The sequence below is a fragment of the Triturus cristatus genome, chromosome 11 (genome assembly GCF_964204655.1).
Source record: "Triturus cristatus chromosome 11, aTriCri1.1, whole genome shotgun sequence".
NCBI lineage: Eukaryota > Metazoa > Chordata > Amphibia > Caudata > Salamandridae > Triturus > Triturus cristatus.
In genome coordinates this window covers 70825043-70897131 of record NC_140594.1, presented here as the reverse complement: position 1 = coordinate 70897131, position 72089 = coordinate 70825043, and positions in this window count along the sequence as shown.

The following is a 72089-nucleotide window of genomic DNA, read 5'->3' as shown; positions in this document are numbered from 1 at the left end:
GATCAGAAACAAACTCACATCAACAGGCCAAGGGCCACTCAAAGATCTGCTAACAGTGTGTGCCCAGGAAGCTGGGCCAAGGTGACAGAGGGTGACACACGGAGGGAGGGAGAGGGGGACACAGAGGGAGGGAGAGGGGGACAGAGAGGGAGGGAGAGGGGGACAGAGAGGGAGGGAGAGGGGGACAGAGAGGGAGGGAGACACAGGAAGATGGACAGAGGGAGGAGGCTGACACACAGAGGGAGGGAGAGGGGGACACAGAGGGAGGGAGAGGGGGACAGAGAGGGAGGGAGAGGGGGACAGAGAGGGAGGGAGAGGGGGACACAGAGGGAGGGAGAGGGGGACACAGAGGGAGGGAGAGGGGGACTGAGAGGGAGGGAGACACAGGAAGATGGACAGAGGGAGGAGGCTGACACACAGAGGGAGGGAGAGGGGGACAGAGAGGGAGGGAGAGGGGGACAGAGAGGGAGGGGGACACAGGAAGATGGACAGAGGGAGGAGGCTGACACACAGAGGGAGGGAGAGGGGGACACAGAGGGAGGGAGACACAGGAAGATGGACAGAGGGAGGAGGCTGACACACAGAGGGAGGGAGAGGGGGACACAGAGGGAGGGAGAGGGGGACACAGAGGGAGGGAGAGGGGGACACAGAGGGAGGGAGAGGGGGACAGAGAGGGAGGGAGAGGGGGACAGAGAGGGAGGGAGAGGGGGACAGAGAGGGAGGGGGACACAGGAAGATGGACAGAGGGAGGAGGCTGACACACAGAGGGAGGGAGAGGGGGACACAGAGGGAGGGAGACACAGGAAGATGGACAGAGGGAGGAGGCTGACACACAGAGGGAGGGAGAGGGGGACACAGAGGGAGGGAGAGGGGGACACAGAGGGAGGGAGAGGGGGACACAGAGGGAGGGAGAGGGGGACAGAGAGGGAGGGAGAGGGGGACAGAGAGGGAGGGAGAGGGGGACAGAGAGGGAGGGAGAGGGGGACAGAGAGGGAGGGAGACACAGGAAGATGGACAGAGGGAGGAGGCTGACACACAGAGGGAGGGAGAGGGGGACAGAGAGGGAGGGAGAGGGGGACAGAGAGGGAGGGAGAGGGGGACAGAGAGGGAGGGAGAGGGGGACAGAGAAGGAGGGAGACACAGGGAGAGCAAATCAGTCCTTTGGTGTGTGGGAATGTCTGCTCGTCAGCAGGTGGACTGCGTGCATGTAGACAAGGGTGGCCAGTGCCAGAACCCCCCCTCTTCATCATGGCAAAACGCAGGGCCATGTTACAACCTGTACACGAGCACAAGGACAGCCACCTGCATCATATGAGTGTGTGGATCCACTCCATGTGCACATGTACAGTGCTACAAGGAAGGCGCAAACGCATAGCTCGGCACACATGCACACTCCACTGCTGACTGCAGTCACACTTGACGCAGCAAGTAAGACTGTGCCACACATAGTTAAAGGGGCCAAATTGGTGCCCAAGGGACACACACATGCACAAGTGCACTGTGAGTGGAATGCAAGACAGATCCTAATTCCAAGAGGAAATGTGCCAACTTTGTAACGGATGCAACATGGATGTTGCATGGATCAAAAGTAACATTGTCTCTCTCACACACAGGTCAACGTCGTGCTGCACCCCCCAACACTGGGGGGGAACACTCACAGGACCCGGATCTGCAGGAGACCGATCCCACCGGCAGCGACCACTCTCACCACTCTGCGGACGACCCCGACCGACCTGGCCCCTCTGGTGTCCAACCACCTGCAGCACCTGCGTCAGGTACAACCGTGCCAACCACCACCCCCACTCCTGCCACATCCCAGGAGACACCCAGGATCCCTGCCCCAACACCACAATGCAGCCAGGCTCGCCAGGAGGGACACGGTGTCCCGGGCACCCAGGAGGAGGCAGGCGACAACGCCAATGCCACCCCTCAGGGGTCCCGGAGACCCCATGTGCCCACAAGTGCAGGCCAGACGCAAGTGGGCAGGGGTGGTGGGAGTGGAGAGCGGCGGAGGCGCGAGCCTGACCAGTTGGCTGGGGATCCGGTATTTTCCCATGTCCGTAACATCCTGGACTCATACCGGCAGGACACCACGGGCATGGCCCAGGTTGTGTCCGTCCTCGAGGGGATCAAGGTCCAGCAGGCCCAGCAACATGCGGAGCTAATAGCCTGTCTACAGCTACACCAACGGAGGATGGAGGACAGACAGGCTGAGCAAGTGACGGCGTCCCAGGGGATTCACGCTGAACTCCGTCGGATGGCCGACACCATGGCCGACCCTCCCTGTGCCAGAAGGCGGAGAACATCACCACCCACAGGGAGGGATCATGAGGAGGAGGAGGAAACATCCGACGGAGCATCCCAGACGTCGTCACGGCCTGCTGCTGAGGTTCCCCGCAGGAAGCCGGGTCGTCCACGGAAAGGACCGTGAGGGTGGCTGCCACATCACCATCTCCCAGGACACCTGGCCTGGCACCTGGCCCACTGGAGCAACAGCATCACAGCATCAAGAGACATTCTCTGCCACATGGCCCTGCTGGTCACTGGCTGACCAATGTTGACAAAGACTGTGGCATGGACTCTGAGGATTTCCAATGGCAAGGACACCAACTCCCCTACTGAACTTTGGATTCCCTAATCCCGGAAAGGCCCTCACTTGGCCCCCCCCCCCAATAATAAATCACACTATTAAGAGTAGATGCCTGCTGGTAGCATTATTACCTAACATGTGTCTTGTACAGTCTAAACATGCCTGAGTCATCTGTTCACTTCAACCATCCACACCCTGGGGCCTGAGTCTGGCACAGGACACATGGGTCACAGTTTTCTAGGCAAGACAGACATGGAGCACCATACACACCCGTGATGGTCAGAACCAGCTGAGGGGGTGGCCGAACAACCGTGCTGACAGACACATTGAGTACAGCAACAGTCATGCGCAGAGGTCAGGGATCCTGGCCCGTGTCCTGGGGGGCACCCAGGTACGTGTAGACAGGTGGCAGAACCATGTCCTGCAAGCTTGAGTCCGGTGGATGCAGAGAATGGGGTCATGGACAACGTTGGATGCATGGGGATGGCACATGTCACAATACCCACACAGTCATGGACATCATGCCCATTACACAGTCTCAGCACACACACACAGCTTGCATCTTGCCACTCGACACATTGACACATAGCCACAATCAGGGAATACCATGCCAGACATGCAGGATGCACCGTGCCAACACACCAGCATTGACTGAGAAGAGGCAGCTTGGAGGCATAGGGACACCTTTAATAGTCATGTGTTTGGGATTGCAGAGGCAACTTGAAGTACACATGAACACATCATGTGGAGTAACATGTGGCTCCAACACTGGCACCCCCCTTCTGCAGCACAAATGCGTGATAGCCATGGAACTGGCACACAAGTGTCGGATAATAGCTAAATACCCACAGCTGCTCACGGAGAGCCTGCCATACACCATACATCCGCTGATGTGGAAGTCCCACGCCATGTCAAGACAATGTTAACCGTATGTGTCCGAGGGCAGTGTCACACACATTGATGCCTTCATCACAATCCACCATCCCATCACTGATGACTGACAACCAGGCAGGCCATCTATTCAGGTGTACCCAGCTGCATGTCGTGTCCCATGGGGATGCCACATGTCTGCAGAGGACCCAAACCCCGACCGGGGCAGTGTGCACACATCGTGAACAACTGCCACACCCAATACACCCCAGATGCATCCCTTACCCCATGGAGACTTCCAAACGTGTCCGTGCCTGTAACGCTGAGTCAGCCCACGATGCCATGTCCATGAGGAATAGCAGTGCCACAACAATGCAACCAGCAAACGGCATGCGCAGGTACCTGGGGAAGAGAGACACACAAGAAGTCAGCCACAAGAAGCACAGCCACTTGCATGTGCATGTACTCGACACATGTATGTATGACAACATGCTAGGTCACAATTATGTCTGGGGAAATACTACCATCACTGCCACCATCACTCCAGTGACACACCCACACACACCTCTGCCCCACGTGCCATACATGCAGGTGGAGACACACATCACAACGCATGCCACACGGGGACCAATGCGTGCACACTCAGACCCTGGTACTCACCACTAAGCAAAGAAGTCGCGTATGAGCCGAGTCCGGATGTCCTCTTGCGGCTCCACATCCTCCACATCACTAGCCCCATTGCCAAGCCCTTCGTCCTCCACGGGTGGATGGTCCTCGTCATCTTGATCCAGGATGAGGGGCACAGCTCTTTCAACTGCCATGTTGTGCAGCATGCAGCAGACCATGAAGATCTTGCAGACCTTCGCCGGGGCATATGGGAGTGCGCCGCCGGTCTTGTGGAGGCACCGGAATCGGCTCTTCAGCATGCCAAACGTCCTCTCTATCACTCGCCTTGTCCGGCCATGGGCGGTGTTGTAGCGGAGCTGGGCCGGCGTGATGGGGTTGCGGAGAGGTGTCAGCAGCCAAGGCATGTTGGGATAGCCAGCGTCCCCTAAATGGAAAGCACATGGATATCGTTAGAACAGGCGAAGCGGTAGTGCTGCTCGGCCAAACAGAATACAGGACAGACAGACTGTACCCACCAACAACACATGCACGTTCGTTGCGCAGCTGCATCATCATATCAGGCATCCCGCTACGCCTCATGATGTAGGCATCGTGTGCTGATCCTGGAAAACGAGCACAGACATGTGAAATCACCATGTTGGACAGACACACCACAAGGGCATTGATGGAGTGGTAGTGCTTCCGATTGCGGTACGCCACCTCCCGTGCGTGTGGTGGTACCAAACCTACATGTGTCCCATCTATGGACCCAATGACATGGGGCATCCCTCCCAGGGCATAGAAACCACGTTTGACCTCAGTCATCTGTTCAGGGGTTGGGAACTTGATGAAGTCATCCAGGTGAATCAACATGGCCTCCAAGAAATCATGCAGCACACCGCTGAACATGCTCTGGGACATGCCACCAACATGAGCAATGGTATATTGGAAGGTACCCGTGGCAAGGAAATGTAGGGCAGCCATTACCTTCAGCTGGGGTGTCAGTGCCGTAGGATACCTGTGCTGCGGTTGCAGGTGTGGTGCCAGTCTCGCCGTCAGCTCCAGAATCAACGGTTGGGTGAAGCGGTAGAGCCGGATCCTGTCATTCTCCTGCATGGTGGCCAAGTCTGGAATTCTTCGGGCAACAGGAGGCGCTCTGCAGTAATTTGGAAGTGACAAGGAAGAGTGAGTGCACTACGAGAACAACTCATGTCTACTGAGCACATGTAAATCTGCCAATACACACATGCCACATAGGGAGTCAGGCATGTGCTACATGCCCAGGACACGTATGGATGCAAGGTGACACTCCTTCCAAGACCCAGCTACACACGGTGATTGAGAACCTCCCCATGCCACGCCATGGGAATAGCTGTGTCCCAGTGCAAGTGAACAGCCCGACGCAAGACAGAAGTGACATACACCCACACATCAGCAGAAGTAGGATGCCGATTGTAGAGACTGGTAGCGGAACACCGGAGCCACAGGTCACATGACATTACACTAGGCCTGCCCACACACCTTGCCATGAAGGTGCACATGTCATGACTCACCACACATTCCTTGTGAGGATGCTGACATGGCCTTGTCACGCTACTCCGTGTCCCATGCATACATGTGCACCTCACATCAGATACCACATGTGGCATGGTGTGCGGAACAGTGTGCAATGACAATCTACACACAGACACATGTTGGTTGCTGCAACGGCTGCAGCTTTTGAGGGTGCTACAACATCAACCTGATGTAAATCCCGGACACATAAATGACATAGTCACATTGTGCACTGTGGGTAGTGACAAGTCAGGTGTCATGACCCCTGTACCGGGCATCATGGGACACTTCCGTGTGTTGGTGTCCGTGCCATGCCAGTGACGCTCACCCCAAGTGCGCAGTACGACATGCACACATGTCAACGGAGTCAAGGGCATGCCTGGCACACATTGCACCCTCACACAGTACACCTGTACACATCTCATCATACATCTGGTGCCTCCTCCACTCAGGAGGCATGTTCCACATCACAGCCTGTCACACCTGTGCCCCACACATGTAGTAATGCACAGACGATGCCTTGATGTCCATTCCTGGACAAGTATGTCCATCCATGGACAAGTATGTCCGCCCTATTCCTACCTGTGTGTCGACTATCACCACAGTGATGTGTACAAACCGGCGTACTGCTGCTAAGAGGGCCTGTGTATGTTCCCCAATCACTGTGGGAGTGCTGCCGTATGTGTACCCATCGTGATGGCGAGCGTACAGGCATTTGTACGGTCCGTACCACAACGAGTACGCATACGCGTGCAGACCCATAGTGATAGTGAGCGTACATGCGAGTGTACGGCCCTCTCACTATGGGTCTGCACGCGTATGCGTACACGTAGTGGTACGGACCGTACAAATGCCTGTACGCTCACTATCACTATGGTTCTGCACGCGTATGCGTACACGTAGTGGTACGGACCGTACACTCGCATCTACGCTCACTATCACTATGGTTCTGCACGCGTATGCGTACACGTAGTGGTACGGACCGTACACTCGCATCTACGCTCACTATCACTATGGTTCTGCACGCGTATGCGTACACGTAGTGGTACGGACCGTACACTCGCATCTACGCTCACTATCACTATGGTTCTGCACGCGTATGCGTACACGTAGTGGTACGGACCGTACACTCGCATGTACGCTCACTATCACTACGGGTACACAGACCCATAGTGATAGTGAGCGTACAGGCATTTGTACGGTCCGTACCACAACGAGTACGCATACGCGTGCAGAACCATAGTGATTTTGAACGTAGGCATGCATGTACGGGCCGTTGCCATGCATTTGGGGTGCCCTAGGGCCCGGAAACGCACCGTACCTGTGTGTGATTCTCCTAATTACATAGGGGACAAGTATTAAGGCCTACATGCATGCTGGTTGTCATGGCGACCAGGTTCAAATTTCGATTTTGTTCTGGAAGGTGCACAGCAGAAGTCAGTTGGAATTCTTTTACTTTGTTGCAATGTGTTTGTGGGGCTGACATCATGCAGGAGAATGAAACCGATAGAGAACCCACAGACTGCTAGGTTTGAAGGGATTGGTGGAAACATAGGATGCAAATGTGAGTGACCAATCACTCTGTACTCCTGTGCATGAGACTGGGCAGAAGGCCACATATAAGGCAGCCAGGTCCCATGAGGGATTACTTGCCTGCACATCTTTGCATTTGTCGACCAAGCTGCTGCTACTGATTCCCTGGAACCATGTCAAGGGCTGTGGAGAGGACACAGCCATTCACCCTGGAGGAGAACATGGCTCTGCTGGATGTGATCCTCCCACAGTACCCCATGCTGTATGGGCGACCAGGGTATCAGGTGAGTGCATAGGCCACTGCCACAGACTGTCCCTATGTTGTGACTGTGTCTTCAGGCATTGTGACCCGGTGTGACACACATGCCATGTACTGTCGGGGGGGTACCAGGGGGGGGGTGCCTGATGTCTCCCAGCAGTGCCCTGAGACAGGAGGGGTGTGTGCAGAGTCCTCCCAGCAGTGCCCTGAGACAGGAGGTGTGTGTGCAGAGTCCTCCCAGCAGTGCCCTGAGACAGGAGGTGTGGGTGTGATGCACAGTGTGAGCCTTGATCATTGATTGTGACATTGCCATCATTCCACCTGAGTACCCACTATGGCACGTACTGCCTTTTCCCTCACCAGAGGATGATGTCCCTATGACAGAGGTGCAATGCGTTGGCTGCATTACATGCCATGTAGTAACCAGCTATTATGTTCACATATGTCTCTCTGTGACATGTGGCTGGTGTATTGATGTGGTGTCACTTGTACTTCCTCACAGGTAGGCGCCTCTGCCAAGGAGCAGATCTGGCTGACCGCCGTCAGTGCCGTGAGGCGTGTGGATGGTCGGAGGCGGAGCCTGTCCCAGGTGAGGAAACGCTGGCAGGATATCCGGTGCTGGACGCGGAGGATTGCACGGCTCCTGCTGGGGGACTCACCTGAGAGCCACAAGAACCGCGGCCGCCGCCGTCTGACCCACCTCCACAGGCGTGTGCTGCCGGTGGTCTTTCCAGACCTGGAGAGGCGCTTACAGGCGATGCAGCAGGCGGAAGGGGGTAGGTACATGTGCGTTTGTTGTGTGTCACCGGCATTTGTAAGGGCACAGTGGCATTAATTCACTGGCAGGGTTTAAAGGTGCTGTGCCCATCCAGTTTGCCCAAGTGTAGCGCAGCGCCCCTGCCACCCTTCCCCTCCTTGCAATGTGTTCCCTGGTCTGTGTGTAGTCACTCCTTCACAAGGTAATGTAGGCTGGCGCTTTGTCCACGAGAACAATGACTGTAGCATCATGGGTGGTGGTGGTGGGTAACAGGTTGTGGGACCTTGCCTGTGAACTGTCAAGTTCACTGCATGTGGGTTCCATGTCAGTTGGCACTGATGCTGGCTCCAGACATGGGAGTTGGTCTCTCATGTGTCATGCCTTACAGCGCGCATGTCCTATGTAGTGGCCTGTGACATGATGTGCATGAGTGTGCGCTACGCATAGTGCAGGGATGGTGACGTGTGTAGCAGTCATTCCCATTCAGTAGCATGTAGTTGCGTGCCCAATACTGTCCCCTGGGGCACCTTATCCTCAGTGTTGTTTGTGTCATCATCAACGTGGACACTCTCACTGTCTACAGCGTAGGTTGTGCTCTGTGCCATTGTCCCCTGTCACCATGTATATAGACGTGCTATTATGTACAGGTGTCCACTGTGCAGCCTGACCTGATTGTCCCTCTTCATACTCACAGTTGCCAGTGCCTGTGTGTCTTGTTATACTCATCTGAGGATGGGCACTGGTACCTCATTATTTGTACAGGCGCACCTTTGCTGTTTTGCGTCCAATCTTGCCTTTTGCCTGCCACTGTGTTTATCACCCAGACTATGAGATGTTGGTGCCACCTGTGTCTCAGCAATTAGCATCGTGTGGGGGTTGCTTGGGGCGGGCAATGCCTATGTGTCAAATCCTGATTCCTAATTGCTGGGTCTGGACAGTGTGTGATGTTACTGGACACACACGCAAGGTGCAGTGACCGAGTTATGTTGGGCATGTTTGCAGCATTACCTATGCAGCATGTGTCTCAAGTTCATGGATATTGTCCCTGGTCATAGGTATTTTCACAAACGCTGTGTGGTGCAGAGGCAGTGCAGGATTGTCCCCAGGGCCTGGGTGCTATGTCAGACTCCGTTTCCTGTCATCAGCTATTGTCTCATGCTCTCCATGGTATTTCAGTGGCATGGTGGCTCAACCAACTGTGTTTCATGCCCTACATCGGTACCTTGTTTTGCAGATGTTAGGGATCTGCCTCTTCAGGCTATGCAATGTTGACTATGTAGATTGGACTCATGTGACAGATGTGTACAGGTGTCTGATTAATTTCTGTCTCTCCACCCTGCCCACAGCATCGTCGGGGGACACAGAGGGAGACATGGACACGGACCAGGCGGAGGGACCGAGCACCAGTGGCAGCCGTGACATCGGGGCTGGCACATCGAGTGGGACAGAGGCGGAGGATAGTGTGGCCGAGGACCTGTCGACTGGCACATCAGACTACGAAGCTGACAGGTCCGAGGAGGATGTCTCAGGGTTGGCGGAGGCTGCACCAGCAGCTGACAGTGGAACAACACCTGCCACCGCCCCCTCAGTTCCCACCAACCGCCTCCCACTTGCTCGTGTCCCTTCCCAGCGTGCCCGGTCACCGCATGTCTCCTTCCTGCCAGGCACCGCACCCCCTGCCCCTGTCTCCACTGCTGCCGCCAATGCTGAGTCTATGGACATCCAGCGGCAAATGCAGGTTGGTCAGGCTGCGATCCTGAATGTCCTCCATTCCCACGGGAAAACCCTCACCAACATCGAGGCATTCTTGGAGGGCATTCATTCTTTGCAGGCTGACCAACGCAACTTTCTGAGGTCCCTAGACTCCACACTGACTGCAGCAGTGGGTCTCCTGCAGCGCGACCTCCCCCCACCTACCCCTGCCCCATCCACACTTCCCACTTCCATGCCTGTCCCACGTACACCCAGACGTCGGCATGCACCCACCACAACAGACACAGGCACCACACCAGCAGGGAAGGTCCACCGCACTCCTCCTGACACGCACACACAGGGTGAGATAGGCACACCCACTGGGTCGGGGGGCAAACGTGTGACACGCAGCCAGAGTGGGAGTCCGCATTCCACACAATCCACTCCCTCCAAATCCCCTCCCCTCAGCTCTCCTGGCCACATCTCCCCCAAGGACTCCTTCATGGCCGCTCTGTCCCTGAGCCCCACAGTTACGCCACCACGCAAGCGGTCAAGGAAGTCCTCGGTCAGGGTGGTTGAGTCTCCCCCCCTGTCTCCACCCTCCCACGGTGGCGCTGCAACCCATCCCTCTGAACCCCCCCCCTCCTTGGGGCCTGAGGTCACTTCGGGTGCAGGGGACTCCCTGGAGGACCTTGCTAAGGTGTGTAGTGCCATCCTGGCCTCCGCCTTTGGCCATGACACACCCCCTGTGGTTGAGTCCTCCATCCCTGCACCCACAACGCCGCCCCTTTGCCCTGATGTCCCTGCGGTGCCTGTTGCTTCCCCCCCCCCTGATGCCCTCACCAGTATGGAAGACGATGGCATTTGACTGTGCAGGCAAGGTAGGGGACACACATCCCACTGTGTCCCCCATGCAGCTGGGAATAATTGACTGCCCTATGGCCTTTGTTGACTTTGAACTGCCGTTGATCCACGGACATTGTGCTCATGCTGATTAAAGCTTATTTTTTTTTTCATTATCACACTCCTGCTATGGTGGTATTGGTGTTGGTGGGGCTGCTACATTGTTTTGGGTGGTGTTTAAGGCTTTGGGTGTGTGGGATTTGTAGTAGTGTTCTGCTCTTTGGGGCCACCCTAGGATCTGTGTGCCATCACAAGGTGTTGGCTAACTTCCTTAGGTCATGTCAGCAGTTACTGCATGGTTCAATTGTCCCAGGGTGTATTCCTTACTCTGTGTACCCAGTTTCTTCCCTGCAGGGTGTTCCCAATGTTTAGCGCAGAGCTGTGTGTACATGAGCTGTGTGTGTGACGGAGCCCTTCTACTTTGGCCATGCATGCATGGCCATGTCTCCACCTGCAACAATCGTGGCATCCTTGGTGATCACTGTACTTGTGTGTGGAGTCAGTTGACATGAGTTCATGGGGACATGTTCCCTTGTAGGCAGTATGGATGTGGGTAATTGTGGCATCACACACATGTGTTACACCCCTCCTGGGTGTGGACACTGCTGGGAGGACTCTGCACCCACCCCTCCTGGGTCTGGACACTGCTGGGAGGACTCTGCACACACCCCTCCTGGGTCTGGACACTGCTGGGAGGACTCTGCACACACCCCTCCTGTCTCTGGGCACTGCTGGGAGGACTCACCACCCACCCCTCCTGGGTCTGGACACTGCTGGGAGGACTCTGCACCCACCCCTCCTGTCTCTGGGCACTGCTGGGAGGACTCACCACCCACCCCTCCTGTCTCAGGGCACTGCTGGGAGGTCTCTGCACCCACCCCTCCTGGGTCTGGACACTGCTGGGAGGACTCACCACCCACCCCTCCTGGGTCTGGACACTGCTGGGAGGACTCTGCACACACCCCTCCTGTCTCTGGGCACTGCTGGGAGGACTCACCACCCACCCCTCCTGGGTCTGGACACTGCTGGGAGGACTCTGCACCCACCCCTCCTGTCTCTGGGCACTGCTGGGAGGACTCACCACCCACCCCTCCTGTCTCAGGGCACTGCTGGGAGGTCTCTGCACCCACCCCTCCTGGGTCTGGACACTGCTGGGAGGACTCTGCACACACCCCTCCTGTCTCTGGGCACTGCTGGGAGGACTCTGCACCCACCCCTCCTGGGTCTGGACACTGCTGGGAGGACTCTGCACCCACCCCTCCTGTGTCAGGGCACTGCTGGGAGGACTCTGCACACACCCCTCCTGTGTCAGGGCACTGCTGGGAGGACTCCACACCCACCCCTCCTGTCTCAGGGCACTGCTGGGAGGTCTCTGCACCCACCCCTCCTGTGTCAGGGCACTGCTGGGAGGACTCACCACCCACCCCTCCTGGGTCTGGACACTGCTGGGAGGACTCTGCACACACCCCTCCTGTCTCTGGGCACTGCTGGGAGGACTCACCACCCACCCCTCCTGGGTCTGGACACTGCTGGGAGGACTCTGCACCCACCCCTCCTGTCTCTGGGCACTGCTGGGAGGACTCACCACCCACCCCTCCTGTCTCAGGGCACTGCTGGGAGGTCTCTGCACCCACCCCTCCTGGGTCTGGACACTGCTGGGAGGACTCTGCACACACCCCTCCTGTCTCTGGGCACTGCTGGGAGGACTCTGCACCCACCCCTCCTGGGTCTGGACACTGCTGGGAGGACTCTGCACCCACCCCTCCTGTGTCAGGGCACTGCTGGGAGGACTCCACACCCACCCCTCCTGTCTCAGGGCACTGCTGGGAGGTCTCTGCACCCACCCCTCCTGTCTCAGGGCACTGCTGGGAGGACTCACCACCCACCCCTCCTGTCTCAGGGCACTGCTGGGAGGTCTCTGCACCCACCCCTCCTGGGTCTGGACACTGCTGGGAGGACTCTGCACACACCCCTCCTGTCTCTGGGCACTGCTGGGAGGACTCTGCACCCACCCCTCCTGTGTCAGGGCACTGCTGGGAGGTCTCTGCACCCACCCCTCCTGTCTCAGGGCACTGCTGGGAGGACTCACCACCCACCCCTCCTGTGTCTGGGCACTGCTGGGAGGACTCTGCACACACCCCTCCTGTCTCTGGGCACTGCTGGGAGTGATGGGCACCCACCCCTCCTGTCTCAGGGCACTGCTGGGAGGACTCTGCACCCACCCCTCCTGTGTCAGGGCACTGCTGGGAGGACTCTGCACACACCCCTCCTGTGTCAGGGCACTGCTGGGAGGACTCTGCACACACCCCTCCTGTGTCAGGGCACTGCTGGGAGGACTCCACACCCACCCCTCCTGTCTCAGGGCACTGCTGGGAGGTCTCTGCACCCACCCCTCCTGTGTCAGGGCACTGCTGGGAGGACTCACCACCCACCCCTCCTGGGTCTGGACACTGCTGGGAGGACTCTGCACACACCCCTCCTGTCTCTGGGCACTGCTGGGAGGACTCACCACCCACCCCTCCTGGGTCTGGACACTGCTGGGAGGACTCCACACCCACCCCTCCTGTCTCAGGGCACTGCTGGGAGGTCTCTGCACCCACCCCTCCTGTGTCAGGGCACTGCTGGGAGGACTCACCACCCACCCCTCCTTGGTCTGGACACTGCTGGGAGGACTCTGCACACACCCCTCCTGTCTCTGGGCACTGCTGGGAGGACTCACCACCCACCCCTCCTGGGTCTGGACACTGCTGGGAGGACTCCACACCCACCACTCCTGTCTCAGGGCACTGCTGGGTGGACTCTGCACACACACCTCCGATTACTGGATATGTGCGCTTGGCACATACACGGTGGGGTTACGCACACTGCATTAGAGGTGAGGGTACGTGTCTACTGACACTGGTGTGGTGGGGGTACGCTCCGTACGTCCGCGGGTGTGGGTACGGGTCGTACTTACACTGTTGGGCAGGGGGGTACGCTCCTTGCATTCGTGGGTGGGGGTTCGAGTCGTACTTACACTGTTGGCATGGGGGGTACGCTCCATGCATACGCGGGTGGGGGTACGGGTCGTACTTACACTGTTGGGCAGGGGGGTACGCTCCTTGCATTCGCGGGTGGGGGTACGGGTCGTACTTACACTGTTGGGCTGGGGGTACGCTCCGTACGTCCGCGGGTGGGGGTACGGGTCGTACTTACACTGTTGGGCTGGGGGTACGCTCCGTGCGTCCGCGGGTGGGGGTACGGGTCGTACTTACACTGTTGGGCTGGGGGTACGCTCCGTACGTCCGCGGGTGGGGGTACGGGTCGTACTTACACTGTTGGGCTGGGGGTACGCTCCGTACGTCCGCGGGTGGGGGTACGGGTCGTACTTACACTGTTGGGCTGGGGGTACGCTCCGTACGTCCGCGGGTGTGGGTACGGGTCGTACTTCCACTGTTGGGCAGGGGGGTACGCTCCTTGCATTCGCGGGTGGGGGTACGGGTCGTACTTACACTGTTGGGCTGGGGGTACGCTCCGTACGTCCGCGGGTGGGGGTACGGGTCGTACTTACACTGTTGGGCAGGGGGGTACGCTCCTTGCATTCGCGGGTGGGGGTACGGGTCGTACTTACACTGTTGGGCTGGGGGTACGCTCCGTACGTCCGCGGGTGGGGGTACGGGTCGTACTTACACTGTTGGGCTGGGGGTACGCTCCGTACGTCCGCGGGTGGGGGTACGGGTCGTACTTACACTGTTGGGCTGGGGGTACGCTCCGTACGTCCGCGGGTGTGGGTACGGGTCGTACTTACACTGTTGGGCAGGGGGGTACGCTCCTTGCATTCGCGGGTGGGGGTACGGGTCGTACTTACACTGTTGGGCTGGGGGTACGCTCCGTACGTCCGCGGGTGGGGGTACGGGTCGTACTTGCACTGTTGGGCTGGGGGGTACGCTCCTTGCATACGGGGTGGGGGTAGGGTCCGTACATATCCGTCCCCACGCTATGTGATGTTTGTGCGGCCCGTACCCAGGCCTTTGCCACGTGGGTGCGATCCGTCCCGCCATTGTTGGGGTGACGTGTGTGGGCGTGGTCCGACTCGTACCCACGCTCTTCAGGCGTGGGTACGGGACGTACCTGTCTGGTTGTGTTGCCGGTTCGCGTGGTGACGGACTTCCGTTGTGGCGGTCGCTGGATTATCAGGACACGCCCCCACCCCCTCGTGGTGACCAGGGCATGGGTGTCAGGTATGTCCAGGCCATGTGTAGTGTGTCACTCATGTGGTTGTTTTGTGGCCTGGCCTGGTCGTGCCACCCCCACCCCACCCCACTTTCCCCCCTCCCTTAGTTATTCTGACCTTCTGCGGCGTCTGCGTCGTAACCTGTAGAGGAGGTGTACTGCTATGAGGGCAGGGATGACTCGTAGGTTCGGGTCCATGTCTGTCCGTCGCGTACTGGTACTCCTTGCTCGCGTCGTCCTGTCGCGTACGGGTCCTCCTTGATCGCGTCGTCCTGTCGCGTACGGGTCCTCCTTGGTGGCGTCGTCCTGTGTGTCCGTCACGTACTGGTCCTCCTTGTTCGCGTCGCCGTCTGTCCGTCGCGTACTGGTGGTCCTTGTTCGCGTCGTCCTGATTTCCCGGCAGTTTTTGGCTGCCGCAAAATATTCACCGTGCGGGGTGACGTCGGTGCGAATCGTGATTCCTGGGTCGTGAATGGCTGGCTGCGTGCGTCCCGACGTCAGGTCGGCGCTTTCCCGGATCGCATTGGTAGGTGTTTTTTGTTCGGTCGGTCTTTTTTACGATTCGTACGGTAATGGTGTACCCGTGCGAATCGTAATTCCATGTTTGTATATTTTGACGACCGGGTACGCGTCGGACGGAGAATATGCTCCGTCCGACGGTTCGTACCCGGTTTTTGCCGGATCGTGATCGGCACCTTAGACGCTTGTACACGCACTAGCAATCAGTATAGAATAGACTCTGTCCGAAAAGACCTTTCCTTCCAGATAATATAGTTCCTTAAACACAAGATATTAGATATGATTTAGGATTAGGTTGTCCTGACATCCCAGACTTCTGTCTCCTCATGTAGGGCTAAAATGTCAAGTTCCCTTCACCCTCTAGTTACACGTCAATCACACGTCATGCGGCTGCGCGCGCATCTCTGCCATGTATTTTTGCTGACTTTGCAGGATTCTCTTATGGATCCACCCACTTGTGTCATCATCATAATGACGTTTCTAGTATACGCCTCTATGCACGCCTATTGTAACGCCTTTTTCATTACGTATGTGTATTCTTATCAGCTGTTACGCCTCCTGCATCTGTCTTTACTGTAATGCATTTACTATATATATTATAACCTGTCAATAATGTATTGCTGATCCCTTCCTGAACCTTCGTGGTGACGGAACTCGATTGCCTGGTTCGAACCATCATCATGCCTTTGTAAGGAATAAATTCCCTTTTATAACCTCGAATACCACGGATTCTGCCTCTTATTTTTACTGAGTTATTCTTACTGAATTTTACCGCATAAATTAAGTCTAGGTAATTTAAATTTACCACAAGCTGAGGGGAGGGTTAGGTGCTGGGCAGTGGTGGAGAGAGTGTGTTGGCATAGCAGGGGATGGGAGTAGAAAAACTACCCTGGTAGTGAGGAGTGTTACCTGCTTGTCCTTTGCCGAAACCAAATGCTTGGCCAGGAATGGGGATAGACATGATAGACAGTAGTGTGAATCATCTAAAAGAAAACCTATTTTTCACATTTATCCATAATTAAAAATAAATACAGACAGGAAAATAGATGGTTTTCTGTCAGTAGTTATCTGTAAAAAATAGTAAAAACAGAAAACTGGGAGTCTGATGCAGCGAGGTTACCAGCTCTACACATTCATACACACAACATTCATTTGGGCCCATATACATTCATACACTCAATGAGCTGGCAAATATCCACTGGTCATCAATTTTAATTACCTTTGGAAACCTTTACACCAGTCTTCTTACCATTCCTGTCTCCTGAGTAAAAGCACTTTCGAAAGATCTAGTAGTAGATTAGAATAGGGAGGAAAGACAATAATGCATTTATCTTTTATTCAAAGAACCACAGACTCAAAAGGAGTTTATAAAAGTTTATCTGAATTAATAATTTTGTGAGTCAAATCAGAATACACATAGATATACCAGAATTCTCCATCAGGAAAAATAGTACAGTTAGCTTATGATCAATTTGCATTAAATTCTTGCAATGGCAGTACCTGAGGAGACAAAGAATAGAGAGCAAATACGGAGCATTAACCTCACAATTATGGTGTGAGGACCCCAACATCAGAGTGTCAAGGATTCAAGACCGTCTCAGGACCGGGAAGGTGACCTCTCCTAGTGTAACACCAGCGTAACACCCCTCTCTGGTGCTACTCTCTCCGGCTCGGGCTCGTCCGGACACCTTCCTAGATTTGCCTCCTCGGGTGTTCCGCGAATTTCCCTAGTGTTGGATTCTTCAGTCAGATTGCAGCAAAATTGGGCAGCATCTCAGCATAGCATCAGCATCTCCGCATCAAGTGTGTCTAACTAACTAGAACTTACCTCTGTTATACCAATTCAAATGTATGATCTACCCCCAAATGTTTCAATTCCATGTACACCCGCAATTTGATTGGGCCAAGCAGTGGGGTGAGGACATCACACCATACCAAGTGCAATAATTTTCTTTAGTTCTATTGTCTAGCTCTGCGCCACTTAATTTTAATACCCACAAGCTTTATTCCCACAGGGATTTCATATGTGGATCGATAAGTCTGTAATACAATGTTGCATCTTCTTCCTCTCGTAGGGTCAAGAGTTGTTCTTCCCATGTCCTTGCTGGGCTTAGGGTTTGGCAGTCAGTCAATAACCTCATTGGTTTCAGGACAAGCAGACGTTGCGCATGCGTAGTTGCCACAAGGAAACAAAGACACGGTCACCCTCCAAGGTCCAAATATGAACTATTAATAAATTCAGACAAGAACACAAAATTAAATGAATTCACTGTATACCACTTACTTCTATTCTAACCCCATTTACTTAATAAATGTTTTGCATTAATAGTTTAGGAAAACTTGCATAAGTTAGTTTCAGTGCAGCATGTGGTTTAGTGCGATAATTACAAGCAGCCATATTAAAAGCTATTGCGCAGCAGCAAAGTTTTCCCCCAAGCAACAGAAGACGTCATACTACGTAGATGTAGTAGACGCATGCGCAGAAGAATTCCCACGTTTTGGCGGCCATTTTAGGACACTTAGGATACTGGTTAGAAGAATACATAGAAAAGCTTCCCCTAGATACAAATGTAAAATGTGGTGCACCGTTAATACTCACAGACAGGTTGGTTACACTGTTACAGGTTATTTGAGAGGATTGCATACAAGCAAGTTTCTTTTTATACAAAACCTTGCTCCATCAATCCCCTCTCTGATGGCATTTTATGCCATCACTAGCTTCTATTAAATCAGATGCCAACTTTAGCATCTACCATTTCGATGTCTTCAAATATGTTACGCTTTCCAGTATCCTTCTTAAATTGTGATCCTTTCATTCTTTTTTAGATATTTCCCTTCAATTCTTCAAGTCGTATTTCTTCTAATTTTCTTTTCCTACCCTTCTCATTCACTTCGTACCTCTTTATTTTCCCACTGCATTTGCGGCAACACATTATCATCAAAACTAATAAAGTTATGCCCATGATTGGCAATAATATTTGACCTAAGATACTCTTACCTATGTTAGAAAACCAACTACTAATAGTGGAAAAACTATTGGTTATTTTCTTCCATACACTGTCAACCTCCAGTGGTTTCAGTTCCTCTTCCAAATGTGTTATATTTTTAATATACCTTCCAATCTCTACACTTTTGTCAGGTATATGCGTGCAACAATATTGCGCTTTCAACATTTTACAGACTCCGCCCTCTTTTGCTAATAAGATATCAAGGGCAAGTCGATTTTGCAAAACCATAGATCTAACAGCAACTAATTCTGTATTGATCAATAAAAATCCTCCAGCAGTGTCAGTAGATAACCGGTCAGCTACTGTTGACAATTGACAGATTTTACGAGAATTCAGCAGAACCCCCACTGAAGGTATCAATGCACCATATATATCACCTACTATTTCGGAAAGACTAGCTCTTTTTATGTCTGGTTAGTCCAGACATAAAAGAGCTAGTCTTTCCGTGATTCTTCTAGTCTTTCCAGTGATTCTTTTAACATGATAGACTTTAGGGAATACTATTGTGAAATAGCAACTCCCATAACAGTGATCAGGCAACCTAAAATGGGCTTTGTTTCCACAAATATAATACATTCCAGGAAATAAAGACCTTTTAGTCCCCAACCCCCAATTACTAAGAAGTTATGTTCACCTTCACTGGAGCCAATAAATGCATTGTTATATTCTGATTTTAGTCTATGGAGACAGATTTTCCCTTTCTTTTCAAAATCCAGAGACATAGCAGCATGAGTCTTGCCAGTTACCAAAAGATCTTCCCTTTCAGCCCATTTAGGTATCTGAGGCTTCGGTTCTGAGGCCCTTCTTTGGAAATCGTGTCTCCTTTGTTCTACTAAGTTCAAAAATATCTTTTCTTCTTCATGCAATTTACATGTTAGGTTGCGTTTGTGTCGGCTATATCTATTGTCTTTATTGTTTGGAAATATTCATCCATGAATTGTGAGTCTCTAGTACTAAGGACAGGGTTCATGCTCTTTCGCATATGGACTTCTGAAAATATTACATCTACATTTGAATAATAATACTGCAGTTTTCCAGTTCTATAAAATAAACTAGCTAATACACTACATGAAACACCATGTGTCAAAGGTAAGTGATGATAAGTTACCCCTTGAGCTACTGAGTTTGGCAATTTCATGCAAACATAACTATCACTAACTTCCATTGTTTCTACATAATGTACTAAGAGATTTGCAAATATATTTAAGTTTTATCTACAGTGTGGTGTAAATCTAACTCGTCTGGTGTTTCTAAGTCTACTCTGTCTCCTTTAATGTTTGCTACTTCCGCATGTGCATTAGTACTAGTCTGTTTTTCAGTAACCATCAAATAGGGAATAGCTATTGCTAATATTCCCCATATTATGAAAACTAATAATAAGCTCCATATACAGATCCCACAACACTTCTTTATACAGCTTTGTTTTGGTTTTCCAATAACTTTATTGTCGGACATTTTGGACAACAAGATTTTTCTCTTCTTTAATTCAGAACTTGGTATGAGATTACACCTTATGTGTCTTCTCTCCCTTTCAAGTCGGTCTCACTTATTCATCAATTTGTTCGTCGTTCAGCTCCTCATCACTTTCTTAATTTAAGTTGAGATTTTGACAATCTTCAAGACTGACATATGTCCACTCTGTACCCTTGAATTTGTTATTCAATGTCTTCAACCTTTGACTCCTTCATTTTGGTGTTACTGTGAAAGGTCCAGATTGACTGGATACTTCGTTTACTTGATCAGGTTCTTCACTGATTGTCTTAAGACGGTATTTCAGTCTCTTGATAATTCTTGGCCGATTATCACCTTTTCGACTTTTCTTAAATTTCACTGCACTGCCGGGTTCTTCAAGCCTTCTTTTATTTTCCTTTATTTTCGGCACAACTTGATCATCTTCATCTTCAGATTTCCTCTCTATCTGACCTAGTCCAGGGATTATTGTTCTGGCCTGTTCTGCCTGGATAGGTTCATCTACCTCAATCTGACCCTGTTCAGGATTGATGATGTCTGGTTTTTCTTCTGTATCCTGAACTTGTGTCTCTATGCCTATCGGGTCCTGTTCAGGTCTTTTTACCTCCTTACCTTCTTCTGCCTGAACGTTTTCTCTAAACCCTATCTGTCTCTCCTCAGACTCATGAATGGGGCTTGTGGTTTTCTTCTGTCGGAGTAAATTGTTCTCTCCTTAACTGTTCCTGCTCAGGTTCCCTAATAGTCATTTCCCTACTCTCCTGACCGAGTTCTTCTACACCTGACTGGCCCTCACTCTTTTCCTGTCTAGCTAACTGTTTTTGGCTTCTAGTTCTTATAAATACTTCAGATATGTCCACCACAGGGATCCAGTCGTCCTGATAAGTGCTTGGTTGTTCTTGGGCTGCTACCTCAGGATCTTCTATAGGAAGTTCTTCTGCTGCACAACCTTCAGCAACTTCAATTTCTCATTTCAATTGAAACTATTCTTCTTCAGGAGCTGTTACCTTTTTGGTATGACTTGCATGGATCCAATTACACAATCCTGCACACTTTGCAGCTTTTGAAGTAGTCAGTATAACTTGAAGCGGTTTGTCCCACCTTGGTGCTAGTCAGGATTCTCGAGTGTGATTCTTTACAACTACCCAGTCACCGGGATTCAGATCATGCGCTTGGCTCAGCTGTCTGTTGACTGCGTCTTCCCCAACCTGATGAGAGATAGAACGCACTCTGTCAGCCAACTCTTTGCAATACTCCAATAACAAGTCATCAGTTATATTCAACAGCTTGTGTCCTGGTACACATGCCTGTCTCATGGCTCTTCCCATGAGTATTTCATGGGGACTCAATCCAGTATTTTTGTCTGGAATACTTCTGAGTCCCATCAGAACCAGAGGTAAAGCATCAGGTCATTCCAGTGGGGTGGATGCACACTCCTTTCTGAATCTTGACTTGATTGTGCCATTTAATTGTTCTACCATCCCAGAAGCCTCTGGACGGTAAGCATACTGCAATTTTTGTTTGACTTTGAATGCTTCACAAATTAGTCGAATTATTTCATTATTTAAATGAGACCCTCTATCTGATTCAATCGTTACTGGAAAACCAAATCTAGGGATGAGTTCCCTTAATACAAGTTTGGCCACTGTCAAGCTGTCATTTCTTCAGGTCAGGTATGCTTCCCATATTTCAACCCTCGACAAGCAGGCAGTTGAATGAAATCTAACTGAAGTCTTACAAAACGACCCTCTGCCTTTCCAATCTTCCCCATGCAGACCACAGTTTTCCTGCCAGGGTTCATTTGTTGACATATTAATCATCTTTGGAAAAGGCTCTCTGCTACATTCCTGAACTTCGCGTTAAACCAATCTTGTCTGAAAAGCCGAATCATTGCATCTCTGCCCACATGTGTGTCTCCATGGTACATTCTAGCCATTGGTGCAAGCATACTGTCTGGCATAACTGGTCTGCCATCATAACAAACCCACACACCATCTTCTGCCCTTCTTTGACATCCTATTTTCACCCACCCTTCCTTTTCTCTCATGTCTACTGCATCCTGCAGATCCTTTACCTTCTCCCAGGTTCCCACTCCTGCAAGTAGCATAAGTTGGCAGCTGATTCCACAAGTTTCGATTTTCTTGTTTGGGGCAATTTTATGCCTTGCACAGTGTTGGGCCACTTGGTCAGCATATCGTTTACTGGCTGCCACATAGTCATCTCCTGATTGGTGAGCAGCACACTTAACCACGGCCACCTCTTTTGGTAATTGAATTGCCTCAAGTAATTCTTTCACGAAAATTCAATTTTTAATGGGGTCCCTGAGGAAGTCAGGAAATCCCTCTGCATCCACAGTTGGCCAAAATCATGCACAACCCCATAACCATATTGACTGTCAGTGAATATGGTTACTCTCCAATTTTTCACAATTTTGCATGCTTTGATTAAAGCGATCAACTCAGCCACTTGTGCAGATCTAACTTCTGGTAAATAGGATGCTTCGACTATTCCGGTTAATGTACATACAGCGTAAGCAGCACTTAATCCTCCCTCCTCATGTCACATGCATGAGCCATCTACAAATAGTTCATGCTCATCATTTTTCAAAGGTTCCTCTTGTATGTCAGGACGTGGTTTGGTGCTAAGTTCAGTCACGTCAAGACATTCATGTTCAGCCTCATCTTTCACATCTTCTTCAGAAGGATCAGGTAGTAAGGTGGCTGGGATTAAGAACAGTACACCTCACTATAGTTACGTTTTCAGCCTCCAGTATTATTCTTTCATATTTTGTCAGCCTACTGGGAGTGAGATACTGCGTTCGGGTTCTGGTCAGTAAAATCACCACTGCATGAGGAACGTATACCTTGACAAGGTGTCCCATCACAATTGACTCACTTGGTTCTATGCTTACACAAGTTGCAGCAACAGCTTTCAGGCAACCTGGTAATGCACAGGCCACAGGATCCAAGGTAACAGAAAAATATGCCACTGGCCTTCTCATCAATCCATGTCTCTGTGTCAGAACTGAAAGTGCACAATTACCCAGCTCATAGCAGAATAATGCAAATTCTTTTGAATAGTCTGGCATTCCTAAAGCAGGAGCTTCACACAAACACTCTCGCAAATTTCTAAAAGATTCCATGCTTTCACCATCCCATTCCATAGGATCTTTCGCTCTCTTTCTGGTCATCTGTATCAGGGGTTTAGCAGGTAAAGCAAACCCTACAATCCACTGCTTACAATACCCTACAACTCCAAGGAACATTCTTATTTCTTTTTGGGTTCATGGCAACTGCATTTGTCTTATTATTCTGATTCTTTCAGTAGTCACTCTTCTAACCCCTCTTTCTATTTGATGTCCAAAATATTTGACTGAATTTTTACAAAACTGAAGTTTCTCAGGAGACACTTTATGTCCACCCTTTGCCAAATGATTTAGCAGTGCAGCTGAATCAGTAACACAGTCATCTCGTGTATTGGACGCCACCAATAGGTCGTCAATGTACTGCACCAAGACTGACTCTCTGGGCAACACAAGAGATTCAAGGCTTCTTTTGAGAATCTGACTAAAAATTGAAGGACTTTCTGTGTACCCTTGAGGCACCCGATTCCACACATAAACATGCTCTTCAAATTTGAACGAAAATAAAAACTTGCTATCTGGGTGCAATGGAATAGAAAATAATGCATGACATAAATCGATTGCTGTGAACCATCCTGCTTTCCATAGTAACTGATAAAGAATCACAGCTGGGTTAGGCACTACTGGGCAGCATGGTACAACAATCTTATTAATTTTCCTGAGATCTTGAACCACTCTATACTTCCTGTTAGGTTTCTTAATACCAATTATAGGTGAGTTAAAAGGGCTACTCATTATTTCTTTCAAGATGCCTTGTTCAACCAATCGCTCAATTTCTGCTGCACCACCTGCTTTTACTTCTGGACTCATCTTGTATTGTCGGGTATTCGGAAAAACAGCACCTTCTTTCACTGTCACCTTTACAGGATCTACATTTGCCATTAATCCTATTTCTTTTCCAGTAAAATCCCATATTTCTGCATTTACAGTTAGTTTAACTTCAGCAGGTAATTCAGCTTGTGTCATCATCGAATACAATTCATTTACTTCTGTTCCCTGTTTAGCTAACATGAATTTGTAGACTCCGTCTTCATCGGGTGCTTGTATTGCAACAACATTCCGGTGTGCAAAATATAGTGCAATTCATTTTGCACAACAGGTCTCTTCCAAGCACATTTACAGGGCTTGAGTCACAGACCACGAACATATGCATTTCTTTAAAATTTCCAATGCGCACTTCCATTGGTTCTGTGATTAGAGTTCTAATCCATTTGTTTGAAACACTTACAACTTGGATGTCCTCACCCGAGAGGGGCAGGTTAGGAATTGCTGCTGTTCTCACAGTAGACCTGGTAGCACCAGTATCCAACAAGAAAGTGATATCATTTCCTTCTACTTTACCTTCTACGTATGGACCTGACTGATCTACCGGTAGGGATGCGCCAAGTACACACTCTCCTTCCTCCCCCCTCAGGCACCGTTGTTCCTGATCATAATCGATTAGTGGGTCCTGCAAAAGAAACTGTGATGTTATATCATTTTTCTTACCACTTCCTTCTGGAATTCCGGCGTCCATATTGTACTTGGCTTGACTCACAAAATTTGATTTAGGGGCAGGTAGCAATTGACTCTGTAGATCTATACCCTGTTGCTGATGTCTCATTAACACCTCATTCTACGTCTGTAGATTTCAATTTTGATTCGGGGCATTATTAACTTGTATAACTTTACACTTGTTCTTCCAATACCCCAACTTCCCGCACCCGTGACAGGGACATTTTTTCTTTGCCTCTTCCCGATTCAACCTTCCCTGAGGTTTTCCCCCATTATTGCCGCCTTGTCCTTGTGCTCTTCCTTGATTTTCTGATTGTTTATTTAATTGGAGCTCTTGCTATTCAGCCAATTTTACTAAAACCCACATTACTTTTTCTTCAAAGGCTTTTCGTTTGTTGTCAATTTAGTCCCCACAATATTTACCATATTTTAGAATCTCATCAATGGGCTTTGACTGCCAGCACAGCATGTGCTGCTTAATTATTTGAGATATATCCAATCTCAGCCCAGACACAAATCGATACACAAAATGAGTCATGTCTTTGTTTTCTAAGCTTTCAAAACCACTATACTGTTTGAACACCTGTAAAAGACATTCGTAGTAGGCATGCACAGATTCATTTTTCTCTTGGGTTGTCCTGTCTATTTTTTCCCAATCCATTTCTTTCGGGGAATTTTACTCTTCAGAAAAGTAATCACCTGGTGATATTTTTTCATTGCGTCTTCTGACGGGGATTCTGTTTTCGAATCTCTGGGATATTCCTCACTAGGCCAATCTATAGTAATTTTACACTCTGTCCACAAATCTGCAGGTACCACTATGTCAAACAGACCATCCAGATCCTTTAATAAAACCTTTGAAACTTTTACAAACCTCTCAACTTGCCTGTACCACTCCATTGGTTTCTCTCTCAATTTTGGGAAATCATTTGTAAATGATAAAATATCCTGTCTATTCCATGGCACATGTACGTACCCCCCTCTGGGTGCTTGTCTCATCGGATACAACCTCTCAATCTTTTCTGTTTCTCTCATGGCATACTCAGATATCGTTCGATTCACCTGTGCTTCTTCCTTTTTCTTTGCCCATCTAACTTTCCATCTTTCAAGATCTCCCCATGTTTGCAGCAGAATTAACAATTCCCTAATCTGTAATTTTCTTCCAGACACTTTCATGTTTTCCAAATACTTATCGGAAAATTCTGCTCTATAGGGTTTCTGCAACACTTTTGACTTCCCTATGTCAATTTCCATTTCCTATGCGAATGCCTTTGTATTTCGTGTAATGCTTCCACAAATAAACAGCAATTCTTCCTCACTGTATGTGTTTAATCTGTCTAGCCCCACATTTCCGGCAACCATTTCTTCCAGGTCTACTTGCAATTTGAAAATGTCTAATATTTTTGGCTCTGACTTTGGCTTCTCTAGTCTTGAGACCATCTCTCTATATCTTCTGGGGTTCCTATTGTGGCACTTCTAGTTTCTGTTAATGTTTCTAGTCTAATTTCCTTTGAACAACTGGGTAGATTTATTTTCGGGGTTTCCATTATTGGCTCTCTTATGGGCGAATCCATTAATGATATTACTGATTCACATTAACTTGCTTGGTCACCTACTATCACCTTTTCTTTTCTAGGTTCTAGGCTTGGGGTAGGTATTACTGGAACTTTAGGACAGTTGAACTTTTCATCATACAATGGGACTACTGGTCCTATGGTTACTGGTATGTTATGTTATGTTATTGAATTTTGTAAAGCGCGGCAATTACCCGGAGGTGTCCTGGCGCTGTCTTGAAAACCTGAGAGTACTTGGTCGAGAACATAAGTAAATGGATGACCGGGATTACTCATTACGGAACAACCAGGTCTTAAGTTCCCTTCTGAATGACAGGAGATCCGTCGCGGTCCTGAGATACAGAGGGAGTTCGTTCCAGGCTTTAGCAGCCCCGTAGATAAAGCTCCTGCCTCCCCAGCGCGCTTTCCTAATGCGTGGGACCTGAGCCAGGTTGGCTGCTTTTGAACGAAGGTTTCTCCCCGGCACATACCAATGTAATCTGCTCTTTATAAATTCTGGGCCTAAGCCGTGCAGAGCCTTAAAGGTCATGGTCAGGGCCTTAAAGCGAATTCGGCTCTTGACCGGGAGCCAGTGCAAGGTTTTTCTTCCCTGGGACGCCGAGGCAAATCTGGAGTTGCCCATAAGAAGGCGGACTGCGGCATTCTGCAAAATCTGAAGTTTACTCAGTGCCCTGCATTGAGCATTTAGATAAAGTCCATTACAATATTTCCAGTCTAGCAAGTACCAACCCCCTGACCACAATGTGTCTGCAGTCCTGAGGCAGCAGGGGTAGCACTTTCCTCAGCATCCTAATGATGTACATGGTTTTGGATGTAACCTCCTTAATGTGGAAATCCAAAGTCAGTCTATCGTCCAGGATTATACCGAGGTTTTTGGCTTTTGAGACCGGGACTGGTAGCGTGCCCAAAGAATCTGGCCAGCAGGCTGGTGTCCAGAAATTAGAGCTGTTTTCGAAAAGAATGACCTCTGTTTTGTCTGAATTTAATTTAAGGCAGTTCTTAGCCATCTAGCTCCCAACCGCTAACATACACTCCCGCAGACGCTCTTCCGAGTTAGTCTCCCGCCCTGGGGTCAGAGAGACCACAATTTGAGTGTCGTCTGCGTGCGAAGTGATTCCGAAACCATAGCCACTGATAATAGGTGCCAATGCGCTCACATGCTCAAAGGTATGGTCAATGCTTCAGGATGTATGTTTATCTGAGATATTTTCTGTATCAGTTCATCTCTATTCTTATTAATTGCTTCCCTTTCTTTTTCTAGAAGTACCCTGTTGGCGATGTACTATTTGTGGAAACAAAGGTGTTCCTATCATCGGGGCACTAGGGGTCATTCTATTGAATCCTTCATTATAAGGTGGAGGATTTTTCATCAATACGTCTTCTAAATACCTTTCTTCTGCTTCTCCGCTATCTATCATGGTCAGATGCTTGGTTTTCTCTGTACATTTACCTCCCGTCTGCTCTGCTGATGTTAACACAGGATATAAACCTTCTGCCACCATGGCCTGTCTCCATTGTTTCATTTGGCTATCTCTAGTATCTCGGGGACATTTTGGATAATATTTGCTTAATGTCCTGTTACTTCGTGGTCTATCACATTCAAAGGCTTCCATTTCCCATTCTTCTGAAGCCTCATACTGAGACAATCTAGGTCTATGTTCTAATTCATTCATTCATGTCATTAAATTGTACAATATTCTTCCATTAAAACTTCCGTACTCAGGAAATGCTAATATTCCATCATCTTTTGTGTATTCTATCCAATTTTCTAACCATACACAGGTATGATAGCCTCTTTCCACCATCATGTATAATGCAGGCGTATTTGGAAGAGGAGTGAGAATCCCCTCTCTACTTAATGGGTTTATCCTTTTTAAAATAATTCTTAACTTTTTGTATAAATGAAATTTTTCTCTTTTCTCCGTACATTGCGTGCTTATGCTGGTTAAGGTACTGTTCGTAAGCAAACCCTAGGAGTCTCCAATATGGACGAGCCCCTGTTAATGTTGGATCGTACATGCAAACTCCACTATCTATTATTATTCTTTGGATTTCTATTTTGATGATCAATCGGACGCTTGCTTTAATCCTAATATTTCTCCAATACCAGCGCGTTTTCTATTCTGAAGACCAATCAACTTCTACTCTGTTCGCTCGCTCAGCCAATGCTTGCGCGGCTTTTCTGTGACGTCAGTATCACTCCTTACTACTGACCCCTCCTTTACAAACACGCATCAAATACACGCCCGCTGTTTCAACAAATCCCAGCGCGGCTCTCAGTGACGTCAGTGCAGCACCCGCAACTGACCCCTCCTTTTCAAGGTAATGCGAAAACTTATTTTCTCACAGATTTTCACACAAATTTCATTAATTAACAACGTGTAAACATTCGCTATTGTGTCTGACCCACTAATTCAAAGAATAGTAAGAATGTATTTTACTGCGAGTAAAACCCTTACGCTTGCTCTTCACACACTATGAGTAAAACCTTTCTGCTTACTCTTCACACAAGCATCAGAGGACCTGCTACTCCTTCAGTATTATGCTTTCTAGGTGATATAATACCAAACTTTCACCAGCGAACTCCTCGCTACCAATTATTCTCACTAACATACAAGAAATTATTCCCTAACTTTGTGCTTCCAGTCCTGCGTAACTTTCAGCACTTTCTCGATCCAGACCAATAACCTCACTGCAGTGTGTCTTCCATTTACCACCCACTATTCAATATTCCCGGGAATTTCCACACAACATAAAACAATACATAACGGGTTTTGGTTAAATCAATAATTACAAATTCAAATACACTCCTCACCTAACTAACTATACCAACCATGCCTCTGCTACCAAGTAAAACTGATGCAGCGGAGTTTACCAGCTCTACACATTCATACACACAACATTCATTGGGGCCCATATACATTCATACACTCAGTGAGCTAGAAAATATCCACTTGTCATCAATTTTGATTACCCTAGGAAACCTTTACACCAGTATTCTTACCATTCCTGTCTCCTGAGTAAAAGCACTTTTGAAAGATCTAGTAGTAGATTACAATAGGGAGGAAATACGATTATACATTTATCTTTTATTCTAAGAACCACAGACTCAAAAGGAGTTTTGAAAGTTTATCTGAAATAATAATTTTGTGAGTCAAATCAGAATACACATTGATATACCAGAATTCTCCATCAGGAAAAATAGTACAGTTAGCTTATGATCATTTTGCATTAAATTCTTGCAATGGCAGTACCTGAGGAGACAAAGAATAGAGAGCAAATACGGAGCATTAACCCCACAATTATATTTACCTAGAATGGTGTGAGGGCCCCGACATCAGAGTGTCAAGGATTCAGGACCATCTCAGGACTGGGAAGGTGACCTCTCCTAGTGTAACGCCAGCGTTACACCCCTCTCTGGTGCTACTCTCTCCGGCTCGGGCTCGTCTGGACCCCTTCCTAGATTTGCCTCCTCGATTGTTCCGCGAATTTCCCTAGTGTTGGATTCTTCAGTCAGATTGCAGCAATTCGGGCAGCATCTCAGCATAGCATCGGCATCTCAGCATCAAGTGTGTCTAACTAACTAGAACTTACCTCTGTTATACCAATTCAAATGTATGATCCAGCCCCAAAAGTTTTAATTCCATGTACACCCGCAATTTGATTGGGCCAAGCAGTGGAGTGAGGACATCACACCATACCAAGTGCAATAATTTTCTTTAGTTCTATTGTCTAGCTCCCCGCCCCTTAATTTTAATACCCACAAGCTTTATTCCCACAAGGATTTCATATGTGGATCGATAAGTCTGTAATACAATGTTGCATCTTCTTCCTCTCGTAGGGTCAAGAGTTGTTCTTCCCATGTAATTTCTGGGCTTAGGGTTTGGCAGCCAGTCAATACCCTCATTGGTTTCAGGACAAGCAGACGTTGCGCATGCGTTGTTGCCACAAGGAAACAGAGACGCGGTCACCCCCCAAGGCCCAAATATGAACTATTAATAAAGTCAGAGAAGAGCACGTTAGAACACAAAATTAAATGAATTCACTGTATACCACTTTCTTCTAGTCTAACCCCATTTACTTAATAAATCTTTTGCATTCATAGTTTAGTAAAACTTGCATAAGTTAGTTTCAGCGCAGCATGTGCTTTAGTGCAATAATTTCAAGCAGCCATAGTAAAAGCTATTGCTCAACTGCAAAGTTTTCCCATCAAGCGACAGAAGACGTCATACTACGTTGATGTAGTAGACGCATGCGCAGAAGAATTCCCGCGTTTTTGGCAGCCATTTTAGGACACTCGGGTTACTGGTTAGTAGAATACATAGAAAAGCTTCCCCTAGATACAAATGTAAAATGTGGTGCATCGTTAATACTCACAGACAGGTTTGTTACAATGTTACAGGTTATTCGAGGGGATTGCATACGAGAAAGTTACTTTTTATACGAAACCTTGCTCCATCAATTCTCAGTCATGATCAAGCAGAGCGGTATCCCACCCAGGGATACTACAACGCCTAACTCTTAACCAGGGCCATGAAGACACTGACTGACACCTCGAGGTTCCATGACCCTATGAGACCCTCTGCTTCATGTCATAGTTAGGAAGGTACTTGGTGGCTTTTAATATTCTATTTAGTATGGGTGTGGTAATTAATTCTGTATAGAAATACATGGAAGCTTCTAATTTTTGTATGAAGACCTATGTCGATTTTTCTCAACATTGCACAGTAATTACATCACTACTGGTCTGTAAAATAATATCTCCACACTACTCTACTGTAATAGATTACTACAGCAGTTTTATGATGTCACAATGATTGGTGCCAGAAGCAGACCCTCTCAGCCAGACACTTCACTGCCATAGAAACGTGAAGGGCAGAGAACCTTTTCCACTCCCTTCTGCAGTTTCTCTGACAACTCGCAGCCACTGGTTGATAAGGTGACACTGCCTGTGGAGTGCTTATACACTGCACCGCTGGAGCTCATTACGGAGGAGTGAGATCCGATCTGCATGTTAGCACACATTCTAAAGCACAAAAGTGGCTTTGACAGTGATGTGCATTAAATTGCTTAAAACATGTTAGCGAGAAATTGCTAGCTGTAAATTGGTGTGCTTTTATTCTACAATTATTGTACAGTACGAGAGATAAGAAGAAAGAAGATCTCATTGATGAGAATGAGCAAGAGACAAAGGATGTAAAAAAGAAAGGTCTGAGGGAGGATGCCGGGTTAGGCCTTGACTATGCATGTGTCACATGGAATACTACACGTCACAAGGCAGGCACTGCATTAGGGCTCTGTAAGGAAAACCTACGGACATCAAATACATTTTCAATCGATAGCTACGTTCTGTATACTTTTTTAGATTTGTTTAATCGAGCAAAAAACCGCTTAAAAACTCTTACAAGGAATGTAATTCAATCAAGTACTCCTTAGCTAAACATAGTTATTTTAAAGCACTGAGATCAGAAGCTTCAACTGTACAGAGGACACACTGGAACAGTTGTAGAATTCAGATTCCAACGCAGCTCAACTACGGTGCGGGAGAGCAAAATATTTTAATCAAATTATAAACATAGGGGCAGATTTATGTTTCCTGGCGCATCCCTGCAAATCAGCAGGGATGCGCCAGGAAAGATGCGTCACGGAAGTTTACCCTTGCGCCACCACAGATGCGCCGCATCTACAATGCAGCGCATCGTGGCGCAAGGATAAACAGAAGCGTGACGCATCTGATGGCGTAAGGGCGGCGCCTTGCTGGAGTCGTGTCGCAAGCACGACGCAACTCCAGCAATGTTTAGGGGCTGCCCATACCTAACATGCTGCGTCATGCCTTACGCCTGCTTCAAGCAGGCGCAAGGTTTTGACGCAGCAGCGTCGGAAAAGTGACTGAGTGAAATCTTGTAGATTTCACTGCGTCGCTTTTCCGAGGCTTTTTCCGATCGAACGCCCACCCTGCATACATTAAACCTGACGCAGGTTTAATGTGGCGCAGGGCTTTACACCGTGACGCATCTCCATAGATGCATCACGATGTAAATAGGGCGCAACGTGGCGCAGGGTTTACGCCGCCGCTGCGTCACAAAAGTGACGCAACGGCGGCGTAAAAGTGGCGCAAGTCTAACATAAATCTGCCCCATAATTTCCTTAACAATTTTAGTGGTTTGAGGTGCTTAGCATTTAGAATTTTGTGAAAGAGTTTGTTCTGTTTTTATGTTTAGTTCTGACTATTGTTTTATAGTGACAGGAACGGAAGCCTAGAGATGCTTTGAATACATTGCGTAATGCAAATTCTCCATTTATGTGCAATATATTGCATTTTTGTTTTTTAGTTTCTATGTCCAATCAAATCGTTATGGTTTTGTTTTAGGTATTTTTCCTTCCCCTGATGACTTTGGCAACCCTGCCCTGTTCTTCCTCTCTGTCTGCTCAACAATTTGTGACTTCACTGAGGGCTCTTCATGAGTCTTTATGCTTCATAGGAGAGCACAGGGCTCTGGGGGCATAGGGGTAGTTCCTCATAGTACCTTCACCCATGGCAAAAGACTGAGCTACGTGGCGACCAACAACGGGAGGCCGCTGAGGTCCAAGTAAGGTACTCATGGATTTCTACCTCAGAGAGGAGTCTGAAGGCCCTTTCACTGTTTCATCTGTTCAAACTTTGGGGGTTGTGAATGGGGGGGGGGGGGGGTGGACATATGGGGTTCTCAGTGGAGGCAGACAAAGTATCCTGTTTTTATCCAATTTACCCAAGGTTGACATTCCCATCATACAGGCCACATATCTAGCTGTCTTACAGCCATGGAGCGTTGTACCAGTGAAGGACAAGACATCCTGCAAATGGAGAATGGCATCCCAGGTACACCAAGGGAAGGGAAGGGTGCTGATTGGTGGAAGCCTGGGGCCAGACCTGGAAGTGAGAGTGCGTGGCACAGGGAGCCTTTATGGGTGGGAGTGGGTGGAATCAGCACGGCATGGTGTAAGGAGGTGATGTGTGACAGTGGATGTGCTGTGGTGGGGCCTCTAGGAAGGATGACTGCCAAGTGGCACCTGTCCACCAGTTGCAGCCTTTGGCACCTCGCAGTGGCAGGAAAAATATCCCGCTGTGACGCAGCTTTTTTTCAGTGCTGGTAAAGTTTAAGACAAAAGCTATACAGTGTGGGAAATCACAAAAATAGCTAATATTGCACACCCCTATTCAGCTCCTCATAACTGCAGTTGTTCACAGTTAGGGTTACTACAAACCTACAAAGGATAGTGTTAGGGATGGGTGAAGTCCTGTTAAGTCTGGGACATGTTTATGAGACTGTGGCAGAGATACAATCAGGGGCGTAGCTTGCTCAGTAAGACTGGGGGGTGAGCTTCAGATTTTCTGTCAATCACACTGGGATATAATGTTATTTATTATTTGAGAAGCAGCGCTTGAGGGGGGCTTAATGGCCAATGGAAAGAGAAAAGAGTGCGGATTGTGAGGGGCACTTAAAAAATAGTTTTTTGGGGGCGCATATGGGTTTTTGACCCCTTTGCGACCGCAAAAAAAGTGTGGCCCATGTACTAATCCTATTTTGCGAGTCGCAAATCAATTTGCGACTCGCAAAATGGGATTGGAGACTTGATATTAGGAGGGGGTGTTCCAAGGGTGTCCCTTCCTAATAGCGACTCCTGAAGCTATGTATGACTGTTTTGCGACTGCAATTGCGTTCGCAAAACAGTCTCAGTTTACCACCCTTCACAAAAGGGTGATAAACCACTCGCAAACGGGAAGGGGTCCCTAGGGGACCTCTTTCCCTTAGTGAGTGGCTAACAAAATATTTTTTGTGGGAAGGCAGTGGCCCAAGGGACCACTGCCTGCCCTTAAAAAATGAAACTGAAAAGTTTCATTTTCATTTTTTAAATGCAGCCCGTTCTCCTTTAAGGAAAACGGGCTGCATTAAAAAAAACTGCTTTATTTAAAAACAGTCCCAGACATGTGTGGTCTGCTGACCCCAGCAGGAGACCATCCCATCCTTGGCAGTGCCAGCCATTCCCAATGGGGTCGAAAATTGCGACAGCCTCATTAATATGCATGAGGCATGCAATTTGCGACCCTATTGCAAATTGGTGGGTCGTACATCAGGCCCAGTATTTTGTAAAAATCCTCAGAAGAGGTTTGTAGAAATTGACATTATTTAAAAGATCACAAATACCGGTCAACGGGCCCGGCTGATCCGTACCAACCGCTGGTCAGTAACACAGTTCTCTTCTCTCAAATTCCAAACTCCACATTCCATGTTACATCATAAAATGTACATCTAACCTTCCCCAGACCTTTGAATAATACAACATATATAAAATACGAAACTAATCACCAAAATACCCATGTTTTAAGACATTCAAAACAGAATAGTGTATGTGTGTTTTTGTCTGAGTCAGTATTTAAAAATCCCAGGTTAAATCCAACAGACATCTTACCATACGAGACTGAAAGTTCCTGTAAGCCAACTATTTACTAAATAATACATTTATTTGGGGGGGGGGGGGGGGGTGTAACATCCCAAACACCCCCCTGAAGATACGTCCCTGGGTATAATTTTGTTGAAAAACAATTCATTGTTGTAATCTCATTTTTGGAACCCAACTAGTGTTAATGAGAATAGTGGCTGAGGCTACTTATTGAAGGTTTCCTGGTAGTGGTTTCTTTGTAATGTTTTCTCTGTGAATGTATTCTATGTGACAGCATGAATACAGAAAGTCATGTTGCGCTTGAATTAAAAACTATTTGTATGTAATTTATGTAAGATAATGATTCAGGGTTAAAGTAAAGACTTTGCTTCAGGTTAGGATCTTAGTTGGAGCAAATGTAAAGGTTAGAGTTAAGACTATGTTAAGTTCTAAGATGCATGTTACATTTAAGGTGCATTTAGAAGACCATGAATGAGAAACAATGTTGTGCTTAAGATTGATTTAAATCCTTTTTACTGTGTTTTAGTTTGTACTAGAGTTGTAAATGTTTTTTTGGGTGGGTTTATATTTATGCTTTATGCACCGTATCAAAGCTGGAAAATCCCCTCACTATTTATCCACCTTAGTCCATCAATATTGTCCCTCCCGCACTCTCAGATCCTCCACTCAATGCAGATTCTCTGTCCCCCGTTTTAAGCGTGCTAGAGTTGGTGGGCGCTCTTTCTCCTACTTGGCGCCCTCGCTCTGGAACTCGCTTTCCATCCCTTTGCGGTCTGAAACATGTTATCTTAAGTTCCGCAAAGGAGTGAAAACCTGGCTGTTCTCTTTGTAACTTGTTCCTTGCTCTCCTGTTTGCCCTCTTTTACTTCTGTGCTCCTAGCGCCGGGAAACCCACGGGTAGCTGCGCGCTTAATAAATTCATATATAATAATAATAATAATAAATGGTTTTCTTTAATAGATTCACATTATGAGATATAAGAGATTATTTTGAACCTGTATGAGTTTTATTTTTTTTATTCAAAGAAAAGGACTTTTTTTTTAACCAAACTTATTTTCTACTTCTTCCATTTTCTTGATTTTTCTAGAGTGCCTGTTTATATTTTTTTCTAATTGTTTGGGTTTTGCATGGTTTCCTTGGATTATTGGAATTGAATCTGATGTTCTATTTTCTATTGGTTTATTTTTGCATTTTCTTCGCTCTTTTTGTTGATATTTCTTGAGATTGTATTTTCGTGATCATCATTTCACTGACGGTGACTTAGCTACAAAAGTATGTGTCAACTTGTTTTGCTGGAAAGATTAATCTTGTAGGCTACCATGTTTAATTTCAATATATAGGTGCCGATTACGATCCGGTAAAAACCGGGTACGAACCGTCGGACGGAGCATATTCTCCGTCCGACGCGTACACGGTCGTAACAAAATACAAACATGGAAGTACGATTTGCACGGACACAACAGTTCCGTATGAATCGTACAAAAGCCCGACCGACTAAAAAAAACATACAAATGTGATCCGGGAAAGCGCCGACACGACATCGGGACGCACGCAGCCTGCCATTCACGAACCAGGAATCACGATTCTTACCGACGTCATCCCGCACGGTGAATATTTTCCAGCAGCCAAAAACTGCCGGGAAATCAGGACGACGCGAACAAGGAGTACCTGTACGCGACGGACAGACATGGACCCGAACCTTCGTGTCATCCCGGCCCTCATAGCAGTCGACCTCCTCCACAGGTTACGACGCAGACGCCGCAGAAGGTCAGAACAACAAAGGGAGGGGGGAAAGGGGGGGGCAGGACCAGGGGCAGGCCACAAAACCCCCACCAAAGTCACACAGCACACATGCCCTGGACATACCTGACCCCCAGGCCCTGGTCACTACGAGGGGGTGGGGGCGTGTCCAGCAAAGCCAGCGTCCGCCACAACGGAAGTGCTTGACGACGCGAACCAGCAACACAACCATACAGGTACGTCCCGTACCCACGCCTTAGGAGCGTGGGTACGAGTCGTACCCGCCCACACCTACGTCATCCCAACAATGGTGGGACGGCCGTACCCACGTGGCAAAGGCAAGGGTACGGCCCGCACATGCATCACATAGCGTGGGGACGCATATGTACGGACCGTACCCCCACCCCGTATGCATGGAGCGTTACCCCCACCCCAACAGTGTAAGTACGACCCGTACCCCCACCCGCGTATGCATGGAGCATACCCCCACCCCAACAGTGTAAGTACGACCTGTACCCCCACCCGCGTATGCATGGAGCGTACCCCCAACCCAACAGTGTAAGTACGACCCGTACCCCCACCCGCGTATGCATGGAGCGTACCCCCACCCCAACAGTGTAAGTATGACCCATACCCTCACACGTGGACGTATGTAGCGTACCCCCACCCCAACAGTGTATGTACGGACCATACCCCCACCCCAACAGTGTAAGTACGACACGTACCCCCAACCGCGGACGTATGGAGCGTACCCCCACCCCAACAGTGTAAGTATGACCCGTACCCCCACCCGCGTATGCATGGAGCGTACCCCCACCCCAACAGTGTAAGTATGACCCGTACCCCCACCCGCGTATGCATGGAGCGTACCCCCACCCCAACAGTGTAAGTACGACCCGTACCCTCTCACGCGGACGTATGGAGCGTACCCCCACCCCAACAGTGTATGTACGGACCCTACCCCCACCTCGTATGCATGGAGCGAACCCCCACCCGTGTATGTTCTAAGCGTACATATCCTGAAATAGGAGGGGTGGGTGCAGAGTCCTCCCAGCAGTGCCCAGACACTGGAGGGGTGTGTGCAGAGTCCTCCCAGCAGTGCTCAGACATAGGAGGGGTGGGTGCAGAGTCCTCCCAGCAGTGCCCAGACACAGGAGGGGTGGGTGCCTATCACTCCCAGCAGTGCCCAGACATGAGAGGGGTGGGTGCCTATCACTCCCAGCAGTGCCCAGACGCAGGAGGGGTGTGTGCAGAGTCCTTCCAGCAGTGCCCAGACATAGGAGGGGTGGGTGCCCATCACTCCCAGCAGTGCCCAGACATAGGAGGGGTGGGTGCAGAGTCCCCCCAGCAGTGCCCAGACATAGGAGGGGTGGGTGCCTATCACTCCCAGCAGTGCCCAGACATAGGAGGGGTGGGTGCAGAGTCCCCCCAGCAGTGCCCAAACATAGGAGGGGTGGGTGCCTATCACTCCCAGCAGTGCCCAGACGCAGGAGGGGTGTGTGCAGAGTCCTCCCAGCAGTGCCCAGACACAATATACAAATGTAATATGTGGTGCAACGTTAATACTCACAGACAGGTTTGTTACAATGTTACAGGTTATTCAAGAGGATTCCATACGAGCAAGTTTCTTTTTATACGAAACCTTGCTCCATCAATTCTCAGTCATGATCAAGCAGAGCGGTATCCCACCCAGGGATACTACAACGCCCAACTCTCAACCAGGGCCATGAAGACACTGACTGACACCTCGAAGTTCGATGACCCTATGAGACCCTCTGCTTCATGGCATAGTTAGGAAGGTACTTGGTGGCTTTTAATATTCTATTTAGTATGGTTGTGGTAATTAATTCTGTATAGAAACACATGGAAGCTTCTAATCTTTGTATGAAAACCTATGTCGATTTTTCTCAACATTGCAGAGTAATTACATCACTGCTTGTCTGTAAAATAATATCTCCACACTACTCTACTGTAATAGATTACTACAGCAGTTTTATGATGTCACAATGATTGGTGCCAGAAGTAGCAGTCAGTGGATGGATACCTCGACCCTCTCAGCCAGACTCTTCACTGCCATAGAAACGTGAAGGGCAGAGAACCTTTTCCACTCCCTTCTGCAGTTTCTCTGACAACTCGCAGCCACTGGTTGATAAGGTGACACTGCCTGTGGAGTGCTGATACACTGCACCGCTGGAGCTCATTACAGAGGAGTGAGATCCGATCTGCATGTTAGCACACATTCCAAAGCACAAAAGTGGCTTTGACAGTGATGTGCATTGAATTGCTTAAAACATGTTAGCGAGAAATTGCTAGCTGTAAATTGGTGTGCTTTTATTCTACAATTATTGTACAGTACGAGAGATAAGAAGAAAGAAGATCTCATTGATGAGAATGAGCAAGAGACAAAGGATGTAAAAAAGAAAGGTCTGAGGGAGGATGCAGGGTTAGGCTTTGACTATGCATGTGTCACATGGAATACTACACGTCACAAGGCTGGCACTGCATTAGGGCTCTGAAAGGAAAACCTACGGACATCAAATACATTTTCAATCAATAGCTACGTTCTGTATACTTTTTTAGATTTGTTTAAGTGAGCAAAAAACAGCTTAAAAACTCTTGGATCTACAAGGAATGTAATTCAATTAAGTACTCCTTAGCTAAACTATGGGGCATATTTACAAGGCGGCGATAGAAAATTATCGCCGCCTTTGCGGCCGTTTTCGGCCGAAAAGCGGCGATAATTGTATCGCCTAATTAGCAAGGCCACGCTGACGCGTGAAACCTTGCTTTAGCGTGGGGATTCCTAACGCCCAGCTTTGCATCTCTAATGAGATGCAAAGTGGGCGTTCCTGACCTGACATGACAGGAGAAATGTCGCTTAGCGACATTTCTCCTATCATCAAGCCCCACGCTATGAAGCATAGCGGCAAGAAAAGTAGCGATAACCCCTGTTATCGCTACTTTCCTTACGCCTGCTTCAGGACTGACTTGGCCATGATATCCTATGGAAGGTGGATATCATGGCTAAGTTTGTGAGTCCCTATCAACAAGCTAACGCCACATTGCGTGAGATTATCGCTGGGTTTCCAGCGATAATCTCACGTTAGGCAGCTAGCGCTAGGATTTTTATCGCTTTTGAGATAAGCGTTGCTAATAGCACGCTATCTCAGCGATAAAAATCCACGCTAGCCGGCGATAATTATCCTAGCGCTAAGTGCGCTTAGCGATAATTATCGCCGGTTGTTGCTGATATGCCCCATAGTTATTTTAAAGCACTGAGATCAGATGCTTCAACTGTACAGAGGACACATTGGAACAGTTGTAGAATTCAGATTCCAACGCAGCTCAACTAAGGTGCGGGAGAGCAAAATATTTTAATCAAATTATAAACATCATCATTTCCTTACCAATTTTAGTGGTTTGAGGTGCTTAGCATTTAGAATTTTGTGAAAGAGTTTGTTCTGTTTTTATGTTTAGTTCTGACTATTGTTTTATAGTGACAGGAACGGAAGCCTAGAGATGCTTTGAATACATTACGTAATGCAAATTCTCCATTTATGTGCAATATATTGCATTTTTATTTTTTAGTTTCTATGTCCAATCAAAACGTTATTGATTTGGGGGGGGCGTGGTTAACGCCTTACGAAGATGGCGGCTTTTCCCTGACGCTCCCGGGGTCGGGAGGACAACGCCGATTTTTTCTCGCATAACTGCGAGTGCGAGGATGCCACAAAGTGGGGACAGGCTGTCTGAACATCCGGAGCGCCGAATTTTGCAGTCGCTATGTCAGTAAGCTGCATTTAACCCCCTTTAATTTCCTCGGAGGTTCCGTCTTCGGAACGACCGCCATTTTGTTTTTCCGCCTGAGGAAAATGTAAGCTAATGGCTTGAAGAAACATGCTGCAAAAGCGGTTTTTTACCCTTCTTGGCTTTTATTCCTGATTAACTATGACTTTCTCTTCATTTTTTCATCAACTTTGATAACCTCAATGATACATATCTGGAGAATACGGAAGGTGCGTTGTTTGTGCAGCGTTTTCTTCACCGAATCAGCCGCCATTTTATGCATGCACCTCACGGGAGTGTTTTTCTGTGCTGTTCTCCTCAGATAACACAGTTCTTCCTCACTCATGGTTATTCTCGACGAGTGTTTTTGTCTCAAATACTGAAATAGTTTTATGGAACTGCCTCATTTTTTCGGATACGTCAATTCAGTGACTATTTCTTCAATTTCATTTGAACGCGCGCTTCAATGAGGTTTGCTGATACTTGCTGGACCTGACAGTGATGTTAACCATTTAACTAGTGCTACTCTACTTCTGGGCCACGTCTCTGCCCCTCTCACTTGGACTGTTGGACTTGCCTCTTATGGGGAGAACGAAAGGCTCACTCACTAAACACCCTACGCCTAAGCATACCCTCATCAAAAATTCAAAAGTTTTTACTGCCTTCTCCAAACTAGAGGATTCATTGTTACTTTCACAAGACCCCACGGAGAATATGGATCCCACTCCCTCGCCAGTGCCTGCTGTGAAGTCTGTCACCAAACGTTTAAAGCATAACCCGCCTTCTCCTCCTAAATCGACCTCGCCTGTTTCCATGGAAACACTACTGGAAGAAATTAGGGCCCTTCGTCCCTTTATGGAGGAAACAAATAATAAACTACAAGTTCTCACTGACACCTGGGCTCAACTTGACTCACGAGTTACTGCAGTTGAAAGACATATGTCTTCCTTTACAGACACTAACACCAATGTATCTCACCTTCAATCTCAAGTGTCTACCCTCCAACGCCAAGTCGAGGATCTTGAAAACCGTAATAGGCGGAACAACCTGCGTATTTATGGTCTGGTGGAGGGTTCAGAAGGGTCGGATCCCCCTACCTTCTTTAAAACTTTTCTACCCAAGATTCTCCATATGCCGGAAGGCGCTGCTCTCAACATTCAACGAGCCCATAGGTTAGGACGTCTCCCATCGAATGCATCTTCTTCACAGAGGCCGAGAGGTGTCATTTTGTACTTTTTGGAGTACACGGATTTGCTAAAGGTTTTGTCAGCGGCTAAATCCTCTCAGCGAGTCACCTGGTCCGGCGCCACTTTGTTTTTCGCTCAAGATTATGCCAAGTCCACAGCCAACAGACGTAAGGCCTTTCTTGATATGAGACCTACTCTTCGTGCCATGGGAGCGCGTTATGGTCTTTTTCACCCCTGCCTCTTTAAGGTCACGTTCAATAACAAGACGACATCCTATGAAGATCCGCAGCAGTTACAGAGTTTCATAAACTTTCACAAGACGGAGACCATGGAAGCTTCGGGAGCCTCGTCTTCAAATGTTACTTGATGTTCTGATGATTTTTCTTATGGTTCTTTCATTCATTGCTTCTCTTTATCATCGTCCTTCATGTATTCTTTGGTGTTCTTCTCTAGCTTGGATGGTCTTCTTAATTTACTGTGCTAAATAGTTTTTATGTTTTTTGTTTTTTGTTCTCTCTCGCATCCGTAGATATCCTATTTTATTGGCGTTTTCCCCCTCGTCCTCCGTCTGGTCAGCCTGGATGGGCTGCCTGTCTCGTGTGGCTTCTTCCCCTCCCCCCTGTTCTCTTGGATCCTCTTCATGTAAGTATGTCTCCTGTTCATATTCTCCTTTTATGCTTTTTTTGCTGTCCTCTGACATTGCTCCTTTTCTCCTCTCTTTCTTTTTCTTCTTTCCTTTTCTTTTCTTCCCGCTTACGCCTCCCTCATTCTATCCTCTTCTCCCTTTCTTTGGTCATTCGCAATTTCATATTCCTTCCTTATGTTTCTTATCCCTTATCGAATTTCTTAATATTAAGGTTTTCAATCTTTTCCTCTCTTATCCTCTTCTATGTACATTCCCGAGTTCTCATTTCTCTACTCTTCTCATTCTCAACCCTATTTATCGCATTGTATGTTCATGGTTTTTGACTTCAATCTCATCCAGTCAAGTTCAGACTTATCACATGGAATGTTAAAGGATTGAACAATCCCATTAAAAGACAACGAGTTCTATCCCATTTAGCAAAGTTAAAAACTGATGTTGCTTTTCTTCAGGAAACCCACTTTTCTGAGGCTGAAGCATCTAAATTAAAAAGATGTTGGGTAGGTAATGTGTTTTCTTCTCCAGCTTTAGGTAAGAAAAATGGTGTTCTTATTCTTACTCATAAAAAGTTTAATGTATCGGTGATTTCTCAAGAGACTGATTCTGAGGGTCGTTGGTTAATTGTTAAATTACTTATTGACAAAATACCAGTGGTTTTCTTTAACGTTTATGCTCCAGTTTCAGTTGACAATGTTTTTTGGTTACATATTTCTGATAAGTTGCTCTCCCTTGCAGACGATTATATTGTTTTTGGGGGTGATTGTAATCAAGTTTGTGACCCCATTTTAGATAGGAACTCCCCAGTCAGATTTGTAAACAACAAAATGCACTCACAATTTACTTCCACCATTCATCAAAAGTCTTTAGTTGATATCTGGAGACTGTGTCACCCTGATCTTCGAGAATATAGCTTTTTCTCCCCCCCCACACAAATCACAATCTCGTATTGACTACCTCTTTTTAAGTAAGCCTTTAACGCAACACGTACTTCAATCAGAAATAGGCTCCATTTTAATTTCAGATCATGCCCCGGTTTCTGTTGATTTTGATCTTCTTCCTTACACCCCATTTGCTGGACGTTGGCGTTTTAATAATTCACTGCTTGCAGATCCTAATTTTTCCAGCCAGTTCAGTTCTTTTGCTTCGGAATTCTTCACCATAAACACAACTCATGATTCCTCTCCTGCCATGATTTGGGATTCTTTTAAGGCAGCTGCCAGAGGCTTTATTATTAACTTTGTCTCTCGGAAGAAAAAAGTTTTTGAGAAGCATTCGGCTCAATTGCTTGCCAAAATTAAAAAATTAGAATACGCCTATTACCACTCGTACTCTGAAGCTTCTTTGAAAGATCTTATCACGGCTAAAATTACCTTCAACAAAGCATCCACGGACGCGGCTTCTTCTTATCTTCTGAAGAGTAGTGCTCGTTACTATGGAGGTCAGAATAAAATGGGGAAAGTATTGGCCAACTACCTAAAATCTAGGCGGGACAGAACTAGGATAGAGTCTTTGAAGGATTCCAATGGTGACATTCTTCTCAAAGATGAAGATATCTTAAATGAGTTTGTCTCCTTTTATAAAACTCTTTATACTCCCGAGGCCCAACCTCTTCAATCTGATCTTTCCTCCTACTTCCAATCCATCTCTTCTCCTCCCTCGCAGCATATTGATTTTGATTCATTGCAGCTAGATATCACACTAACAGAAATTTCTCATGCCGTATCGGTTTTAAGACGAGGGAAAACCCCTGGCCCTGATGGTTTTACCATTGAATTCTATGAACACTTTTCGAAACTCCTTCTTCCACAACTTCTTCTTTTGTTTACCTCTTTTATCACAAACGGAACATCTCAGGGTACCTTCCAGGATGCTATGATTTGCCTAATCCCCAAAGAAGGCAAAGATCCTTCTTTCTGTAAAAATTATCGCCCGATATCTTTAGTGAACACGGATTATAAAATTTTTGCTAAAATTCTTGCCTTACGTATTGACCCAATCTTACCTGAGCTTCTTGGTTCGGAGCAATCGGGCTTTGTAAAAGGTCGCTTATCCTCTGATAATTCTAGAGTCTTTTTTAACATTCTTAGCAAAGCCTCTTCCTTAGATTACCCGCTTGCTGCCATAGCTTTAGACGCCGAGAAGGCTTTTGATAGGATCGGTTGGGACTTTATGTTCCATGCCCTTCAGTGGATAGGGTTTCCCTCTAAGTTAATTTCCCTGATTTCTCTCTTGTATTCTGGTCCCAAGGCGTCTATTTTTGCTAATGGTAAGGTCTCCGATTATTTTTCTCTTTCAAGAGGTGTGCGGCAGGGTTGCCCCCTATCCCCTCTCCTATTTGTAGTGGCGTTAGAGCCTTTCCTCACCAAAATTAGACAGGATTCCCTAATTACAGGATTCCATTTAGGCTCCCGCCAAGTCAAAATGTCTGTTTATGCAGATGACATTCTTTTATACTGCTCCAATCCCGAAACTTCTCTTCCTCCTTTCCTTTCCCAAGTAGACGCGTTTTCAAAACTTTCAGGATACCACCTAAATCGTGATAAGTGTGAAGTCTTACCTCTCAACGTTTTGTGTCTTAAATACTATTTTGACCATACCGGTTTTTCCTGGCAATCCTCTAAATTAAAATATTTAGGATTATGGTTCTCCCCGTCTATTTCCGAAACTCTTAAACACAATTTTGATTACATTACTAAGAAGCTAAATGATTTTATTACCAAGTGGCACCCTCTTTTTCTCTCTTGGTGGGGTAGGTTAGACTCTATTAAGATGATGCTTGCTCCCGTTATTTTATATTCTCTCTCAATGATTCCTGTACATATCCCAGATTATTATTTTAAGACATTAGATCGCACTTTATTAAAATTCCTTTGGAAAGGTAAGCCCCCTCGGATAGCCTTATCTACTCTCAAAAAAGACAAATCAAATGGTGGGCTTAAGTTTCCGGACTTTAAATCTTATCACCACGCATTTTCCCTAAAACAAGCCTCTTCATGGCTTTCCTTGGACTCTCCTACCTATCCTCCAATTTGGCTCAGCATCGAGAAGTTTTTCACTTCCCCCTTCGCCTTTTCGGAATCCCTTGCTTTCTCTGCACACACTTCTTCTTTGCGTCATCCTGTTATCTCTCACACACGAAAACTCTTAACTCCTCTCCTACCAGCTTCTTACCCCTCGCTTAACTCACTTCCTCAACAACCTATTTGGCATAATAAATTATTACGTATTAAAAATCGTGCCTTCTATTGGAAGGTATGGCACTCCAAGGGGTTGAAGTGGATTTCCCAACTCTTGATGGGTAGTACACCTCTGTCCTTCTCAGTCCTCAAATCTAACTTTGCCCTTCCTAATTCCTGTAAGAAGCAATATGACCTTCTGCTTCCTTCTCTTCACAAATATCTTTCATCACTTCCACCCTCTCCAGATCTCCCTACAACTTGCTCTACATTGTTTCCATTGTTAAATGCTTCCCCTTCTGCATCTTCCCTTTACAAGGGTCTTTTATTTCTTTCGACGCGATGCAAAACAAGGACTGAACTGGCATGGGAAAAGGACTTATCGCAATCCTGGTCTGTCTCTTTGTGGGATAAGTTGTGGTTAAAGATTCATAAAACTTCACGGGCGGCCAATACCACTCAGACTCTTTATTTTGTATATCAGCGTGCATTATATTCACCCGTACAATTGGCTTCCTTTTCTTCCACCACTTCATCACACTGCTGGTCCTGCTCATGTTTACAGGCTGACTTAAAACACATGCTATTTGATTGTCCTAACATTGCTAAATTTTGGCTCTTAGTTTGGTCTCAAATTAACAAAATATTTAACACTAAAGCTCCCTTTTCCCTCGCAAATATATTTCTTGGTTCTTTATCCCCCTCATGGCCTCAACCTTCGTCACATTATCAGTTAATTGACTTGTTAATTGCTATAGCCTTACATCTAATCACCTTAAATTGGAAACATGCGGATAAAGTCACTTACAGAGCCTGGTGGAATGCCATCTGTTTTAATCACAGACTTGACACTAACTATGTTACCCCTGTATCACTAGCAATTAAAAGGGACTTGTTGTGGCTCCCTCTCACTACGTATTTATCTGCTTCCCCCCCTTCGAATATTTCAATTACTGCTACTGTAAGAACATCAGACGATGTCCGCAAACCGCCCTGATTTAGTTTCGTTGTCTTTTGTTTGAATAATTTATTATTGTTCTTACATACTGTATTCCTCCCATGATATTACTGTATTCGTTTTAGAGTTTTAAAGTACATGCAATGTAATGCTTCATTTTACCTCTTTTGTTGCCGTTGATTGCTCTGAACTCTTTCCAATGATATTCATATTCCTTCCCCCCTCCCTTTTTCCTCCTCCTTCTCCCTTTTTCTTTTCTAGGTTACCGTGTTTATTGTAACCATTATGCTTAATATCCTTTACTGTTCATATCATAATTACTCATGTTGTCTGGCCGGATTTTGATTGTACATTGTATTTTCTTGCTGGTCTCAATAAACTTAAACTTAAAAAAAAAAAAAAACGTTATTGATTTGTTTTTTATTTTCTCCTTCCCCTGATGACTTTGGCAACCCTGCCCTGTTCTTCCCCTCAGTCTGCTCAACAATTTGTGACTTCACTGAGGGCTCTTCAGGAGTTTTTCTGCTTCATAGGAGAGCACAGGTCTCTGGGGGCATAGGGGTAGTTCCTCATAGTACCTTCACCCATGGCAAAAGACTGAGCTATGTGGCAACCAACAGTCAGACCGCTGAGGTCTGAGTAAGGTACCCATGGATTTCTACCTCAGAGAGGTGTCTGTAGGCCCTCTCACTGTTACATCTGTTCAAACTTTGGGGGTTGCGAATGGGGGGGGGGGTGGACATATGGGGTTCTCAGTGGAGGCAGACAAAGTATCCTGTTTTTACCCAATTCACCCAAGGTTGAGATTCCCATCATACAGGCCACATATCTAGCTGTCTTACAGCCATGGAGTGTTGTACCAGTGAAGGACAAGACATCCTGCAAATGGGGAATGGCATCCCAGGTACACCAAGGGAAGGGAAGAGAGCTGATTGGTGGAAGCCTGGGGCCAGACCTGGAAGTGAGAGTGCGTGGCACAGGGAGCCTTTATGGGTGGGAGTGGGTGGAATCAGCACGGCATGGTGTAAGGAGGTGATGTGTGACAGTGGATGTGCTGTGGTGGGGCCTCTAGGAAGGATGACTGCCAAGTGGCACCTGTCCACCAGTTGCAGCCTTTGGCACCTCGCAGTGGCAGGAAAAATATCCCGCTGTGACGCAGCATTTTTTTCAGTGCTGGTAAAGTTTAAGACAAAAGCTATGCAGTGTGGGAAATCACAAAAATAGCTAATATTGCACACCCCTATTCAGCTCCTCATAACTGCAGTTGTTCACAGTTAGGGTTACTACAAACCTACAAAGGATAGTGTTAGGGATGGGTTAAGTCCTGTTAAGTCTGGGACACGTTTATGAGACTGTGGCAGGGATACAATCAGGGGCGTAGCTTGCTCAGTAAGACTGGGGGGTGAGCTTCAGATTTTCTGGCAATCACACTGGGATATAATGTTATTTATTATATGAGAAGCAGCGCTTGAGGGGGGCTTAGTGGCCAATGGAAAGAGAAAAGAGTGCGGATTGTGAGGGGCACTTAAAAAACAGTGGGCCAGATGTACTAACGGTCTTTGGGGCGCAAATGGGTTTTTGACCCCTTTGCGACCGCAAAAAAAGTGTGGCCCATGTACTAATTCTATTTTGCGAGTCGCAAATCAATTTGCGACTCGCAAAATGGGATTGGAGACTTGATATTAGGAGGGGGTGTTCCAAGAGTGTCCCTTCCTAATAGTGACTCCTGAAGCTATGTATGACCGTTTCGCGACTGCAATTGTGTTCGCAAAACAGTCTCAGTTTACCACCCTTCACAAAAGGGTGATAAACCACTCGCAAACAGGAAGGGGTCCCTAGGGGACCTCTTTCCCTTAGTGAGTGGCTCTCAAAATATTTTTTGTGGGAAGGCAGTGGCCCAAGGGACCACTGCCTGCCCTTAAAAAATGAAACTGAAAAGTTTAATTTTCATTTTTTAAATGCAGCCCGTTCTCCTTTAAGGAAAACGGGCTGCATTAAAAAAAACTGCTTTATTTAAAAACAGTCCCAGACATGTGTGGTCTGCTGACCCCAGCAGGAGACCATCCCCTCCTTGGCAGTGCCAGCCATTCCCAATGGGGTCGAAAATTGCGACAGCCTCATTAATATGCATGAGGCATGCAATTTGCGACCCTATTGCAAATTGGTGGGTCGTACATCAGGCCCAGTATTTTGTAAAAATCCTCAGAAGAGGTTTGTAGAAATTGATATTATTTAAAAGATCACAAATACCGGTCAATGGGGCCCGGCTGATCCGTACCAACCGCTGGTCAGTAACACAGTTCTCTTCTCTCAAATTCCAAACTCCACATTCCATGTTACATCATAAAATTTACATCTAACCTTCCCCAGACCTTTGAATAATACAACATAAATAAAATGCGAAACTAATCACCAAAATAGCCATGTTTTAAGACCTTCAAAACAGTAGAGTGTATGTGTGTTTTTGTCTGAGTCAGTATTTAAAAATCCCAGGTTAAATCCAACAGACATCTTACCATACGAGACTGAAAGTTCCTGTAAGCCAACTATTTACTAAATAATACATTTATTTGGGGTGGGGGGGTGTAACATTCCAAACACCCCCCTGAAGATACGTCCCTGGATATAATTTTGTTGAAAAGCAATTTATTGTTGTAATCTCATTTTTGGAACCCAACTAGTGTTAATGAGAATAGTGGCTGAGGCTTCTTATTGAAGGTTTCCTGGTAGTGGTTTCTTTGTAATGTTTTCTCTGTGAATGTATTCTATGTGACAGCATGAATACAGAAAATCATTTTGTGCTTGAATTAAAAACTATTTGTATGTAATTTATGTAAGATAATGATTCAGGGTTAAAGTAAAGGCTTTGCTTCAGGTTAGGATCTTATTTGGAGCAAGTGTAAAGGTTAGAGTTAAGACTATGTTAAGTTCTAAGTTGCATGTTACATTTAAGGTGCATTTAGAAGACCATGAATGAGAAACAATGTTGTGCTTAAGATTGATTTAAATCCTTTTTACTGTGTTTTAGTTTGTACTAGAGTTGTAAATGTTTTTTTTGGGTGGGTTTATATGGTTTTCTTTAATAGATTTACATTATAAGATATAAGAGATTATTTTGAACCTGTATGAGTTATTCAAAGAAAAGGACCTTTTTTAACCAAACTTATTTTCTACTTCTTCCATTTTCTAGAGTGCTCGTTTATATTTTTTTCTAATTGTTTGGGTTTTGCATGGTTTCCTTGGATTATTGGAATTGAATCTGATGTTCTATTTTCTATTGGTTTATTTTTGCATTTTCTTCGCTCTTTTTGTTGATATTTCTTGAGATTGTATTTTCTTGATCATCATTTCACTGACGGTGACTCAGCTACAAAAGTATGTGTCAACTTGTTTTGCTGGAAAGATTAATCTTGTAGGCTACCATGTTTAATTTCAATATGTAATGTTCTTATAGTGTTCGAAATTTTTATAGATGGTAGAAAAGTGTTGGTTTAGTTTAAATAATGTTGATTGTTTTGCATTGTATATTTATATATTTTTTAATATTTATTATAGTAAAGTATAATCATCAAGCTCGGTTTTTGTATTTTGATTTTATATATTCACATTGGCATTTTAAGTTTGCTTTAATAATATTTAGACATACATATTCATAAAGTATGAGTGTATTTTTTTTAGGCAGGTTAAACGGTGTTGCAATGTAGTGGTTTTTTTTGCAAGAAGGGTTTTTGTTATTGAATCTAGATATGGTAGACCAGGGTTGTTTAGAGATTCTTGCTTTAAATGTTAGGGATTCATGCATTTGTTTAGTTTGTTTTGAGACTTTTGATTTGAAATTGCTATGGGATTGTTTCAATCTTCACTCCTCATAACATTGTTCATTTATGAAGCATTTCTAGGATTTGGTAGAGTATAGAATGGCTTATTCTAAGTGTTCCTTGGAAGGAATTGTGCCACCCTACCACTGTGTTATTTGTTTTTGCTTCTTGGGACATGGTGTTGTCATAAACATTCCATCTTGGAATGTGACACTTTGGTTGGCATCTCTGGCCTGATCAGTGCAGGTGAACAACTTGAATATCCCAAAATATTCAACTAGTGGTGCGAGTGTGTTTTCATGTTGTTGGTAATAGGGGGATGCAAGTAGCATGTCATAATGTTTAGTGACTTCTGTTACAGGGATGCATACTAAAGCTATTCACTTTTTAATTTTGTGCACAATTGCATATTCTGTGCTCTGGGTGAATTTGTGGAGGTGCCTCCAACTGCTCTGGTTAAAGAGGTAGATGCACCTCGAAATTGCAGTGTTTGGCTACATTTTAAAATGGTCAAAATCCTTGCCTGTTCATAGTCTATGATAATTTTTTGTGGGTTGCAGTTGTTAGTGTGCTGTTTTATATGTGTTAGCATTTCATTGTAACTCGCACTTTATTTGTTGGTTAAAAATGCATATATCAATGGTATGTTTGTATATTGATGTGTACTGTGTAAAATGTACTAAATGGTGGAAGGCACAACTTAAAAGTGTCATCCATTATCCATGAATTACATTGAGTTATGGTTGGCAAATTGATACTGGGAGTAAAAATAAATATACTTTATCATTATTTTTGTTTTTATAAAAGGTGCATTTGTATGAATGTTTAGTAAGTCTTAAGGTATCTCTGATTCTGCATGTTTTAGGCACTACTATTGTTTCTCTGGTTATTCTGTGTGTTCTGGCAATTAATCTTTGTTTGCGCTTGATATGCCAGGGAGTTGGCCTGTTGCTTGTTCAGGAATGTTTTTTATAATAATTTTAAGCACCAATCCTGTTGGGTCTTGTGAGCTGGTACTGGCCCTTTTAGGTCTGTGATATATTTCTGAATTCAGTAATATTAGGTGAGTGGTTTTATTTCCTAACACCTTTCAACTATTTGCATTTTAGTCGTAAACCCTGCCATAGCATGAATTTGCATAACGTTCGATGAATTTCTAGTGTGTTTTCTCACTGGTTGTACTCTCCTTACTACATGTAAATCCTATGTATTTATTAAGAGCTTCCCTTTTTTCTTTTAGATTTGATGCATTTTGCTGCTTCTGGCATTTTATATGAGGGTTTTACAGTACAGAATATATACATGAATTTAATTTAAAAAAATAGGAGTAGTGTTGTTCATTTTAACATTTTTACACTGTAGGTGCACATTTTACTTCTAACTTACGTTCTGGATGCTGTCTTTACTTTGTGTTAGTTGTAGAACTTTGCTTTGCAATTCTGTTTGGTACTGTACTTGGCACAGTTTTCTTTTGTAGGCATCTCTGGAGAGAAAACAATTGTTAGCTGTGTAGTTTTTTTTAAAAATCTAATATTTATTTGGGATGTGTTTGTTTTATTTAATTTTGTTAATTTGTTAAAGCGTTACTTTTAATTTAATGTTGCTTTTGTGCTTTGGTTGCTATACTTACTTTCTAGATGGTCTTGTTTGAATTTCAAGTATTTCAATGTCTTTTCTTTTTTTAGTTTTTTTTCTTTCCTGTAGAAGATGCACCTGCCCTTTTGAGAAATAACCCTGTGGTGTATTTTTTATGTGTTACCTTAAAATACAATTAGTTATTTATTAATTTAATTGGCTTTTATTGATTGTTAAACTTCTTTTTTTATAGCTTTTAGTGGTTAGTTTAGGTGTTGCAGTCCTTTTTTGCAATTTTGCAATCTGACAGAGGTACTCTGTCCTGCTGTTATTCTTTTTTATTAGGAAGCATATTGTGTCTTTTTTTTAACTGTTTGTTAATTGGAAAGTGTTCTTATTTGTTAACTGTTTTAAGTTTAATTTAATAGGTTAGTTGTAGGCTTGTTTGAATTGTTTTGGACCATTTATGGTAAACACTAAGGGCCCGATTACGAGGCTGATGGTCTGACCACCGGAGAATCGCATCCGTCTACTCCATGCCTTCGCTGTGCCGGCAGACAATCGCCCGTCGTATTATGAGTCGAGCAGTCCCAAACACACACTGCTGGCCTTTAGATCCTGTCAGTGGTTCTGCGGGTGAGTCGCAGAGGGCTGATATGTCGGTGGTGAGACAGCGGGCGCCGCCAGGATATCGATTCTACTGCTGAGTGTATTACGAGTACAAAGTGATATTGGTGGTTCACGGTGGTAGACAGTCAAGAGCGATTAGTTAAAGGCAGTCCAGAGCCAATGTGCGAAGGTCCAAAAAATGTAAAAAAAAAAGAATCCTGAAAAATGCTTTTGGCTGGACCCAGATACCACACCTCTGAAATCTCGTCACAAGTGGCCATGCCTGCAAAACAAACTATAAAACACACCCCTAACTTAACCTACATCCTTTTCCATTCCAGACCAAGGAGCCATCTTCATCACAGCCGTAAATACTCTTTTATCAATCATTTCCAAAGTTTCACTCACTAACTACCACCACCAACCTTTAAGTCCTTTGGCACAACCTAAACTGTTATTCCCTTCTTACGTTTTCTTTTCAACTCATCACCCTCAATTTTTGTTTTCACCCCTCACTATGGGCCCAAAAAAACCAGCCTTCAGTGAAAGGGAATTACCAAGCATGGTGGATGAAATCATTAAAGTTGAGCCCCAAATTTTTGTACCCAAGTCCAGCATACTCCTCACAGCATGAGATCGGAAATGTGGGAGAGGATAGTCAACAGTTGGAAATACCCAACACACACAGATGGACATTAGGAAGAGGTGGAACGACCTTCGGAAGAAGGTTCGTAAGAAGTATAGCGACCACCTCCTCAAAGCACAGAGAACTGGAGGAGGGCCTCCCAGTGCGCCATTATGACTCATGCCCTGTGAGGAGAAGGTGTTGGTCATCCTACAACCTGAGGGCTTAGAAGTAATAAAGGGAGGAATGGACTCTGGTAAGCCATACTACAAGAACTGACACAATATCACAATGTACTATCTGTAACCAAATAGACTTTTCTGTCCTCATTTACATCTACTCCCTGAACATGGCATGTAGAATCTATCTCAAAAGTTGGTTTGTAGGTGGCAAAGAATAATGTTGCAAACTATTCATTGCAAAAAGTGTATCATATTCCAATGCTGTCTGTAAGTTCTGCATCAAATACTACAAGAATGGTAGCATGTAATGTGTGATCTGGTGAATTTGTATTCAATCAAATATCTGTACAATATACAGCCATGGTACAATACTGATCGCGAAAGTCATGATTAAATACATCTACCATGAGGCCTTGTCTCTCCACCACCACCCAGCATGCTATTCTCCTTACCCCCTTCTCACCTGGCAGCCATATTGCTACTAAACTAACTCCATTCAAGGAGCACAAGTCTTCTCACCCGTTAGCAAATTCTCATCCAAGTGACTACATCTACCATGTAGCCTTGTCTCTTCACCACCACCCACCATGCTACACTTCTCACCCCCCTTCTTACCTGGCAGCCTTCTTTTTACTGAAATAACTCCACTCAAGGAGCATAACTCTTCTCACCTGTTAACAAAGTCTCATTCAAGTGACTACATCTACCATGACTCTTCACTTCCACCCAGCATGCTACACTCCTCACCCCCTTCTCACCTGGAGCCATCTTGCTAATGAACTAACTTCACTCAAGGAGTACAACTCTTCTCATCCTTAAACAAAGTCTCATCCAAGTGACTACATTTACCATGAGGCCTTGTATATTTACCACCACTCAGCATGCTACACTCCTCACTGCCCTTCTCACTTGGCCGCCATCTTGCTACTAAAATATCCAACATGAAATCTGTCACATTGACAAATGTACAGAAATTTAATCTGAGGTAGCAATCGTATGTTGTTGTTATGCACACAAATCCAGCGCTATGTTTCCTAAGGAACCCAACTATACAACTAAGAAATGTATGCCAAACACATAATCTACAATGCCAACTGACCTTATACTCACAAGTCAAAATTTTTATTGAGGACAAAGTAAGTCATCAAAGCTCATTGTTGACAACCTAGAAAAAATATGCCTTTTTGTATGTACAGATATACATTGGAACCATACCCTTTCAGTGTAGGTAATTGCCGAAGACTCACTGAGGAAACTGCAACATCAAGAGAACAAGATTTTCACCTTTGAAAAAATTATATGAAATAATAGCAGTTTTACATCATTAATGTTGAAGAAGATTTATGTCATTAGTTACAGATATCAGATCTCATGCTCACCAATGGACTGGACACAAATGTCCTAAATGTGCATACATTAATGCTGCCATTAACTTTCATCACCATTTGAATCTGTAGCTGACCAGGCAACTGCTGCCGAGCAGATGGAGGAAAGTCAGCTGAGTCCCTCCCAAGACCAAGACGATGACTACGAAGACCTCAGTGACCAACAAGCTTCTGAAGCATTGGATGTTGAAGACTGGCCTAGCACACCTGGGCAGTCTGGTCAGACCTCCATAGTTGGCCACTCTGTGACCACACCTCCTACCATGGCTGAAACAACTCTAACAACAACTGTTCCATGACCACTGCACCTAACACAGAGAGTACCCTCTCCTGCTCCCCAGACATGGCTTCTCAGACAGCCACCACCACCCCAGTCAGTCAGGAGCCAGGACCCAATCGAATTGTGCAGTATGTGTTTAGGTCAGAGGGCAGTGGGTCTACACGCCGGAGAAGGGCCAATGTGGATCCCCAGGGCGAGTCCACTGATGAGATGGGCAACCAGGCTGCCATAACACAGGTCCTAGCTCTGTACCAAGACTCACAAGGTGCATTGGAACCAGGTTGTCATTGAAGTCAGGGAAATGAAGGAGTTGCACCAGTCCACATACCAGGAGGTCGCTGCCATCCAAGGCGATATGGCCAGCCTCAACAATGAGGTAGCAGACCTATGCACTGAGGTGGCAGGGGTCCACACCGAGGTGGCCAGCTGGCATTCCGAGGTGGCTTCAATGGTAGGGGTGCTGAGGGAAATCAACAGCACCCTCTGCAGGGCTTTCCCGCAACAGCTCCCCCTCCCTGTATGTCAAGCTCATCACCACCAACAACCTCTGCAGCTGCCACAGAAAGGGAGGCCCTGACGGAGGAGTTTCCAATCACAGGCACCCCAGACTCAGCAGCTCCTGACCCCCCCTCACTCAGAAAGAGGGGACATCTTAGTAAGACTTCAGGAGGGAAGGGTGGCAAGACCAGAACCACCGGCGGAGAATTACCTCGCCACTAATGTCATTGCTGTGTGTGCTACGCATTCATGCTGTTGACTTGACCTCCCCATATTTCCTACTCTGATGTGAGGAGTCTTCAGGACTTTAGTATCAGGGAACTAGGGACTCTACTTCAACATTTTCATCCACCATGATTGTTTCCTCCACTTCAAATGTTTGTTTTCATCAACACTCCTATCACTGTTATTCTCACAATCACTCATTATTTTTGTACTTGTATTCTCATTCAAATAAATTTAGATATCCCCCAATAATCATACTGTCCAGCGTATACTTCCAAATATTGTTTCATGTGATGAATCATTCACGGTCAAATAACCTTGTATGTTTGTAAAGAAAAAATTGATTACTCCAATGGAAATGTAGTTGTGTCTGCGTAACAACAGTGTTATCCCCTCTGTACAGTAAAAGCTCCCATGAGGATAGACACACATCGTCTCATCAGCTACATCACTGAAACTGTACATAGAGAGACTGTCTAAATGTGTGCCAGGTCAGCTATAGATCTTCAGCAGGACTTGCTGCAAAAGTTTAATTCTGTACTAACACTACTTTTACAACTTTGTATCAGAATACAAAGTAGTCACAAACTCACTTCATGTTAAGAACAATTATTCATTCAAAAAACATATGACATGCATATGTGGTTTGCCTCAAAGATAATTTAATCAAAATAACAGATAGAAAGTAAGTACACAGATTTACATTAACTAGCCTTAACCCAAACATTATTGTGACACATGATGGCACACAGATTGCTTTGGGAACAAAACACCATGAGACAAAATACCATGAAAATCAAGGTACTTGCCAAACCATTGATACAGGCTGTCCTTACGAAGATTTGTCACATCCATCATCTATCATACAAAAGCCCAGGAACAATCCATGTTCACTCCGTTTCCTCAGAAACAGCAACACATACCAGCTGAAGTCAAAACTCGATTATGAACACATGATGGTGCACAGATCTACACGTGAACAATACAGTGATCAGTTCTGTAGTAAATATATACACATACCCCATGTCTGCTTTTTCAGAGGCTCAACATTTTGAAACAATGACACTACACGGTGTCATCATTAATCACATTGAAAAGGTCATACTACAGCACTTCCCCTTGTCTCACAATGGTTTGATTCACTCAAAACATTTCCTCTCTGTACTATAGGGCCTAGTGCAACTGTGAACAACACATCTCACAGATATACTTACCTTCAGGAGACGTAGTTGTCGATCAGTTCCGGACGCACATCTGCACCATCATCCTCACCACTATCGTCATCATCACTTGCCATTTCTCACCGCCCTGCAGCTGGATTCAAATGCTCTCCATCCTCTTGGATATAAGGTATCTCCAATCTCAGGGCAATGTTGTGGATGACACAGCAGGCCATGGTTATCTGGCATACCTTCCCCGGTAAGTATTGGAAGGCTCCACCAATTCTGTTCAGGAAGCTGAACCTGGCTTTCAGGAGGCCAAAAGTTCGCTCCACTCGCCGCCTTGTCCTTCCTTGTGCGTCATTGAAGCTTTGTTCAGCAGGCACTATCAGATTTCTGAGTGGCGTCAACAACCATGGCTGGCTGGCATATCCTGAGTCTTCTAAATGTGAAGTATGGAGGTTGAAAATATTAATTCACACACTCATATCAATTTGCATGATATCCATACATAATCAAGTTAACACACATCACACTTACCCACAAGCCATGCCCTCTCTGGTTGGAACTGTGACATCAGCCTTGGTATGTCACTATTCTGCAGGATGAAGCTATCATGGGCAGATCCTGGGAACCGGGCACAGACGTTGGAGGTGTACAGATCTGACAAACAGACAACTTGCATGTTAATGGAGTGGTAGTGTTTGCGGTTCCTGTAAACTTGCTCATGGTTGTGTGGTGTCACTAAGGGAATATGTGCACCATCAATGAATCCAATTACATGTGGGATATGACCTAGCCCATAGAAAGCTCCTTTCATTGCACCCAAATCATCACGGCCAGGGTACTGGATGTAGCGGTGCATGTCTTTAAACAATGCAGCAAGCACTTCTATCAGGACACAACTGAACGTTGCTTATGACATCCCACCTGAAGTGGCAACAGTAAACAGAAAAGAACCAGTGGCCAAAAAGTGCACAACAGACAAAACCTTTACAATAGGAGTGATACTGTGGGATATGCAATCTCTGGTCGGAGATTCCGCTCCAACTGACTAGTCAGCTCCAGGATGGTCAGGCGATCCAATCGGTATTTCTGTATGATGTGCCTCTCCTGCATGGTCTGGAGGTCGGGGAATGGACGGAACACTGGAGGGTGACGGCCTCCTCCTCTCTCAGGGTACCTAAGTGAGAGAGTAGTTGAACATTATTGGATTCAGTTAGCAACATCATAAAACTCTTTACATGTAAAGCATTGTACAAATGTCATTGATATATGTTGTTAAATGCAGGAAACTAGGTACTGTGAATTCATTACTTGCCAGCCTGCCTTCACTAACAGTCACCTACAAAGTCACAATTCACATTCTGACACCTTGATCATGCACTACATCAAGTAAAAGTAGCTGACATGTCAAAGAGGGTGTCTTGGCTGACATGTTTAACTGGTACACCATCACACGTTTTGCAAAGTTTTCCTACCTCCCATGTACATCTATGCATTGCACAATGAGTACCATGCCCAAAACTTTGACTGGATTACGAGCATGTGAAAAAGTAAGCCTTAACAATTACATGTAGTGGTAGTGGTACATATACAATAGTCAAACAAACATTAGCAAGTGGGTCTGAGGCCATTGCAAAAGCATCACATGACATGGCGGTTGTCTGAACTTGCGCTTCTACGAAAATATAGGCGAACACTGCAAGCAGACAAAGACCGCGCGCTTGTTGGTTTCATTCACGGCAGTCTCCTTCATAGGATAGCATTGGCTACATTTGATCACGGTTGACAAATGGCTATGTGTGATTACTTGTGTGCACGCATATGCGCCGTAAAAGTATGCTGCAATTCGAAAATACACTCACTTGCCTACAAACACTGCTGCCATTACCCACACTCCTAGTGCTCAGCTGCTGTGTGTTACCACTAGGACCAACCATGCAAGGTCAAACTGGTGCAAGGGCTCCTGCTTTCACAGAAGAAGAGCTGGAGACCCATGTAGGAGAAATCCTACCAACGTATGGTCAGCTCTATGGTTCACCAGAGGAGCAGGTGAGTTCTGATTGATTATTTGAGGATGAAGATGTCGCTCTCCCCAACTGTCAAAGTCAAACATACCCACTAGGATGTCGACAATCATATCCCTTACATCTGTCCATTTAACTCTCATAACTTTGTGTGCACAAAATGTGTAAACATGTGATAGCATTTAACTTGTATGCAGTTAACAACCATTCTCTCGAAATAAGTACAGCACCACATCTGATACCTCTGGCAGGGATAGTCAACTGGATGAAGGACTGCATGTGGAAACCATTGGCATAATCATGTGAAACGTGTCCAAGCCTTATGAAAATGGCTATGTAACTACACATACCAGTCAGGTGAACTGGGTTGGCGCTGCAGCAGAGGAATGATGGTATGTGTGTGGACATCCACACGTCTCTCAAAACAGGTGACTCAGCAAGAACTACTGTGCTAGTGTGAAAGCATCATCAAAGGTTGTCACTGTGAGCAATCCCATTCTGCCTGGCTTTTTTTCTGGGACAATCGATGTGCATAAAATACTGACTTTCAGAAACATATGTAGTTCCACTGGGAGCGTGATGCCTAACTCACAAGCAGACAATTCTGACAAGATGACACTATACCTGGGTCAACATACCTGATGCAACTTGTCCCTCAACATCATTCAAATCTGTTTTGCATAGCATTGTCATGTTACCAATCACAACTACTAATGTTTGATGTCATGTATAATTTCCTGATCCGATTTGTCATACTCTCGACACTCCTGTATCTATTTCTGAACATCAACTACATGAGCATCCATATGTGTCTGACAATGGCTGTAAGACTCAAAATTACGTTTGTTTAGTCTTACTCATACATGCAACAGTACTTTAAAATCCAAAATAGTGAACCTCTGTATAACTGACATTGCACACAAGAACCATGTTCATGACATCTCAGAGGCACACAGATGCACACCATGGTTTATGCTGGAAGTATGAGTCACCACACGTGGGAGCAATTCAATTTGTAAAAACATATTGGAACATGTCGCAGTAGTCAGATATATGTTGTGTGCTCCATGTATGGAGTCATAGTACTGGCTTATCATAACCATAGTAAAGTCTGCCATTGTCACCGAACCTGTACTGTACTGCCAAAGGTGTCTTGTGTGACCTCTTGACTGATTACACAGACTGTGTGTGTTGGCCCTGCCCTTTGTATGGATGTGGAATCAGCTTGAGTCCTGTACCAAAATAAACGTATCAAACCATTCAAAGCATATATGTGTGATGTGATCTGATGTATGTGTACCTGCATGTCTACCTATATCCTGTAGTAATGGACATTTTACACATGTTAGTTCTCAAGAAATTAATTCAACTTTGTCGTCAAAGTCATATGTCATGCATGTGCAGCCCTTTAAGGCTCTGTGTCATCCCTACAGGTTAACACCCAACTAAAGCAAAGGGTTCGGAAAGCTTCGCCAAGAAGGTGCAGACCAAGGAAGTCTATAGCTGGCACAGCTCCCATTGCCGGAAGAGGTGGGAGGACCTCAGGGGTTGGAGCAGAAAGATCACCCTAGTCCAGCTGGGAAAGTCCTCCCCACTTCGAAGGGGCAGGCACCGGACCCTGACTCCCATCATGGCCCGTATTCTGGCGGTGGCCTCTCCTGAGCTTGATGGGCAGTTGAAGGCCCAACAGCAGCTAGGAGGGGGTGAGTACAGCCCTGGACTCATGAATCAATACCTAAGCACCCTTGTAATATCACTAGTACCCCTACAAGGATCTATCTGTATTGTGACCAATGCCAAGTCACATTACAGAGTACATGCCTGTGAAAACCCGGCCTGGTATATGATGTCCACTAATGTAAGTGGGCACCTTGCAGCAGTCCAGACAGCCCTTATGGTGATTTAAGAGGTCTTAGACAACCTTAGAAAGCTCTCTAAGTGGTAGCTGTGGAGAGAAGCCTTTAGGCTTAGCCCAGAAGGAGTGCAAAGCAGCTTGTTTTATCAGAATGCAATCTTATAGTATAGATTAAGTGAAAAAGAACCACACAAAGTATTTATAAAAATATGTATTTATTATAGAGTACTCTCTGACACATAGAAATATCTCCTACCCAGAGATATACACAATGCACACAATACCTTAGCAAAGAAACACAGTAAATAGCACGAAATACACAGTGGCCCCAGGGGGGACCAAACCATATACTATATATATATATAGAAGTGCTGGCTCCCCGAGGACCTGCCAGAGATTAGTAGATAAGGACCCTACGGAGAGCGTGTGCAGTGTGGGAACACGACCCCGTGCTCCGTACAACTCTACATGTATGTTGTGGTTGGATTTTCAGAGATTAAGGACTCCTTCCTGTGGGCCCTGAAGAAACTCCATGGAACACAGAAGGTTGGAGAGCAATCTCACCTGTGGATACCCTAGTACTCATGTTGCCTACACCAGGGAAGCCGGGTACATACTTGTGAAGTGGTGTCGGAAACCGCTGTCAGACCCAATGGAGGACTTCAGGAAAGTGCAGCTGTTGAAGAAGGAGAAAGTTTGATGGAATCCAAGGATAGATTCTTGATGTGAGATACCTGCAAGTAGAGGGAACAGAGTCTATGTCACTCAGGGGTGACCAGGAGACTCGGAAGACGAATGCCCTCTGATGTTGGGTGTTGCAGGATGAATGACGATGACCTTTTCTCTGCAGCTGTGAGGGCCAGGCGATGCTGATGAAGACCAGGAGCTGTGCATGAGCTGTCCCATGAAGGAATTCGAATGCTGAGGGGTAGGTGTCTGGTGGGAGTACAAACAAGCCTTGGCAAAGGCAAGCCACGCAGGAATCCAAGAAGGAGCAATGTTGGGACCAGCAAGATACAGGGGACTCACCAAAGGCAGGAGAATCAGGGCAGGCCCGAGCAATCACGAGAGCCCAAGAGAAACAAGTGTGACCCTCGCAGGCCGGAGGCACTGGAGTCGCAAGAGGACCTCAAGCAGCTCACAAAAAGAGGCAGGCCACGATGCACACAATGCGGTGTGGCTGAAGATTCTAGTCACTGGAGATGCGTGAGGTTGGGGCTAGATATTCTTGCAAAGAAGCCAATAAGCCTTTGCAACTGCAAGTTGTACGCAGTGCATAGGGGTTCAATTATTGAAACCCCCACAAGGGATACTGCCCCCAAACTTTGTGAGAGGGCAGGGCGGACCTCGGGAGCTGTGGAAAACCACCACCTGTGTTGCAGAACCTATTAAAGTCCGTAGGAGCTCAGTATCAGCAGACAGGTCAGCTTGGTTGTGGTGCCTGCGAATGCAGGGGAGTGACTCCTTCACTCCAAGGAAGATTTCTTCAAGAGTCTTTGATGCTTCACAGGCCTTGGAAGCTTTCTGTATGATGCACAGGCTCAGGGGATGCAGCAGACTGAAAGGGAGAGAAAGTCAGGCCCAAACGAAGTCCAGCTAAGTCCAGAGTGCCCAGACGGTAGAAGTGCAGTGGTGTCTGATCTGAATCTTATCCCACGACGAATCTAGGGACCTACACCCAGGTAAGCCCTTAAGTACCCTAGGGAAAGGGTTGGGAAGATTCAGGGGACCCTTCCAGGGGAGGGTCTAGATGAGGGGGAGCTTGCTCCCATCTCCTTTGTCCAGTTTTGCGCTAGAGCGGGAGCCAAGGTCTCCCAGAACTGTTTTTTTGTCAGAGTTTTATATGGCGCAAACTTGACCCGAATCGGGTATCAGAGCGTTTTACATCACACCAGTTGCGTTACATGAGGACATACATTTATTTTTGTTAGGCACGGGGAGATTAAGTGATTTGCCCAGAATCACAGGATGTTCAGCGTCATTACCGAGACTTGAAGCCTGTTCCTCAGATTCGAGGTCGACCACCCTAGCCGTTAGGCCAACTCCTCTCCCCAACTCCTCTCTCCTATTTTTAACTGTACTATGCACTGGGACACCAAATGTGCCCCGCTATGCAGACTGGCAAGCGCACCCACCCCATCCCAATACACTAAATCCTGTCTGGGAGGTGGTAACTCCTCCCTGTGACAGGATGCCTATTGTTCTACCTTCCCCTGCTCGAGCTTGGCTCAGCAGCAGGTGGGCAGAATCGCATCTCTGGTCGGCAGCAACCATTTTGTGCTGCCCGAGTCAAGAAGGCTGGTACCGGGAACACTGAGAGCGCCTAACAGAGGGCTCTTCCAGTGCTTGGAATCATATCTCCCACACTGTTTAGGGTGTGGGGGTATGATTCCAACATGTTTGATACTAAACATGATAGGATTAATTGCAGCCATTTTCGAGATAGTCATTGCATATTTACACGGTGTCCCTCTATTTAGTATTTGGCTGCTTCACTGACAACCCGGGAGAATGGACTCCGTAGGCTGTAGGGTTGTCCTAATCATGCAGGGGCACCCTCTCACTTCGAACCAAGCACCCTGCCTTTAGGATTGCAAAGGCCTGCTATAGGGGTGAAATAGGTTTTAAGTGCAGTGACCCTGGATATAGGAAACCTATGTCTTTAGTAAGTGCTGCTAGCACCAACTTACAAAGGCTGCAATGGCAGGCCTGTAGATCAGTTTTGAATGGTTTCTCATGGATGGCATAATACATGCTTCATCCCATTGGAGACCTCTGGGGTACCTATGCCCTGGGTACCTTAGTACCATATACTAGGGACTTATAAGGGTACCCCAGTATTGAAATCAGTGATGTATCTAAGTACCTAAGTATTGAACACAACCATTTAGAGAGAAAGCTGATAGATTGGGGTCCTGATTAGCAAGATCCCAGCCAGACAAGTGAAAGTACAGCTTAGCACCAAGCAAAAAGTGGGGGTAAGCATGCAGAAGGATCCTACCTTCCTACATACCCCCCAATGAAAGGAGATAAGGCTAACCTTGCCCAGTTGAGACTATTTCCTAAGTGGCCATATAAGGAAGGTCCTGCACTAGAATGAATACTCCATATCCAATGGTCCACTGAGAAGTTCTTTCCCTGTAGGGTCTTGGATCCTCTCAAAAATTTGGGGTGACTTCCTGTAAACTGTTTGAGCCAAGAAAGAGGCTGGTGGAGTGTCTGATTAGCTAAGTGAGGCCTAACAGGGGTTTTCTCAGTTTCCTCAGAACACTGGCCACCATGGAGGCCTTTCTTTCCATGACTGTCTTATATCTATCTCTAGGTGTCAACCTCTGGCTGCCCACACCTTTTGGGTGATCCTTTCTGGTTGGAACAATTGAGGACCAGTGAAGGTTTGGGACAGCTTTGTACCAGGTTTTACTTTGCCCAACAAAGTCCATCTGGGGGGATGTCACTACCTACGGGATACCTCAGATTACTGAGGTATATCCATCTGGCTAGCACTACTAGGCTGGGGGTCCCTAATCTGTTGATGAGGGGGTTCCTCTTGGCAGGGGGCCCTTAGGGCTCCACCAATATCCCTGTCCTCTGCAGTCCTTGGCTGACTGAGGCTGGGTAGAGAGGGGCAGGATACCTGCTCCAGACCGGGTACCTCTTTGGAAGGATCCCCTGCCTTTAGTGGCTCTGCCAGGACAGGCCTGACCTCCTCTGGGTTAGGGCCAGTTCCCTGAGGAGGCTGACCCTCACCTGAAGTCTGGGGGGAGGAAAGACTTTTCTTCCTCCTCTGTGCTCTCTGGTGGAGCAGAGTAGACCATTCTTTCAGGCTCCACTGCTCCTGAATTACTCTGTGGTTGGACTGGGGCCCTCAGAGTCACACCAACCTTCTCAGAGAGGCCTAACATTTCTAGATGGGTCTTCAGTTCTACTTCAGCCCAGGCTGAAGTTTCTAAATCATTGCCCAGGAGGCAATCCACAAGCAAGTTTGGGGACAGTGCAACTCTTTTAGGACAAGTGACCCCTCCCTAGCTGAGATTGAGTATGGCCATGGGATGATCTGTTCTAACACCACCAGTGTTGGTCACCTGGTACTTGTACTCAGGTAAAAGCTGAAGTGGGGGCACTAGTTTTCCTGTCACAATGGTGACACTAGCCCCTGTGTCGCTAAAGGCTACAGGTTTCTGACCATTAATCAGAGGGTCCTGTACTTGCCCAAAGTATTGGGACTCGCAGTAAAAGTGTCAAACCCCATTTTTTTGTTTAAATCTGATTTTATTGACTTTTGGTTTTACATATTCATGAAAGGCAACATACGTTTGGAGAGCCATCTATACATTGGACCATCTACCAATAGGTGAGATACATTACTGTTGTGTGGATGTTGAGCATACCATGGATACCTATGACATCGTTTGTTCAGGAGCAAGCCTGACCCTAGCGCTCAATCCATTTCACAAAGGGCATAGGTTACAGTTCAATAGCATGTTTTCATTACTACGTTGTACAGAGTCCTTCCAGATCATTTAGCATGGGCTTCTGAACAGATGTTATGAGTGAGAACAATTAAAAACCAACAACAACAGCATTGACCGGTACTTGCGTGATTATCCCTCCCATTGCCCCCCCACACCTATCATCCCACTGTGTACCACCAACCTGGTGGTTGCCCCCTCTCACTAGCAGCGACTGTGTCCACTCTGGGTGTGAAGTAGTATATGTGTGTATTTGGAATATTACGGCAGTCCACTGGCGGGGCGCATGTCTCTCACTGCTGGCTCGCATGCCTCTCTCTCGGGCTGTCCCCCATGGCCGTCCTCCTCCGTTTGCTGTAAGGCTCGGAGTAGTCCCTCCCACTGGCCTACTATGGGCTCCTTCCGTGGCCCCAGTGTTTCCTTCCTCAGGATGGCAATTCCCTCTGCTTTGGCCCATGCTAAGAGCGAATACCTCCACGCCCGTGTGTGTGGCGGGTCTTTGCCTTCCACCGTTTAGTTAAAAGCCGTTTGGCGACCACTAGCCACAAGTCAAGAAACCGGGATGTCACTTTTGTTACCGGGGTTCTACTAAAGTGATGCAGTAAGTATACAGTCCATTTAAAGGGCATATCGCGGCCTGTGCATACGTGTAATAGCCTGCTAATTGTGTGCCAATATGTGCATCACCTGGGACAACTCCACAGCATGTGTATCAGTCCAGCCCCTGGTTCGGCGCATCAGTGACACGCTGCATCTGTACGGTGAAAGTACCTGTTGATCGTCTCAGGCATAAGATATGCTCTATGGACAATGAATAATTGTATTTGTCGAAATCTCATGTTTCTAGGTATACGTACTGGGCTTTTAATTATCCTTTCCCACTCCTTGTCTGCCAGTTGCCACCCTAAATCCAGTTCCCATTTGCGTCATAGCAGATCTGGACTTATTGCTGCATGTGTTCGGAGTGACGATGCAAACCAGCGAACCAGATGTCTGCCTCACCCCATGACATAGAGGTACTGTATGGTAAGGTGTTGGCTCGGTTCTGTGGTCATGTCCCCCATCTGGCAGTCAGTGTCGCTACCAGCGAGCGGTACATTAGGAATTGCCCCGGGGGTAGTCCCTTGTCCGCCACCAAGGACTCATATAGTATAAGTGTGCTATCCCGGTATAGATCTCCCAGGGTCTGTATGTCGGCCTCTCGCCATTCCGTGAGTGAAAGAGATGTGAGTACCCCGGGCCCACTAGGGGATCCCTCCAACTGTATTGCCGGCGCATGAGGGACAATAGCTCTGGTGAGATATAGACTCCTGCGATATCATTTGTACGCCACCGCTAGTAGGAGCGGCGCTGGCGGTGTGGCTTTGGTAGCTGGGTGAAAGAGTCTGATTATTTGCTTCAAGGAGTGCGGGGGCAGTGTGGTCGCCCTGTCTCCACGGCCCCTATCCGCAAGCCATCGGACTATCCACTGCAGCTGTGTAGCCAAATAATAGTGTTCAAAACAAGACGCGGCAAGACCCCCCTGGTCGGTGGGCAGATATAGATTTGTTAGTGCCATTCTCTGCCGGGTGTTCCCCCAAAGAAAGTCCCTGAGCAGTTTACTGAGTGTAGTGAAGAACGCTGCAGGAACATTTAGAGGTAAATTAACGAAGTAATACCAGAGTCGGGGAAGGATCACCATCTTAGCTAGTGCTACCCTGCCAGTGACCGTCAGCGGGAGCGTGTTCCAAAAGTGTACCTGCGACTTGATTGCTGCTCAGGCCCTTCCCAGGTTTCCGTCAAACAGGTCTTTCGGTTGGCGGTACATCTGAATTCCCAGGTAACGGAAGCTGCCCTCCCTCCACTGCACCCTTGTACCATTCAGGGTATAGCCTGGGTCTTGGCTTCCCTACCTGAAAGCAGAGATACAGGACTTGTTAGCATTCACTCGGAGTCCCGAAATGGCGGCAAAGTCCTGCAGTGTATGTGCCAGTTGAGCTGGTATGTTTTCTATGTCTTTTACGTAGACCTATAGGTCGTCCGCATATAACGACACTTGGTGCACCGCATCACCTAGGGGTATTCCATCTCCCATTGTTGCACGCAGTGCTGCCGCTAGGGGTGCTATCGCCAGCGCGAACAGAAGGGGTGACAGCGGGCACCCCTGCCTTGTACCTCTGCGTATTGGTCTGGCATCAGGGATGTATGGACCTAACCGTACCCGAACTGTGGGATTTTTGTATAATAAGTCGACCATCTGAAGAAATCCCAGGCCTAGTTCATATCGCAGCAAAACTGCAGACAGGTAGCTCCATTCTAAACAATCAAATGCCTTTTGCAGGTCTAACATGAGGCATCCCGCTCTGGGCCATTTCTGCACACCTTCTGATGCCACCCTGAAAAGCCTTCAGGAGTTCAGTGACGTGCTCCGCTTGGGTACAAATCCGTTTTGGTCACCGTGGACCAGTTCAGGGACTACCAGCACCAATTGTTCCGCTAGTACTTTAGCGAGTAGTTGAGTAATGCCAGGCGTTTATATGATCCCAGGGCTGCGGGGTCCCTGTCTGGCTTTAGCAAGGACACCAGGTACGCTTCACGCATCGAGGGAGGCAATGTGCATTCCTCCAGTGCTGTGATGTAAAGTGTGTGAAGGTGCTGCACCAAATACTCACGATAAGTCTTGTAATATTCGGCAGGTAGGCCGTCCAGCCCAGGCGTTTTCCCAGATGCCATGGACCCAATCGCCTCCCCAATCTCCTCCAAAGTGAGGGGGCTATTAAGGGCCTCCTGGTGTGCTCCTGAGGCTATGGGGAGTTGGACAGATTCTAAAAATCTCTCCAGATCATGACCTGAGCAGCGGCCCCTGGATTGGTACAGTTGTGCGTAGTGGCCGGTCATTTCCTTACGTATCTCTCGCTGCGTATACACTAGGGTCCCCTCTGGTGTGCGTATGGCTTCAATTGGGGTGCGATTACTCTCTTGCTTCAGTAGCCAGGCAAGCAGGCGGCCTGCCCTATCTGCTGTGGCATGTGTGCAAGCTGTGTGAGCTGTGTAATTGTGGCACCTCAATCGTTCCAGGAGCTCCGCATGTTGGGCTCGGACTCTCTCCAGGTGGCCCGAGTGCCTGCCTCTCCCCTTCCCTCCCCCCTTCACATTCATACTGTAGCAGCTGGGATTCTAAGCGGGTAAGTGAGAGTGATAGATGTTTACGTATGTTCCATGTTGCCCCTAGACAGTGGCCTCTAATCGCTAATTTGAGGGCGTCCCATTCCACCAGTGCATTACTTGCTGTACCTTCATTGAGGTCAAAATATGTGAGGATAGCCGTCCCCAGTGACGAACGGAATTCTGGGTCTTCTAGTGCGGACATTTGGAGATGCTATGTGGGTATGGGGGGACAATCAGCCTCCCAGCTGGGTCGGATCCACAGAGGGTTATAATCGGAGTGTGTCCGCCCAAGGTATTCTGATTTTGCGACTAGCGGAAGCAGGGATTGGGATCCCACCACCCTATCCAGTCGCACATGTAGGTCATGTAGTAGGAATAAATACTCTTGCTAGGATGAAGGACACGCCACATATCCAACAATGCCCAGTGTGAGAGCCAGTCTGCGAGCGCTGCGCATTTGACACAGCAGATGTCTTGCGAAGAGGGGGGAACAACCTGTCTACATGCACATCAAGCACCAAATTGAATCCCCACCCAATAACCATGGGAGCCCAGCATAAGGGGTGAGGACTAATGACAACTGCGTTAGGAACGATGGCTGGTCTACATTCAGAGCATATATGAAGCCCAACAGTATTGATTGACCATTAAGTGTCCCATGTACTAAAGTGTATCTGCCTTCGGGGTCTGTTACCACATCTGCACAGTCGAACGGGGTGCCCGGCCTCACCCAGATTAACATGCCCCTCGCATGTGCTGAGCATACAGGGCGCTATACACCTGTCTTCTCCAGTGCCTGCGCAGTCTGTCTAGTTCTATCTGTGTCATGTGCGTTTCTTGCAATAGGGCAATTCTGACCAAGTGTCTCTGGAGGTAAGCGAATATGGAATAGCGCTGCGTGGGTGTGTGCATGCCGCGTATATTCCATGTGATTATGTTAGCTCGTGTCATTGCTAGAGTATTTAGTAGTCTGGGGTGTCAGGGGTGGGATGCGTCTTGATGTGTGTGGGTCGTGGGCGGGCAGAAGTGTACTGGTCTGCTGCAACAAAATCAATAAATCAACTTCGAACAACAGCTGGGGCGAACTTTGCGGGGATGTCCGTCCAAACTTCTGTAACAACTTAGAAGTACAAACTATTTCAGTGTATTGCTGGATGAGGTGCGTGCACAGGTAGTGTTCTGCCGTGACCGTCCCCCCATTCCTGCGTGTGGGGTGTGCCATCCAGGTAATCACCTAGGTTAGTGTGCGGAACCAGCATGGTTCAGGGTTTAGTGCCGCCTTGTGTGCACCTACTCCCTGTAGTGATATGCGCAGTGTATCCAGTCGTGGACTTAGTGGTCTCCTAGCTGTCGATAATGGATTGTGAGTGGTTGTTAACCTATCAAATCCCCCCCACCTCTAGTACAGTGTAAGAATACATAGGTTAGCAAACAATGCTTTACTTGTGTCAGCTGCCTGGGACAGAGTTCAACACGATAGTGTTCTATCCTATGATGCCATCAGCAGTCTGTGGGGTCACCACTGGTAAGCAGAGGTCATCGGATACTTCAGTTGATGGTAACGACGAGCCGCTAGCCACTGCCGTGTCTCGTAGGTAGGATTCCAAGCGTTCTCCGTTGCAACCGCCTCCAGGACATCCTGTCACTCCATTCTTCTTTTCTACGGACTCGGGCTGCTGTCCCTGATTTTGCATTTGGTGTTGTCCCGCGCCTTCCACGCCGTCTATTTCTCCTGCCTGTTGAGTTGTCGCCATCCGGGCCCGGGGGTCGTGTTCCTGTCCACAGCCCCGACTCCTCTAAGCAGGCCCACGCCTCCGCAGGAGAATCAAAGAAGCGTATCCCCCCTTTTGCAACCACCCTCAGCCTGGCGCGGAATAACAGGGAGTATGGCAGTTCCAGTTCTCTGAGTTGGCTCTTCACTGCCGCATAGTTACTTCTGCGGCGCTGCATGAGGGCAGTGTAGTCTGGGAATAACATAACTTGACTGCCGCTCACTTTGAGGCTTTCCAGCTTTCGAGTTTCGTGTAGCACTGCATCCTGTCCCTATAGTTGAGAAGTTTAAAAAGGAACAGACGTGGCCTGGCTCCTGGTTGGGGCTTCTGTGCAGGCACACGATGGGCCCTTTCTACTGAAAACTGCGGCGACAGTGTTCCCTGGGGCAGTAAGTCGCGTAGCCAGTGCTCAGTGTATTGCTCTGGATTCCTTCCTTTTTCTCCCTCCGGCAAGCCCACCACGCGAATGTTGTTGCGGCGGGAGCGTCCCTCCGCATCTTCTGCTTTATCTTCCAGGGCATGTATACGATCCATCATGTCTTGCAGCGCAGCAGCGTGGCTTTGAGTGAAAGGCTGAAGTTCCTTGAGTGTCTGGCCCTGGACAGTGACTTTTTCGGCCAGTTTACGGTGATCTGCATGCAGGAGCGTGAAGTCCGAGGTAACTTTATCGATCCGAGTTGCCAGAGAGGTTCTGGTATTTTCTAGTGCGGCACCAATTTTCTCTACTGCTGCAAGCACCGAGTCCATTTTAGTCCCCAGGGCCATGGTCGTTGGCTCCATCTCCCCCTCGTTTCTCATGCGTGAGGGATCCAAGCTTCCCACACGTAGCAGCCCTTGCTGTATTTTGGCACGCATACAGCCCATCACAAGTTGCTGCGCTGTTGGCATTTGCAGCCAGCTGCTAGCAGGGCTGGTTTCGTCTATGATAGGGCCAAAAGGTGAGATCTCGAGAGACGTCCGTCTCACCCGCAGTCATTGGTTACTTGATCTGTGTGTCCAAGTTTGTGCGTTAGGAGCGGTTGCACTATGTGTGGCGCCTCATTCTCAAAAGCGAGGTTTGTGGCCTGTAGATCCTACGGGTGGTCTCTACGCCAGCAGCCCTCCAGCAGTGTGCGGTGTTTGGGCTCCCAGTGGGGTGACAGCTGGCAGCGTCTCTTGATATTAGGGCATCTTTTCACTTCTCACTAACATCACCCCTCAGTGACAGGGCGCCCCCGTCGTCACCCCCACAAGTCGTACCAACTTGGCAGGGGGATAGGCCCAGCGCATGCCGCCCGCCCCCGTTACCTCTGTCTTGTCTTCCTGCAGCACGCTATAGCCTTCTTGTCAGCCCTCTAGTCTTGATGGACCAGTTTGTGCAGGTCTTAAGGGCCGCTTCTATATGATCGACTTTGCTGGTTTCAGGGTGTTTCCTTCTCCACGACTTCACCTTCCAGATGATTCGCCTCCAGAGCTTCACCTGCACCTGCCCAGCTTGCGGACTTGTTAACTGCTGCGCAGTTGGGATCCGCTGTCAGCTGATAGCTTTAATGGGCTTGTCGGGCATGCAGTCTCTGCATGCGATCCAGTGTCCGTCTGGCGTGTTTGCAGTTTGAGGGAGCTGAGTCTTGTGTTGTGATCTACACACTGAAGGCGGTGTTTCACACAATGTGGCGTCCCATCCCCAAAAGCGGGGCCTGTGGCGCAGTGGCTCTGTATCCGTGAGTCGACTGTGACTGGGACTATCTGGGCGCCCAGTGGGGCGCTAGATTGCGGCACTTCTCAGCGGCGAGACGGCATCTCTTTTGTAAGTGTCTCCCATTAGCAGCAGGCTGTTTGGGTCTTGTTTCTATGAGCCACGGCGTTGTCACAGGGGAAGGGGGCATGGCAGAACCCACCCGCTGCCAGCGCCCCCGCTGCTCCCCTCCATGGTGCTCAGCAGCAGTTGCGGCAGTGTGGCTGTTTGTACAGAGTCGGCGCTGCCTAGGCCCTGAGTGTCGCCTCCGGCAAGACCTCAGAATGCACCTCCTCTCATGCTGTTGCTTTCAGGGCCGGCCACCCCAAGCACCGTACCTCTGGTGTCCATCGCTTGTTCTGCCGGTGCGGCGACAGCAGATTCTTCGGGCCCAGCTTCGATGATGTGCACTCACCGGGCCGCCCCCCAGGAAGGCATTCGCCGCTGCCAAGTTCTGCACCCAGCGGTAGGCCTATGCGCCTACTACGATTCTCAGATCTTGGCGATGCGGGCCCGCACCATATTACACGTCACAGTTCTGGCGGAAGGGCCCCGTGGCGAGTGTTATGTGTCCACCCTCTTCAGCACAGCCACCGTTCCTCACCCTGTACTCTTGCCTCACCGGCGAGCGAT